Source organism: Uloborus diversus, chromosome 8 (assembly GCF_026930045.1).
Source record: "Uloborus diversus isolate 005 chromosome 8, Udiv.v.3.1, whole genome shotgun sequence".
In the NCBI taxonomy this organism is placed as follows: Eukaryota; Metazoa; Arthropoda; class Arachnida; order Araneae; family Uloboridae; genus Uloborus; species Uloborus diversus.
Window position 1 is genome coordinate 28,856,400 of NC_072738.1, and position 72,089 is coordinate 28,928,488.

Consider the following 72,089-nt stretch of genomic DNA (forward strand, 5'->3'; position numbering starts at 1 on the left):
AACTATTTTACATTTTATATAAAAAAGTTAAATTCATAACAGTTATTAAAATGTAGTAAAATAAAATTTTCTCATTAGTACTTTAGTTATTATTAGTTTTAGTGTTGTTTATTTTAGTGGAGCTATTGTGTATCATTTCATTTTATATTAACTTTCACCGCAATAGTTTTATGTCGTATGTTCACCAAATTTATGACTCACATATTTGTTACAAAGTTTCTTCAAACAACGTGGAATGTTTGTTTCGTTCAGCCATCGCGTTGGCAGTCAATTCATTTTTTTTTTTTTAATATGATTTGCATATTCTCTTCTTACCACAGGGGAATTAGCTCTTTTACTTCCACCGCCATTCTTATTTACTTTCACCATTTCTATATTTTCACCACAATAGTTTTACATCGTTTGCTAACCGACTGTAAGACTAGGAAGCATTTTGTATTACAAAGTTTCTATAAACAACATTGGCTATAATTGATGTGTTCAACCACCGCATTGGCAGTCAATTCAGTTTTTGTATATGATTTACTATTTATCTTCTTATTTACTTTCTCTGCGATTCTTTTATTTACTTTAACTGTTTCGAAATTAACTTTCACTGCAATAGTTCTACATCGTTTATGGACCCACTTTAGGATTCAGAACCTTATATTAATAAGTTTTTCTAAATAATACTGAATGTGTTGCTGTGGCTAACCACCGCATTGGCAGTGAATTTATTTCATACAGATAATTTACGATTTATCCTCTTATTCTGATGTATAATAGCTCAACTTGTGAATTCTTTTAAATAGGCTGATTATGACTAATAACGGAATCGGATCGGATATCCAATCAATAAGTTCCCAGCAGTTTTCGACGGGCGTCATCGAATTATGTTGCACTCGCATCGTAATAAATGCTTCAAGTTTCCACATAATAAGTCATTTAGAAATGTCGCATTCTATAAATAAACATCAAAATTATCATGAAAATTACATCCTAAAAGTTAAACAATAAACGTTTATAAATAAAAAATATTCAAAATCCACTTATGACCGATATGAGTATACTTTGTATCAGAATAAACTTTTGCCAGTATTCTTACGAGCAACAGACCCGAAAAGCTCAACTTGAGGATTTTTATGGAATTGGATTTGCGGGTCGATCATTGCTCAGACACCTCATACGTGATGATATCATCATTCCTATTGAGTTTTGACTCTATTGAGTTATGTGGGTCGCGCACAAGGAAAATCCTATTTAATATCAGCTCCAAGGCAGTTTTTTTCTCTTTCTTGTTCTGAGATCATGTTCTGATTCTGTTGGTTATGGCTACGTTAGTTGACTATATTGTTAGATACGTGTTTAGTTATCCTTACGGTTTTATAACGGAAGTCACATTGGGTATCTTATTGTTGCCACACAAGAGTTAAACTCCACAAAATGTGAACTAGTTTTTTGATAATTGTATGTAAGGCGATGACAAGATATCTAATTTAACATACATTTAACTTCTGCTACAACTCTTTACTAATAACCGCTGAAGTTAAAGTTATTTGACCGATCTCTTTATTGATGGTTGAATAACCATTACCTTCGACGTCTAGCAAAATTTCTTACAAAAACAGTTTCAGCACATTAGAGTTTTAAAAGTAATATAAGGGTCCTGCACACAACATTTTTAGCTTTTTAAAAGGCACATAGAATTTAATTTCAATAACTTCGAATTTGCAACACTTACTTTATGCGTTCATTTTATTTTAAAAGTTGTTTAACGGGAGGCTTTGTAAAACGTTAATGAGAAACACATGCATAAAGGGCCACCTGCGGAGATTCTTCTTCACATGTGAAGGTTCATGAGATGACAACAATCTTAATATTGTGTTCCAATTGACTTATTTAAAGTTTTTTTGAAATATTATCTTTCATTTTAACTAATCTACATAACACAATTGCGCCGTAAAAATGTATTGAGTTTTCACAAACCTTTGAGCCTCACTCCTGAACTTCTTTTCCTTCTTGATTCCTTTTTTTAAATTAATTATAAGGAGATTAATAATTTCTGCCTCATTTTACGGTACAATTGGTAGGTTTTTTTGTGTCGAGATTAATGTAACATCCACCTTAAAACTGAGTTCTATGCCCTCTGTCTAGACATTTTTTTTTCCTTTCAGTCATTGAGCCATTGTTACTAGAATACGCATAATTTAGAATATTTTAACAAGAAATGATGCGTAACTGGATTAAGCATAGTCAAATAATATAATCGAAGGAAATAAATTAATGAAATTTTTATTAGATTTGTGCGAAGCTCCTTTCCAGAGGGAATTAAGTCGAAATTCTCAAAATTTGATATTCGATGGGGAAAATTGTATCACATATTAAACAATGAGGGTGGGTTGGAATAAAAGTAAATTTAGGGTTATAAGAAACAAAATCTGAAGTAGGGTGGTTCAAAAATACATGTAAAAAAAGTTTCTCCTAGAGAACAGGACACCCCTTAACATTTTTAGAGTTGTGAATAGTAATATACTGTTAAGAATTTTAGCTTCTTATTTCAACTGAAAGAGGGTGCTCAACCCCCTCTCCCAAACTTCATAAGTATGGGGAAGGGGGTTAAAAAATACATTGAACTGAAAAAACAATGCTACACACTATCATATACAATAGTAATTTCCATATACACTGCAATAAAAAATTCAGCTGGGGAAATTAAATGTTTCTAAATTTGTGGCATTTTTATGCTACGTGTAATATTAAATTGATGGGTCATTGATCTCCCTCTTGAAATTAGAGCAAGAAGCTAAAACATTTCCTGCATAATACTATTAGTAAGTCTAAAAAAAAATAGGACTCCGTCCTGGACTTTAGCTGAAAAAAAGTTTATTTGAACCACCCTAATCTGATGCCTCACTTGGGGTATATTTTGAAACCAAACTATTGGTGAGTGAAAACTAGGTGATATATTAAAGACATTCTGAGAGTTCCGCGTTTTCCCAAATAGTTGTGCAGTTCGAAGATGACACTGTAATTTTTTTTTTCTTGAAAAGTTAAGTGATCTGACATTTTCCTTTCCAGCAGATCTTCAAATGTGCAGTAAGTAAATTTAACTAGGTACTAAAATCAATTATTTATGATTTTCACTTTACTTTGTGTTTTTGATGTGCAATTTAAGTATTTTTTATTCATTAAACTCATAAAAAAACTACTCTGAGGTCAATGGAAAGAGCTGCGTTTTTCCTTCTTCCTATTTTTGTAGAAGATTCATTTTTGATGTAAACTGCAGTTTTGTGTGTATTTTAATTATGCTCCTATTTTTTTTTTTTTTTGAATGATTTTGCTTTTTAAATCATTTTATATTCCATTTGGAGATTTTAGCGTGTGGTATTCAAAAGTCCATGGGTAGAGCGCCGTTATTATAGAACGTCTTTAGTTCTAAAACTAATTTAATATGATGCGATTGTCCACACACATAAACCTCATTGGTAAATGAATAAGGTGTTTTTATTTACCAATTAGTGTATGGGAGAAAACAAAATACGCTGGGTAAATGTAAACACGATTTTAATCGCTAACAAACATTCAAAAAATCAAATATTTCATAACCAATTACTTTCAAAGTGCAGTCCTGGACACAATACGTAAACCTTTTATCCTCAATTCATCAAAAAAAAAAAAGAAAAGAAAAGAAAAAAGGTGAGGATCTAAAGTTGAAACACTGAAATTCCGTTTCTTTTTGCAGACCCCTATTTATAGTAAGTAGAAGTTCTAAGTGAAGTTTAATTCAAAACATATCGTGAAATTCGTTTTTTGTCCGAAAAAAATTAAATTGCAATGAAGTTTTGTGGAAAAATGAGTATGGGGTTCAGTGGCAGCCAGACTTGAAGTCGCATGGTTTGTCTCACTTGGAGCAATAAATTCTTGCGTAAGTGAAGTCAACATTGGTATAAGAAAGTGGTTAAAGAATGAAAGAAAAAAGATCATTTATAATATGAGAAATTTAAAATGAATGGAGGTTTGAGAACAATATTTATTTCATAAGGTCATAAAAGATCAAAGCAATCATTTTCAAGAACAAAGAAATTGGCTTTATTTACTCAATTTGTACACAATAATTCACAAGTCGTCCTCAGTCAGTTGAGCGTGCGATTTTGACATGAGGACTATGTTACACAATAGTACATAAACACAAGTACGAACAGCTGTATACAAATATTCTTTGCATCTACGTGCAGATACAGGTTCATTACATTCTTCTCCTAAATTCAATGCAAGATTTATATTGGCATCAAAAACTATAGACTTGCTTATGTTTGGCACAATTTTGGCATTGTTTAGAGAAAAATTCTCAAGTGGGGGTTCTCAGGTTACTCATTTCGATGCGAGTTCTCATGGGTTAGAAAAGTACTTTTTCAAGCAAAATTGAACAATTTTCACAGAAAAAAATCGCTTAAAAAATTATTTGTAAATAAAAAACAGCACATAACTATTTTTTTTTGTACTATTGTTTACAAAAACCTTCACGTATTTTACATATTAAAGCCACTATCTCTGATAAGTCGAACTAAAATCTTGGCAATGCTTGCTTGGCTCTTTTTGGGGAGTTCAGTGTAAAAGGGATGTGTTTTTGTCTAGGCCTTGAGTTAAAATGCTTTTGCACAATTATACTACATAACCAACTCAACTTGAATTTGGTCTCACTTGCTGTCCACCTCTGAGAATTTGAGCTATGGGCTGTGCCAAGTATATTTCTTTCAAGGGAGAGTAATCAGTAAGAAAAGGAACTTTTAGACGCGGAGTTGGCGAGAAAATCCTGTACCGCTTGTTTCTTCTTACCTGAATTATAGTGTTTGCCAAATTTGCAATAACTCTGCAAACTAAATCCGCAAGTTCTTAAGCCGTTTTTCCTCACCCATATTTCAACAAATGGAATCGTTTAATCGGTCCGGCAGCGGCGCTCAATATGCCAGAGGTGGACAGTACCTTCCCCTACCACCCCAAAAGGAGGTCAATATCTTATGGTCACAGCTCAACTTGTCAGAGCTACACTATTATTTCCATGCAAGACACTGTTGCTTTAGTTCTTTGGCAGTTTTGTACTTACAGTCATGTTGACCAGGGCTGCGGAGTCGGAGTAGTAGAGAAGGATTCGGAATAATTTTCGGATAAATGAATCAGAGTAGGATGTTTTAAAATTCTAGGAACCGTAGTCGGAATCTCTCATTTTTTCTCCGACTCTACAACTCTGCTACGAGTAGAAGTTAAAGTATCATTGATTTTGGGGTAAAATAAGTCAGAGTCGGATATTTTAAACTTCAAGGAGTAGGAGTTGTTCCTTTTTCCTTCGAGTCTACAGCTCTGCTATGACTGCGGAATCGGACTCAGGTTCATTTTGAGGGAAAGTAGTCGGGTTCGGATGTATTAAAATACAAGGAATTGGAATCGTTCTTTTTTCCTTCGAGTCTACAGTTCTAACACGGCTGCGGCGTCGAAATCTTATTGATTTTTAGGAAAAATAATCGATGTTTTGAAATTCAAGGAATCGGAGTCGTTCTTCTTTTTTGATTCTATAGCTCTGTCATGGCTGTAGAGTTAATAGTCGGATTGATCTTGGAAAAAAAATACTCAGAGTCAGACGTTTTAAAATTCAAAAAATCGGAGTCGGAGTCGTTCATTTTTCCTTCGAGTCTGCAGATCTGTCATGGCTGAGGATTATGAATTGGCTCAATTTTGGGGAAAAGTAGACGCAATCGGAGGTTTTAAAACTGTAGGAGACGGGATCGGAATGGCTCACTTAACCTCCGGTTCCGCAACCCTAAATTTTACAGCTATGTGCATTATGCACACGATGCAAGAGCCTCTGAAAGGTCTTAAGTCACTTGTTTCGTTGATATATTTAAAGCTTTTATCACTCAGGGTACATTATTAGTGTCCCAATATAATATATAAATGTAGTTTTCAATTAATGCAATTGACTAAATAACTGCAACAGTAATTAAAGGACAAATTATTTTAAGTAAGAAGTATTTACATTTTACAAAACTAAGATTTTAATGAATAAATTGCTCGTCTATACGGTGAGTTATTGCATTTTGAGTTGGGAAATGCCGGTAAAATTATGGCCTCTATAGTTACTCACCAACGGTATTTATTAGGGCTTCAAAAAAATATTTTGCCAAGATCACTGCCGACGCAATCACAGAATTCTTTATCAGTAATGCAGGGGGTTCAAAAAGATGGACGCAATTTCAAATTGCTATATTTCCTACACTATACATTGTACATTAATTCTGTAAATTGCATCTGATTCTACACACATGGCAGTTTACAGATGTTTAATGCCCCTCCTTCGGCTGCATGGAGCCCAATTTATTCCACACTCGATGACTGATACGTCTCTGGGTTCACCGCCGTTGTGATTAGGTTTTAAAGGTCATAGAAACTTGTGGGAAGAGGTGACCTAAGTGATAAGTAAATAGCATTTTTAATCAACCCTCACAAGAAAAAAGTGCACGGTGTGAGATCAGGGGACCTCAGGGGCCATAAGTGAAGTGCCAAGTACAAGTCATATCCCCTACAGCTGATGCAGTTACGTAATAATTAAATAAGAACTGACTGTACAGCAAAGTACAGTTATGGAGCACTGTAGTGGTAGTACTTAAAAACTTTTCAGCATCCTCTTTCAAACATACGGACAGAATTTTATAGGCAAAGTATAGTGCAGGAAATATAGAAACTTAAAATTTTGCCTTTTTTTTTTTTTGAATCAGTGTAAGTTTTTTTTTTTTTTTTTTTTGCTGATGTATATAGCATATATGAAAGCCTTTTATGTTCCCGTAAAAAGTATACATTTAGAACACTGCACATAATTCTGAATATGATGGTATTTTGAAAAAGTTCAATGTCATTATTTCACCGATCACTAAGAGGAATTGCAGAAATCACTTAATAATGACAACGCTTACTAATCCAATTTTATCGCCAAATTTGAAACCATATTACGACGTTGGTGAACGCTAAGATTCCATGTTAAGCAAGATATAATAGATCAATCAGGTGCGTGAGAGTTTTGTGAGGACTAACGTCTCGGTATATTTCGGAAAATAGAGTGTTTTATTATTACGCAAAATGTGAATTTAACATACCTAGAATAAAGTGATTATTAATTCTAGACAAATCTGGAAAAGTTAAAACCTATAAATTTGTCCTAAATCTCTCCTATTATCCTAAATTGCTTGTGTTTTTCCATACACCAAAGATTTTATATTCAATCTTTGATGTAGATATGTGTGATTTATTCAATGAAACACAGATAACTGTTACTGATACTCAACATGATTCGTTTGTGCGCATTTTTGATGAGCAAAATTTTCTAATTATTAAACCTAGAGAAGGGCAATTACGCGGTAATCCAGGATCAGTTTCAGTTGTCGGATAAAAGTTGTTTCAGTGCCTGAACTTCATGAAGAACATAGACTCTGCTTTAAAAAAAAAACACTTATTTTTTGAATATTTTGAATTTAAATTTGGCCAAATTCATCATGCAAAAAGATAACATTGTAGCATTGCTGGCCCACAATGCGAATTGACTGCGATTTTTATAGTTCACTGTAAAAAAAAATTCGAAATGTTACGGAGTATTTCCGTGTAATGTTTGGGATTTCAGTGGTTTTTATCCACTTCTCGGAAAAATCAAGTATCATTGTCAAAAAGTTTCCTGAATTGCTACAAGTCGCACGAATGCACTTCTCACAGTTGTAAAAAATACTTTTAGCTCCCAGTTTAAAGATTAACTGAGCGTATTTATAAAGTGCATCGGCTTCAATTCGACCGTGACCAGTCCAGACTGATAAAGCGTCCAAAGGGCGCAAATCATTCTTTGGACTACGTTGCTTTGGCAGAATTGCAGGCGAGTAAAATTCTTGATGATTTGCCCACAATTTTGTCATAGCTGTGGCCGAGTATTCAATAATGCTTTCTTTGAAAACGCAGTTAAGTGACAAGCTATTAGATTATACCAACCTAAGTTCGCTCTAAAGTTCAGAAACACGACTGGCTTTAAACAGGAAGAATTCTGAATATTTCAGGAGGGTACTGAACTTTAGCGGAAAACGTTTCTGTTTTTTGCAAGGTATGTTACTGAAAGAAATTGGGCACATCAGCTGCCCATTATTTTCCAGGAACGTTTCTAAATCGTTGTTACAGTGTTGCGTTTGTAGCAGGAGTTCACTGTTAGAGTGGGGTAAGCAAGAGTGCAAACGTTGGGTAATTAATGGGCGGTAATTCCCCCCTCAACTTTCAGCTTCGAGGAAAATTTCCAATCTTAGTTCAATAACGTTATACCTATTAGGAATCACTACTTCTTACCCTCAAACATTTAATTTCTCTTAACTTACTCTTAAATACTTACTTAATAACTTACTCTTAAGTACTTACTTGATAATTTACTGTTAAATACTTACTTAATAACTTTCTCTTAAATACTTACTGACTTATTGTTAAATACTTGCTTAATAACTTACTTTTTAATACTTACTTAATAACATACTCCTAAATACTTACTTAATTACTTACTCTTACTCTTAAGTAAAATACTTAATTTTTGTAGATTTTCATAATTAATATTTAAATAAAAAATATTATGCAGTAGCGGACGTACGCCAGCCAAAAACTATTATTTAAGCAATTTCGCTGGAAACCTTCAAAATTTTACTGCCTTAGATATAAGTAGAGTCTGAGTTCTTCATAAAGTGAATGCAATAAAACAAGAGTTTAATACATTTAGTATCTTAGTAGGATGTTTTTTGCAACAAAAAATAAACCGATTAAAACGGAATTGCCCATGAGTAAAACTTTAAAATGTAAAAATTGCTATTAATGTTTCAACTTTCTCTTTCAGTTCTCTTTATTTTTTATGTTAATATTATTGAACTTAATTCAAACGAAAAGTTATAAAACTTTATTAAATGTGGTCAAAAGTCCATTCATCTTCAAGAGCAGCTAAGCAAAGTGCTGTTGCAGCATGAATCTTGAAAAAGAAAAGAAAAGTTTCGATATAGAAATCAACGGTACGTGATTGCGAAAATAATTTTTTCTTTCCATATTATTAAATTTCTGTAATTAAAAATCCGAAATTTGATATCTCACCACAGCAACATTACTGAGACAACTAAAAATAAAAATAATAAAAAATAGCATTGGAAAAAAATCAATATTTTACGAAGCTTTTGAATTACACTGTAAAAACGATTCAGGAACGTTCCTGGGAAATAATGGGCAGCTGATGCGCCCAATTTCTGCCAGTAACATATCTTGCAAAATCCAGGAACGTTTTTCGCTGAAGTTCAGTACCTACCTGATATTATCCTAGAAGTCTCCTGAAAAATTCAGACATATTCCCGTTAAAAGCCAGTCGTGTCTCCGAAAAATTAGAGTAAACTTAAGAAGGTATAATATAATAGCTCGGCATCTTCCTGATCTATCCAGGAAGCTCCAAGAACAATATTGCAAACGTGGCCAAAGCTTACCAATAATTGCTGGTAAGAAACGAGCATTTTTACTCGCCTACAATTATTGCAAAGCAGCGTAGTCCATACTTATTCGCTCCCTTTGGGAGCTTAGCTAGCATGGACACGCCGTAACAGAACTAACTGAAGCTGATTCACTTTATAAATATGCTCAGTTAATCTTTAAACTGGGAGCTAAAAATATTTTCAAAACAGTGAAAAGTCTGCATTCGTGCGACTTGTAGCAATTCAGGAAACTTTTTAACAATGATACTTGATTTTTCCAGGAAGTGGATAAACACCATTAAAATCCTGAAACGTAACACGGAAATATCCAGTAACGTTTCGGAATTTTTTTACAGTGTAATTTAAAAAATACGTCATGTCACATTTCTTGTTAGCCTCTCATCCTCTTTACCACAAAGTCAGAATTTAAAAACACACGCCCCCCCCCCCCCCCCCGACATCATTTGTAGACGTCTTCAAACGAAATTGGAAAAAAAAAAGCAAATATTTTTGAGTTGTTGTGCACTTTTCCCCAAAGGTACTGCGCACACAAAAAGCAGTAGTTTTTACGTTTCACCCTCAACATTATTCATATTTTTAATGCCAAATAATGGTACTGATTTTGTATTTCTTTGGATTGGACCATATGAAGTGGAAAAGGCGATTAATTAAATACTGTCGCTGGGTCACGAGGATTTCTTTTAGATTAATACGGCGGGAAGGTTTGAAGCAGAAAAAATAAATTAGAAACAAAAAACCAGAGAAAAGAAAAACGGTACTTTGGTACCTTTAAGTGATTTTAGCAGAAGAAACTTAAACACATGATTCCCTTCCTTTTCTCTTGTAGATTTATTTCATTGTTTTATTCATTTTTTTTCCTTTCTTTCTCTTTTTTGATCTGATGAAGAGGCTCACTTTTTTGGCCTCAAAACAGCTGTTGAAATTTCAGATCAATTTTCATAAGTTTTATTCGTACTTTTGAATACGTTGCACCTTTTAACTTCTCATATTTTATTACAAAATTTTTGACGCTTTTTACAAATAATTTTTTCCTTTCCTTTATTGTTATTTATCTGAGACTAATCAACGCGCATAAACCTCAAGTATCTCGCGAGTCTCTTCACTAAAATAAATCGTTTGCAAAAGTCTTCCGGTAGAGCCTATTCCTGGCTTCAGTTTCTGAGCAGCCTTCGGATACGTGGCGCCACTTTCGAGAACATGATATCTATCGGCTGTTTGTCATCATAGAGAGCAGGGGCACAGAGGATGATCCATCCTGATCCGACAATGCAGGCTATCGTGAAGATCCAGAGAAACAGACGATCCAGGACCATCGCAACATACTGCCAGTCACTCTCGATCTGAAAAGAGAAGAAAAGAAAAAGTTAAAGTTAAAGGGAACTTCTCAGCCGTAGGTATGGTATACTAAGAAATTTGAATGAATATTAGAAAAATACACTACCTTCTCACAAACAACGTTGAATTGATGCAAAATACACTGATCTACCTATTCCTTATTAAAAGACTTCATCATTTCATCAGAAAATATATACAGCAAACTCCCGATTATCCACGAAATTTGGTGGCACAAGTGCCGCGGATAATAAAAATCAAGGATAAACTGCAAAAAGGCTAAAATGAGGGACAGCAAAGGTAAGAACCTCAGAAACAGGGATGAATTGATTCATTGTACTTTGTACAGTGTATATACAGGGTGTCCTGAAAAAGACAGACTGTTTTTAAAAATTTATAGCAGGGAAGCGGTAAATGATAAAAAAAAAAAATTCTTGCAGAAAATTCATGCGTTGGATTCCCCCCCCCCCCCCCGCTTGAGTTTCAAATTTTAGTTGAAAATTTTTGCAATAAATGGCGCTGCAGATAGTAAGCCCGTAAATCAAAAACAAGATGGAAAATTACACCGTAATTTTTCGAAAAAAATGAACAAAAGAACAAAACAATATTTTCAAACAATCGTCAGCTGTGTTCCCATGTCGCAATTAGAGGAAAAATCGGTGAATTTTATTTAATCTTTTTTGACTTACCGGCTTGCTATGTGCAGCGCCATCTATTGAAACATTTTTGAACTAAAATTTGGAACTCTGAGGGTAAAAATTTTGCGCCCACCACATGAATTTTCTGCAAGAATTTCTTTTTTATCATTCACCGTTCTCCTGTTATCAATTTTTGAAAACAGTCGGTCTTTTTCTGGACACCCTGTATATGCAGTACGGTAAAAATATTTTGTATTTTTATACAACAGAACTTAATACCAATAAAGAACAACTGCATGTACGTTGAAGAAAGAACAAAAAAATAAATAAATCAGTAAATAAATAAAACAAAAACAGCTATAAGTTAAAATTTACAATTTTTAGAGAAAAAAAATCCATTGGTTTTTGCTTCTTAGTGCTAAAATACATGCTCCAGCTTACTAAATTACTCGCGGATAATCCGCTCGCGGATAATCGGGAGTTTACTATTATTTTTTTTTCGTGACTGAAAACTTCACTGTTAAACTTCATTTAATTTTGACTCATTTCGTCTCGTCATTTCATCTGAAATTATTATTTTTTTTGTGTGACTAAAAGCTTTCATTGTTGAACTTTATTTAATTTTTGCTTATTTCGATTTCTTATGTGGTGAAATCCATGCAATTTTGTTGTAAATATGCCTCTATTACATATATTCTTAGTTTCATTTCTTAAGTCATTGTAGGAAACCTTTTTTATTTCCTTCAAGAAATGTATTTGTCCCTCAGATATCGTCGAGTAGTTTATTATGAGTATTCTTTCTTCATAAGAGTGCGTTCGGGTTTTGATGTGCCAAACTTTACTGTCAGAAACAGTTGCCTAGCGAAAGTGAGGAATATAGGGAAAAAAACATTCTCACGTGGAAACAAAAAGTATCGCAGTACAGCATCCATCAAATTTTATTTAAAAAATAATAAATAAATAAATAAATAAATGTTTTCTATGTATGCCCTGCCGCTCATTCTACAAACCTATTTATCTCGCATTTATCTATCTATTCACATCTATGTATCGATCCATTTATACCTATCTATTTATCTATATCGTCTCTATCTCTCTCTCTCTTTATAACTATCAATCAATACCTATCTATCTATCGACCTCAAATCTATCTACAAATGCGCAAATTACACTTCTATATGAGCAGTTTATAAGATGATCTATAGGCATGACTTGAATGTTATACCTAATGAATGCTATATCTATACCACAAAATGGTAAAATATGGTGCATGCACTTTTTTTCGGTTCTCAGTGTTGACAGAAACCTCCTATTCGATAGCACATATCAGTAGGGATTTCCTTGAATTTCCGAAACATGCATATGCTATAAATTTTCCAGCAAAATGTTGTTTCTGGATAATGTTTTTATTAAGGATGCCACATAATTTATGTTTGTATTTCCATCACATTGCATTAAATGTTAAACGTCAAACAACTGTACAACTTATCGTCTCGAATCGAAAAAAAAAAAAAAAAAACATTCGAATCAAAAATTTAGGTACATTAATTAATATTGTCTTCTTTTTTTTTCTGAGATTAGGGAAAAAGTTTTTTTTTTTTTTACAACTCCTTTTTTATTTTATTTCTTTTTAAAGAGGTCTGAACTTAACTTTTCAATCTTATCAACTTTTTTCCTTTATGTTGATACTAGTTTTATGTTATTAGGAAGTAAGGAAAGAAATATGCAAAACAAATTTTGTGACAAAACTGAGGCGCAGAAATATTTTCACATGCTTACTATTTTGAGGTTTTCAGCAATTTAACATTTAATTTATTATTTCTTAATTTTCAAATCTAACAGAGACAAACCACATATAGTATTGACATTTAATTCATTGCACTACAACGTAACATCGATAAATTTTCATTAAAGTTTCAGTTTTGAAATTTAATTTTTTACACTTTCAACGAATTGTTTTATGTAAATTAACCTCAATGCTAAATAATGATAACATTTCAGAATCTTAACTTCAGTCACAGTGAGAAGAAAAATAAAGTAAGTTCAAGAGCTCTAATTACCTTTACTTTGAGTTTCAATTAAATCTCATAAAGAACTTGGTTATCAAATCGTATTGGGATTGTTCATCATTTAAACTGCAATTTTAAAAAGTATTTAAAGTAACAACACCCAGCTTAATTGAATTTTTTACTCTTTACTGCATCAACTAAATCTGAGTTAAAACAATTTTCATCTCCCTTTCTTCCAAGTTGCTTTCTTACAAAAGCCAAGAAGATACTCTCTTAAGCAAGCAGCTTCTTCAAAATCAATTCTAATGATAAATTATCTGAATTGGAGAAAAATAATGCCCCAAAATCACAAGACTGCAGTTTCTGCATGTTTAACGCGAAGAAAACTGTAGTAGCATTCACACCAGTAAACAGATGTACAACATTCATAACCAATTTATCACCACCAAGTATCCAATAAAGACATAAATATAACAAAAGAATTTTCACGAAGTGTAATAAATGATGCCCTGGAATAGGTTCAGATTCAGATCAAGCTGAAAAGAATAAGAGATTGGAATACTTCTCAGCATCTTTTCGTCTGCTACATCCCCTCCATCGATCCCTGGGTGGCCCAACTTTTCGTCTTTGAGGGAACATTCCCCCGGAAACAGAAATGTTGGCACCTTGCCCTGAGGGAGGACGGGTCAATATCGCGAAGGGGTTGGTTGCCAGATTTGGGAGAGGGGTCGGCAGACTATTCGTCCGCTCCATGAATCATTGACTGGATGCGATTTACAGCCGCGTTTTTGGAGCGAAAGCTTTTGTTTTTTCGCCGAGTAAATTGAGTTTTCAATGTTACGAATTTAACGTTCACCGGGTTTTGTGGAATCAGAAGACTTTTTTGTTCTTTCTCGTAGTAACATGATTTTGTTTTTTCAATTTATTTACTTGTTTTCTTTCTGTAATTGCATCACATTAATAGTTCTAATACATTTGACCTTTGTGGACGTAGAAATAAAATTACATTTTACAAATTGTTCGAAAAGAAAGTTTGCTTTTTTTTTTCTTTTTCAATTTTGAGAGTAAAAATTCCCTCATCAAATTCTATATACACCCAAACCTGATTTTATGTCGTGGATAGAGACCAAAATTTTTTTTTTATTTTTTTTTATGCGGGTTAAAAAACATTTTTTATGCGGTGGGTAGGGAACGCATAAAAAAAGTATCACGCATAAAATAATCCAAAAAATTACGATATAGCTAGGAATTCTTCCTTAAACGAAATCAAAATAGTGTGATAATTGATCAAGTGATGATAATTTTGCAGAATTGTCAGACAAAATTTCCGGAATAAGGACATTTTTGCTAGGTCATAGTGACCTCCCATCGGGGTACCCCTGTAGTCTCTTGAAGATATTACCTCGCACTCATTTTATAAATAATTTCGTCAATCGAGTCCCAATCTGATAGAAATTTTCAAGTGCCGCACAAAAAAATGTATCACAAATTTTAAAAAAATATAAAAAAAATCGCACAAAAAACAATCACACAGTAAAAAGACCGAACATAGCAGGTTTGAGTGTAATTGACTTGCACACTGAAAAATATGCATACAGTTGCACTCGATTTCTTAATACGACCATGATTAATTCGAAGTTATGGATAAAACGAACATTTTGTTAGTTTAGCTTGGTTTGGTATTTAATTGCATTAAAAATTTTACGTATGAAACGTGCATTTAAATGAACGTTTGGGCTAAGATGAACAAAATTTTCTGACCCTTCCGTTGAAAATTTTCCCGATATGCTCTATTTTTTTTTTAAAAGAACTACTACGACACTATTTTGTTTGGTTGAGAAAAGGCTACCATGTAAATGAAACAGTTGTTGAATCTCTTAGTGCAAAGTATAAGGCTCACAGACTTGTCTACCTGTGGATATAGTAGTTTGCATAGGGATAAACTATGCATCGTGTGATGTGAATTGCCATTTATCAATCCAGTGTACATTTTATGTCACTTCTTTTCCAGAAACTTGAATTTTTAAGATGCTAGCGAAATATTTTTGGACGTACTGGTGATTACGCTACTCTTTGTGTAGTAATACTAATAAAGATTAATTCTTTCTGAAGATAAGTATGCCTGTCCTTATTTATTTTTTTACAACTTCACGTATTAAAGGTATTAATGCGAATAACGGCTATTTCGTGAAATTTTGTCATTTCGTATTATTCGAATTCAACTGTAATTAGATTTTTAACGACCTTATGAACAAGCGCAGTATGCTACTAAAAATTAAAATTTCAACTGTTATTCGAAAGAGTTGAAAGTTTTAACATTTTTCTTTTATAAATATCCCGAGTCAACTAAACCTACGCTTTTGAATTATTATTATTATTATTTATTCATTTATTTTTATTTATTTATTTATTTATCTTTTGTTTTTGCATATTATGGGTTTAGCTGAATATAACTTTGAAGTTGCATTCTTAATCTTATCAGTAACGTTTGAGGCTTCAGCTGGATCATTTTTTTAATTTAAAATGTAGATCTTGTGACTCTGAAACAAAACAGTAAAAAAATGCACCAGAAAACAGAAAATTCAACGATCAGTAGAAATTTAGGTTAAAATTTGAGTAATATACTTTTCATCAAGACAATGCATCCTTTTCATCGTAATATGTATTATACGAAATAAAAGGTGCAATATCTATGCTGTCTGTTTCTATGCTGTAAAATTTTAATCGGTGGGAATTTTCTGGAGAATACGGGTTTTCAGCAATTTGAGGTGGCGTAAACCCCAATTACCTCGGATTTTCGAAACTCTACCGTACTTGTACATTATTGTTCACATTTAGTCTTAAATACACTCGAATCAAATTTTAAGTAGAACTATTTCAAATGCGTAAAGTATCGACTCCATATCCTTGTGCGATACATTTCATACTAATTTGCTATGTCTAGAAAACAGATTAAAATAACGGAAACTTTTCTATTATTATCATTTCTTGTGTTTTTAGTAAAGCCTAGCAATTAACAATTAGTTGGTGTGCTGCAATTGTTTTACCACTTTTTTATACAAAAATTCAATCTTTCAACTTCATAAAAAAATTGGCATTAATCAGCACCCTGGTAACGCCTAGCCAATTTGTTATGCCTCAAAGATCGATTAAAATAATGGACATTTTTGAACCATTATCATTTCTTGCGTTATTAGTAAAGCCAAGCAATTAAAAATTAGTTGGTGTGTTGCAATTATTTTACTACTTTCTTACATAAAATTCAGTCTTTCAACTTCATTTAAAAACTGTGGTATTAATTAATACCCGGGTAACGCACAGCTATCAGCTATTTTTTAATTAAATATCTAATTTAACTGCAATTAATTCATGAGAATTATCCTCTATAAACTGTGTCACTGATATATTATCCAACTTTACACCGTACACGCACCGCATAAGCTGTAATCCAAGTAAGTTGCCAGCAATTTGTGAACCCCAGCAAGTCAGGGCTAGAACACTTCTAATTAAATGTTATTGAATAGCTTACAATGATGTTTCCATATAATCTGCAATGGTTGCGGCGGCACGGCAGCTCAAGGGAAAGCTTTATCGATGCTGGATTAAACAAGGAAGACGCCCGGAGCCTCAATATAGCTGAAGCTATGATATAGCTGCTTTGACTGATGCCGCCTTAGAAAGTCTTTTGATAAACAAATTAGTGTACATTGTTTCAGGTGAACGTTTCGGAATAGATCGCCCTGTCTCGTCTGCAGATGACACATAAATATTCATTTGCTGGTGCTGAGGTATTGAATTGTGTGATTGGAGTGGATCATTTGCTAATTTGATGGTTTACCGAAAGGTTATACGGAACATCTTTTGTTCTGCGTGCGGCGTTAGTAAATGATAGGATGGCTTCGGCTGGTTTCAGGTACTAAAAATTGCTGAGTTTAAGTGAAAAGGTATTTTGTGCTTTATTAACCCGAGATAGTAAAAAAGAGTTTTGAAAAAAATTTGAAAAATAAAAATGGGGAAGTGTACAAATACCGAAGAGTAAATCATGCCAACTTATAATGTTGGAGTTATGGAATATAGGCACAATATTTCAACCACCTAGAAGCAGAGTGGTGTATGTGAAGAAAAAAATGAAAAATTTGAAATATCCATATGTTTTCCTTCATTAGAAATTATTGCGAACTATCAAAAAAATCTGAAGAGTGACAGATTACTTTCGGATAACGTTTCAGGGTTCCATAGGTTTACTCTAGTTTCCTGTGAAAAACAATGTTTTTGTTTCGCGAAAACGTTTCCCGATTTGAAACAAGCTTCAGGAATGCCAATTTCATAATGCGGAAAAAAAGCATTTTTAGCTACCAGTGTAAAAAGATATTAGACTTCTTTAAGATGTTTCTTCTTCAGCCAATCTGTTGCTTTTTCTCACTGACTGGGTCCCAATCGAGGACGAAATGCAGTTTACGGACATCATAGCTTTGAAGGAATTTCCTGTATTTCCGACCAACCTTCGGCCACAGTTGACTTAGGAGGCATTACTGTACGTATAATACGTTATCCCTGAAGGTTTCTAAGGTAATCTAAAAACATCACTGGCTTTGATCGGGAAAGGGTCTGGTTTTTGCGAGAAATATTACAGATTAGTGTCAGAATGGTTATTAACTCTTAGTGGGAAACTTTCCTGTTTTTTGCTAGATAAGTTATTGGAAGATACTAGGCACGTTTGCTACTCATTTTTTTCTAGGAACATTTTAAAAATATTCTATAGCATGCAGGTTAACAAAGCAACGTGACGCTACTTGGTGAGACCTTTGCCTGCTTGGAACTGTGAAGACTGAAAAGAGCGCCATTCTGAACGAACTTTTGAACATAAAAATGGTTTTAAAACAAATTGGTATTCCGATAAAGAAAGATTGAGTTTTGCCTAATACGCAACTGGAAAAAATTAGGCACCAAATGTGCTGATTTTCCAGCGACGTTACTAATTTTTTCAGCAATCACCAGCTGCTTATTATCCTCACTTGAACAAAGTTATGTTCCTCTGATTTTCCAAATTACAATGACCGCAAGAAGAAATATAGCTCGTTGTTTTAATATTTATAAAGAGAAAAAAAATTTGTCGCCATGGTTACAAATCATTTGCGTTCATTCATGGCTTAACTTAAGCATAAAACTTAAATCTGCGAACTCCACAATGCACAGGTCTCCTTCCATGGCCACAACTCCTAGGCCGTAGAGTCTATGCCTTACACAAACACACACACACACATGTGTACATACACAAACGCCTGCATACAAACACGACTGCACACACATATGCCTACATACGCAAAAGTCTGCATACACACACTACTACACACACACATGCCTACATAACACAAAAGCCTGCATACACACACGACTACACACACACATGCCTACATACACAAACACCTGCATACACACACTACTGCACACACACATGCCTACATACACAAAAGCCTGCATATACACACGACTACACACACACACATGCCTACACACACAAACACCTGCATACACACACTACTGCATACACACATGCCTAAATACACAAAAGCCTGCATACACATACGACCACACACACATACCTACGTATACAAACGCCTGAATACACACAAGACTACACATACACATGCCTACTCACACGCGCCTGCACACACAGACCCATACACACACATGTCTGCACACATATTCACACACACTTGCATGCACGCACAGACACGTACGCAAACGCCTGCACACACACGCACTCGTGATTGCGAAAAAACATCATTTGAATTCAAGGTCTCAAAAATTATAATTTCAAATTTTTTTTTCACAGGAATAACTTCACACAGGAACAAGTAAACTTACGTCATTGAAGTTATCCAAGTTCTCCATGTGCTGGGCGATGAACCGGACATTAAGCACGGCCCTCTCGATGTCCGGCGACGTGGGCTTCACGCCGTCCAGCGAGGACCCGTTGATGTCCGGACCCAGTCCCAGTCTTAGGTCGTCCACCGGATAGGCCGGTCCGTAGCTTCCGCATTCGTAGTCGATGACGGAGGGCTTTTCGACGTAGTCGACCTGATGCAGTGGATGGCCGTTGTTGAAGTTGCTGGTGTCGACCGACAGCTTGTTGTTGTCTTCCGGGTTCTCCGGCCTCTGCATGCAGAGGAGACGAGGCAAGAAGTCGATGAAGGTTCTTCGAACCCATGGCGCCATTTTGTGAGTTGAGGGGGATCTGAAACGAAACAGGAAGTCAAAATTGTGGTGCGTCATGGAACTAAACCAGTTGTTGTTGTCGTGTGCCAGCAAGGCTGACAATTTGAGGTGCGCTGCTTCACTTTTCCAACTATACCGTAATTTGGTGTGAAGTCTGACTTCCACAGTACACACATGCCATAAGCACCCGTTTATAGGGTAGGCAACCATTCACAGCATAACAAAGCATTCACAAAGAAAGGACAAGGACAGAAGAGAGAAAGTACGTCCTTGCAGGAGCCACAATTCGAACCCAGACCGTAATGTCGCAGTCAGACTTCTCTGACCACTAGACAAGGCAGGCGGCTAACTAAACTAGTATAAATCTCATTATTTATATGTGAATAAACATCCCCCTTCCCCACATTTCCATTGCGCAAGGCGAAACCCATGAAATATCGTGTCTTCTCTCGAATGCCCTAAATCAAGATTGAATGCGCTCATACACTGCGTAGTTCCAATACACATAGGAAGCAAGTCTCAAATCCTTTATATAAATTGGAAAGAAACCGTTTCAATGTCCTAAATGTGTACTGAAACTCGTTCTGATAATGCTCCGTTAAAATGAAAATTCATTGAAATGTTCTCCGAATGTGTCTCGCTCGTATGATTTGTTTAAATTCAGCCTGAGGACACATTTAAGAACAGTTTCAAGGCTACCTTGAAAATACGTTGGAAGCACATTAGGGCACATCGTCGCCTCAGATCAACACTAAGACATCTTATCCCAGGAATAACACTAAAATATCCTACTGTTGCTCTGGGGCGACCACATGTGAACGTATCGGTTTCTTCCGTGCCAATGTAATTTTAAGTTCCTTTGGCTACCAAAAATTCTACTACAAAAAACCTTTACTGCAAAAATCTTCTTGTAATGAATCGCTGACGGTTTGTGTCGCAAATGCCTTCCGTGGTCGTACACAGTCCCTTGCCTCGTTAGATTGCTGTAAAATAACCAAAAGGTAGAATTTATGGTAATGCGACCAAGGCGTTACCTTGATAGTCTTCGGATTTTTTGAATTTTAATACTAATGAAAAAGTAAGATCAGGTTATATTTTGGCTTTAAAAAAAATAAAATATATTACAGGCGGCTCGGGCATCATTTCCCACTTGCGATTTTCGACAAAATCTTTAAAGCGCGGAATTTCAGAAACAATATAACATATTTTGTTTCAGTTTTTTATTTTAACCGAGTGTTTTTTGTTTAAAAAGACATGCAGCGTTTTAAAATAAAATGTGTGTTTGAGTTTTCTTTCCTCAGTGTTTTGAAAAAGAAAAAAGTTTAAATCATGTTTTTTTTTTTTTTTTTTGTGATTCAAATATTTTCATCTTTTTACTGTTGATCAGTGCTACTGAGCACTATACTCCCTGAAAAGGAGAGCTTCAATTTTTTCGTTGACCAGGTTTTGGAGGCACTTGTAGAAATGAGGGTTTTTCAGGAACTCTATATTTTAATGTAGACTTAAAAATTCAAAGTTTTGTTTTGCAGAAAGTGGCCAGAAAACATTTTTTATTAAGGTATACTGCAAAATTAACATTTTGAGTCTCCACTTTATCCAGGACATTGATTTCAGCGATATCAAGATGGCACTGAACTAAATGAATATTTTGGCACTATGCTGAAAAGTTGTGCGAGAGGAAAAGAGACGAAACCTAGCAAATCTGCTTTAGACCGCGTTCTTGTTTTCATCAAAAAAAAAAAAGGATGAAGCGCCAATTAAAAATGAAAATACTGCTACATAACTAAATTAAAACTGTGTTCTATCCAATTACTGCTAAATGAAATTTTGAATTTTAAAATCTACCTCAATATATACCGAGTTCCCGAAAATCCTCTCTTTTTCAAATGCCTTTAAAACCTGTTAAACGAGTGTTTTACAAGTGTCCGTGTTCAAAAAATGTCTTAACATTTACAGTGTAATAGTATGACTTAGTATGTTTATAAATAGTAGTCTTCTTAAGTTTCAGCGTTCGTATTATAAGTGCCATACCTCTTAGTTCGAAAATTTATTAGCTTCACTGAGATGACACCAGATTCCAGCTATTAGGTTGACGATCCTTTGAAAAATAATAAATCATTATTATCAATTAAACCTGTTTTTGTGCGGTAGATAGGGAAGGCATAAAAAATCGCATAAAAATATCGCTCAAAATCACCCTATTAAGCACTCGTTTTAAAGATAAGTTAGTCAATTGAGGCCCAATTTGATTAAAATTATTATATACCGCACAAAAAAAAATTTAAAAAAAGCCGCACCAAAAAAAAGAAAAAAAAAAAAAAACCACACAAAGGCAGGTTTCAGTGTACAAATTGCAGCAATACTTAAGTCACTTTACCCATAGCGAAACAACTGGTTTGTTAGTGAGTATAAATGTTCCTGTGCTATCTGGAAAAAAGTAAGAGTTTGCTCTAAAATGATGTTTCGCTTTCAGGGGCGGGGGTTCGTCTTATTGTGACAGTTTGTGGCGTAAGAGGAAAACAGAAACTGTGACAAAAATATTTTTTCTGGCAGTTTGCTTGTGTAATATAGTTTAGTCTGTCACGAGGAAAAGTGAAGTGTGATACTTTGTGCTCAAAGGGGGAAGGGAATCAAATATGATAAAAAAGAAGGGGCATCGTTTATGGAAAGCCTCTAACTAGATACCTGACGAGGAAAGGTGAAGTGTGACACTTTGTGCTCAAATGGAGAAGGGAATCAAAAATGATGAAGAAGAAGGGGCATCATTTATGGAAAGCTCCTAACTAGATATTTGATGAGGAAAGGTGAAGTATGACACTTAGTGCTCAAAGGGGGAAAGGAATCAAATAGGATGAAAAAGAAGGGGCATCATTTATGGAAAGCCCCTAACTAGATATTTGACGAGGAAAGGTGAAGTGTGATACTTTGTGCTCAAAGGGGGAAGGGAATCAAATGTGATGAAAAAGAAGGGGCATCGTTTATGGAAAGCCTCTAACTAGATATTTGACGAGGAAAGGCGAAGTGTGACACTTTGTGCTCAAAGGGGGAAGGGAAACAAATATGATAAAAAAGAAGGCATCATTTATAGAAAGCCCTCAACTAGATATTTCACCGTTAGACAAGAAAACTGCCATACAATTAATAAAAAAAATATTAATTTTAAAAGAAAATGAAAAAAAAGTCTTGCTGAAGAAGTCATACATACTGTCTGACCACGGATTGTATCGAAAGACAAACATCCGTTTTACAGCCGGAAATGGATGAATCCATTATTTTTTACCGATGCCAGCTTTTGCAGAAGCAGAGTCTCATTCAAATGAGCGGAATACGCGCATCAAATTTTTACTTTTTCCCCTTATTCACATAGATTCGTCTTATCTGGACGTTTGAAAATTCCATGCAATCCGTGGTTGGACAGTACGTCTGTGATTTCTGAAGCTACCACTATACCTTCAAACTAGAATTTATAATTTAATATTATGACATGTGCTTTCAAGTGCAGGGTAAAATGTTCCTTTTTCCATGGAACGACCCATTCGCTGCAATACTAACTCTGAAAGTAATGTGTCTTGCAGTAAAAAATTTCTATTAGCGTTTCTAAAGGAAAAGTTCGTCCTATTAAGAAGAAAACATGAAGAAAAAAAATGTGCAGAAAAAATTAAATAGCCCATGAGTTATACTGCATACCCCCATAACTTTTAGCTCTTTTGCATTCCTTTTTTTTTTTTTTCTTAGCTACCAGTCATTTTTACGATGAAGTGAGAATATAGTTAGGACTTTACTTTACGGCTGCTCCGCACTAAAAATTCAGTCTCCTACTCTGGAACGTCCCTATACAGGGACAATTTATGCAAATTTTGGGTGTGTACCGGTTTGTGAAATTTGAACTTATTGAAAAGGACAGGCTGACTTGTCCGACATTATGACTCCAAGACAAAATTGGGTTCAACCTCGTTTCTAGTATTTATAAATACGTTATAATATTCGTTGGTTGCTATGTCTTAAAACAAGTGATGATAAGTTGAGTAAAATGTTATTAAGGTGAATCTAGAAAGATAACTGTTCACAAATTCAACAAAAATATATCGGGAAATGTTTACTGTAATGAATCTCATTTTCATACCTTATTTGTTTTGATTAAATCGTCTTCATCTACAGAATAACGTAATCAAACATCAATCTAAATCTTGAGCACCAGTTTTTTTGCAATGAAGCTTTTGTACAAATACTATTTTTTTCGCCCGACAAGTTTGGGACCAAGATCTCAGATAAATCAGCTGTCCATATATAGCAGCCTTAGTTAAATCTAAATGCACTCCTGTTTGTAAAAATTGCAACACCACGAAGGACTTACGCGAGTGAGCTGAAAATTGCAGGAAATGTAAAGTAGGGCATGATATGCAAATGATTAGAATTGCAGACTGGTAGCGCATGCGTATGTTGAGCAGCGCCCTCTGAACGGCGGATCGAAGCTAATATAAATAGACGGCTATTGCGAGGCGTGTATGGTTATCGGTGGTTACATGCTAGAGTAAACGTTAACTGAATTTTTACTACGAAAGAAAGTGAAATTTGAGCGAATTTCGGAGTTTGAACGGGGCAGAATCATCGGTCTTCGTGAAGCTGGATTGACTTATCGGGCAGTAGCCGCTCGTGTGCTGCGTAACAGCAGCACAATCATGCGCGTTTGGAAGCAGTGGACGGACGAGCTTCGGACAGCTCGGAAATCCGGGAGTGGACCCCGAAATGTGACGTCAGCTCGCGATAACAGACACCAGGTGCGTATGGCGCTGACGGACGGCACAGCGTCTTCTAGACAATTGGCAGTACATTATTCAACAGCTACAGGTGTTTCATAGTGTGCTTCATCAATTCGGAGACGTCTGCTGCAGCGTGGGCTGCGCGCAAGGATTCCTTTATACAGGATTCCTCTCACGCAAAACCATCACCACCTGGGGCTACAACGGGCCAATGTGCAAAGGAGCTGGCGTGCTGATTGGCAGCAGGACGTCTTTTCTAACGAATCCCACTTCAATTTGTGCCACCATGATGGCCGAATTCGTGTCAGGCGCTATGCCGGTGAACGGCACATTCCGGAGTGCATTATCGAACGCCACAGTGGACGAACACCCGGAGTTATAGTCTGGGGTGCCATAGCATATCATGGACGACCACAATTGCTACGAATTGTGGGAAATTCGAACAGTTCCCGATACATAAACGAAGATCTACAGCCCCAAGCTATTCTTTTACTGCAAGGATAACCAGGGGCTGTATTCCAGCAGGATAATGCCCGTCCACATGTCGCCAGGTCTGTCATATCCTACCTTGATTCACAGCAGGTACAGCTTCTTCCTTGGCCGGCAAATTCATCGATTGAACAAATGTGGGATTTCTTTGGGCGGCGTCTCGCTCGTGATCCTCGTCCTGTTGCTTCGACAGACGAAATTTGGTTGCGCATACAAACAATATGGAATACGCTTCCGCAGGCAGATATTCAAACTTTGTTTCACTCCATGCCGAGTCGTGTAGCAGATCTTATATCGGCGCGTGGTGGCCACACAAAATACTAATTTCTATCTCTTTTTATTGTTTGTTTGGTTTGAAAATGTAATCATTTTTTGTACCATTACCACTCAACTGTGTATTAAATTTCATTCAACTATGATGCTTCTTTCATGGCGTTGAAATTTTCACAAACAGGAGTGTATATTCTACTTTAAGTTGCAGGTACGGAACATTTAACCTATATATATATATACATATGTCCAATATTTTCAATTCAACATACTTCAACTGAACTAAGGACGAGAGATAGCACAAGGTTAAAATAATAACAATATTTATAAAAACTGGCTAAACACTTTGTTAAGGTTACATGCGCGTGTCAAGAAAAACAAGCAAGCCCTGACCGCCACAACTCCGGCAGTTTTATACATTGAAAACACACTGTTGCCACAAAAAATAAAGGTACTAGAAAATATTTAATTTGCATAAACAACATTAGTCAAGAAACAACAAATAATTCAACAAGAACACAGAACGTTGAGAATAATATTCTTTAAATGGAGTTCTCTAATTCCAGTTCTAATAAGGTTCCTAAATAAAGGAAATTATTTTTCTAACGAATCTTCTTAATGGTAGTTCATAACTAGGCTTGCCAGACGTCCTGACCGGGACAGTTCCGACCAGGTTACCTCACATCTCGGTAAAAGATAAATTTGATCATAGAAGACCGAGAATTGTCGAAAGGCAACTAACTGTAAAGGATTGTTTAAGATAATTGCATCGTCATTTGTAAGATTGGCATGTAAAATTAATATCGAATAAGTTTCTGAAGATTCTTACAACAAGATTCAAACCGAAAAAATGCTTCTAAAAAAAGTCCCCTCCCCCCAGGGGAAAGTCTAAATGTAAGTGCTGTAGAATATTTATTCCATATTCAAATCATTTCTTTTTAGTAAAGTAACATATAACGAGTAAGAAATAAAATATTTTCTTTTATGTGCTTTATCTAAAATTTTAAAAAACAACCAAGGATGTGTAGTACTTTGTTCTGGAAGTCCACAACTCGAGAAGAGGGGGTGGGGGAGCGGGGACAATCTGGCGTCCCGGTTGAATATTGCAAAAATCTGGTAATCCTATTCATAATACATATGACAACACAATAAAATTAGGGTGAACATTCTTTCCCCATAATATAAAATTAAAAATTAAAGAAACTCCCGCCTGATTCGCAAATGTAGAACAAAGAGGAAAAGTTGAAAATCCTTTTAAAAGCCTTACTATTAAAAATCACTTACAAGAATTTATATTTGTTTACAAATAGAAACTGGCAACAGATAAAAATTTTAAATCATTGCTTTTAATTTCATTGTTGACCAGCAATGAATTCGGTTACAATCGCTTGAAAAAAAGCTTAGCCGTGTTAAAATCTGCTTAAAAAAGCATTATAATTCGAATTCTATATAACGTGGAAGTTATAAACACATTCCATCAGACGCAGAAAAAAAATTTCTTTATTTTGGTATTAATTTTTAATTTTGAAAAATATGTTTTCACTGCAAAAATCGCGGAAAACCTTTTAAAGGTTTTTAATTAATATCTTTGTTAATTAATGCTATCCGAAGACTCAACCTAGCTATTAACACTCTCGATCAACTCTCCTTTCGAAATATATATATATATATATATATATATATATATATATATATATATATATATATATATATATATATATATATATATATATATATATATATATATATATATATATATATATATATTTTATTTTATTTTATTTTATTTTTTTTCAAAATCATCGGTCCATCCGTTTAGGCGCTAGAGTGCCACAGACAGATACACAGATACACAGTCAAACTTGCAACCCCCTTCCTTTGTGTGTTGGGGGTTAAAAAGAAGCCATCTAACTCTTGACTAATTAAATATTTTCTGTAAAAAAAAATCTCAACGAAGCATTTGTTGACGACACAAAATTGTGGCTTAATAGCTTATAAGTGAATTTTCCATTCATTCTATTGTTGTGTACCCGCCGGTTAAGTACATGTTAAAAATTCCTCTTCAAAAAAAATTCGTGAAAATGTCATCACTATCATCAAATCAGTTCATATTTACAACTATATGTAGTACAACGTTACATACGGGAAGATTGTATTGTTCAGTGGGAATATTATATGGTCTCTCTTTGGTCAGGAAATGAGGTAAAGAATGTTTCAAAACATCCAAAAAACGAAACAAGAATTGTTGTTCAACATTAAATTTTAAATTAAAAAGTACCTGCATAACATTTAATCAGGATAGATATTTTTTATGTAGATAACTTGAACAGAGGTCGGGACGAGTCGCTAATCTAACATGTAGAAGAACGTATGGAACAAATCTGATATACCCCCCTCTTGGCGACTTTTACCTGTTGGCGCCAAAAAAGCGTCGCCAAGAAAACTATGTATGACGTCATATGTCATACATCGTTCTTAGCGATGCTTTTTTAGCGCCAACAGGAAAAATTCAAATTATGTCATTAATTATTTAATGAAATTAATGCATTAATTTTTTTCCGTTGTTTCTCCGGGATACGAGCCCTCGGTCTCTGAGCCGAGGTCTCATTACGAAAGTACTATGAGACCTCGGGCTCGCCAGGACCTCGCTGCCGCTCGGTCCGTTATCCCTCCGCCTTTTAATATACATCACAGTCGGATATAAGTCACAGATCTCCTCCGTTCAGTATACAATAAAGTCACAGATTTTATGTGAAATTAACACCATTTTTGTGCTACAAAAATGCCAACCAGACCAAAATACAAACTACCAGAAACACACTAAAAACACAATAATTCAAAATATGTTCACTTACCTTTTTTACTTTTCTTTTACTTCCTCACGTGAGGCAGTGCACATATGTTCCGCTCTTAGGGAAATTATCCCATTTTTTATTATCATTACTTTACAAAAATATTTAAATTATGTTTGTTTTGACAAAAAAAATTCCAAAAAAAAAACAACCTTATTTTACTTGTATTTTGTACTCCACCCAATTAATTTCGCGAATTATTTCCAAAAACTTTACAAACATATCCTCATTTTTGTATTCACAATTTTTTTTGTATAAATAATAAGCTAAATAAAATTTAAAATCCCCTAATCTATTATATGTTGGTAGAGTACTTTTAACGTGTCTCCATGTGGATTCAATTGTGTTAGTGTGACATTTAGTTTCTGGATCTACAAAATTAAGTTTATGGTTGACTGTTAAATGCTCATACCCCTCCTCCCCCAATGTATCATATGCCCTCCAACAATCGGAGTGCACCGTCGTGCCTGGTAGTATCCACTGCTTAATTGCCAAAAATAGAGTTTCCCTACCCCTATCCCCAACAGCAACCAAAAAAGTTTTCCCCGAACCCCGTTCAACCCCCCCAAAAACCCATTGTCCCTCAACTGCATGTCCCCGATTATATTTTCTTTTCCCAAATTTAGATTCATCAACTTCAATAACTTTCCCAACCCCCCCCCCCTATTTGTTCGGATTTTAATTCAATGTAATTTAATATTTCTTCATTAATATAATTTCGCCAATCGGCTAAAGTTTGTGATAAAAAAAAATATTGACTTTCAATATCAGCAGTTTTAGTCCCAATTAAAATATCATATGTTATCAAAAAAATCTCCTCTATTTTCAACTTGCTAGAACTAAACCATGACCCACTCCTGATCGTTGCTTCTTTTCCACAAACAACACCCCCAATAACCTTTCTACAAAAAAAAATTAACCCATCTGAACATTTTTTAGTTTTTTTAATTTTCATAACAGAATTACATCTAGAACATAACATTTCATTCTTAAGTAAACCAATTTCCCTTAAAAATTCTAAAAAAACCTCTTTATTTTCAATTAGTTTAAATATAAAAAATCTATTTAGGACTCCGGTACGTCCAAACGTTGGACGACCTGACGAAAAAGAAAAAGAAGATTCATTCAAAAATTTCAATTGATACTTTTGGACAACATCACAAACCGAACTCATAATTAAAATAGAAAATTCAACTAAATTAACATTAAAAAACAACAAGAAAAAGAATACTCTAAAAGCGGAACATATGAGCACCTACCTCCTACCACACAGACACGTGCAAAAAGACAGACTTCGAGAAACTACTTTCCAGCGTTCAAGTTGCAAAACCAGGGTTGCCAAGTTATCGCCTTATTGGCGATTTTCGTATCGAGCGAAAAATTAAAATCTCGCCAAGAGGGGGGCATATCAGAGGAGAGCCGAACGTATTAAATTCGTGAAAATTTCCGATTTTTCATGGATTTACGCATTTCGTGGTGTGCTGAGTCCATTTTGACCATTTTTGAAACTGTCTTTCTGCCTGTGTGTGTATGTGTGTGACGTGATTTTTTATTTTTATTTATTAATTTTTTTGTGGCCGCTCTAAAGCAAAACCTGCTACATGAAATCAAACAAATTTTGGTACACATATGCACTACCATCTAAAATTGGTGCCTAATTCCGCGAAGGGAGGAGGAACAATCAAACGTTTTCTAGGTTATACGTGCCTGTTATATCTCAGGAAGTATCCGGCAGAAACAAACAAAATTTGTTATATATATTGACTCCAAAGAATACAGGTATTGATTCAATTTTCATGCCAATCAATCGGGGGTTGAGCAATTGAATGTGTTTTTCTTACTACTTTTGACTACTATATCTCATAGAGTAATGAGCGGTACTATGGGACCGGCTGGCCGCAAGTATAGTGCCTAGAAAGAGTAGTGTGCCGATCGACGGGGAAAAAGTGAGGTCAAATCTGAGGAAAATCCAGGTGGCGCTGCACTCGAGGAGTACGTTATGCTTCTCAATCAGACTCGTTTTAAATCAGCGATTGCATGCTGATTTCGCAGTTTAAAAGCCCCGTTTTTCGGATTGAACTTATTTCTGCGCAAAAGACAAATTCTGTAATAAGTGCTAATTGTTACATGGGTGTTCGTTTATTTTTTGAAGCATATAAAATTTCCTTATGCTAATTTATCTTCACTGAAAATAGTAGACTAAAAGGGCCCATTCATTAAATACGTAAGGGTCCAGAGGGGGAGGGGGTTGGAAAAGCCTCTACGTACCCTTACTTGGGGGGAGGGTCAAAATCATTCTTACATAATATTTTCCAAGTCGGTATTTCACATTAGAAAATGCGCGGTCAAGTGATTTGGCAGAGATTATGTTCCATTTGCGTCTGGAAGGTAAGAAACGTGTTGGGATAAGATGTTTTTTTATTTGTTTTACAAAGAATTTATAGTGTAAAATATAATAAAGGAGTCGTATTGCGTACGGCACGCTTTATTTGTAATTAATATTACATCAAAAAAAAAAAAAAAAAAAGTCGAAAAAACATTCAGTTTAGATTCTTTTCAGTAACTATTTCTTTACGCAAAAGGTTTAATTTAATAATGTGAATTTAATAACGATTCCAGTGATGTAACGATTCCAAGATTTGTTATTTTATCATTTTGAAAAACGAAATGGAATCTTACATAAGAATAGGGGGGGGGGGGTGAAAAATCTTACGTAACCTTACATGGGGGAGGGGGGTCAAAAATTGCCAAAATCATCCTTACGTAATTAATGAATGACCCCTAAGTATTTAATAACAGCGCATCTTTTATTTCTCTACTAATAATAAAGCTGAAAGTCTCATCTTTCAAAAAAGGTTTTCCTCGAGGAATCAAAACTTCCTCACCATTTATAATATGCTTATAATGCGTTTCAATAAAATGTTTTTCGAAATGCAGAGCACAAATTGAGCAATATTTATCAAAAACTTTATCTAACCTGGGAATTAACGAGTTCCACTTCTTTAGTTTTTCTTCATCTGCTGGAGCTTTAAAAAGCGAAACTTTTTCTTTGCATCTTTTGTACCCACTTTTGCACCCTGGCACGAAACAAGATGATTCTTCTAATGTTCAACTTTGATGCCTCCATTAAAAGCCTTAAACGCTGTTTCATGAAATATTCACGAAATAAAGGTAAAAAAGAGAAACGCGGAACTAAATTGTAACAAAATCCCGCGTCTACTTAATATAACAACGCGAAATTGAACGTGCACCTCGACCGCACTGCCCTCTAGCGGTTTTCATACATTTTGTCTTCAAGAATCGAAGGGGAAAAAGCGCCGATCGGCACACTATTCTTTCTAGGCACTATACCGCAAGCCTGCCACAGACAGAATTTCACAATTTCTTTGACGTCCCTTTTTTTTCATACACTAAAAAAATCCGAAACGTTACTGATTATATCTGTGGAACGTTTCGGGATTTCACACGTGTTTATCCACATTCTAAAAAAAATCAAGTATCTTTGTCGAAAAGTGTCCTCAATTTCTACAAGTTGCACGAATGCAGATTTCTCACAGTTGTGAAAAATATTTTTAGCTCCCAGATTAAAGATTAACTGAGACTATTTCATAATGTGCATCGCCTTTGCTTGATTACGGCTTGCCCAGATTGACTACGCTCCCAATGAGAGCGAATGAGTCTCTGGAGTGCACAGCTTTGGAAGATTTGCCGAAAAGTTGGATTGATGTTGCTTGTTACTTTTTCGTAATTCTGTCTTGACTGTTGCCACGATTTCAATGCGTTTGGAGTTTTCGTTGCAAAGCATGTAGGTGCCAAGCTTATTGATTAAACTGACCTAAATTTCTCTGAAGGTTCGAGAGACGTGACTGGCTTTAACAAAGGAAATTACTGATTTCTTCAGAAAGATTTCAGTATAATTTCAGGAAGGTGACTGAATTTTATCAGGTTATATTTCTGGTTTTTTTTTTTTTTTTTTTTGCAAGATTAGCTACTTACAGAAATTGGGCACATCAACTGTCATTATTTTAAAGGAACGTTTCTGAATTGTTTGTACAGTGGATAGATAGTTCTGGAGTCGTTAAGATCTGAAAAGTGTTTTTTTTTTTTTTTTTTCTGTTTCCGAAGAAAAGTTTAGTAACCTTGCATATTTGAATATGTCAGCCGAAGTTGTTATTAAGCATCAAATCCGAAAGCTCAGCGATTATCCTATTGCTTGCGAATATCTTAATCCTAAGTTTAGTTATAAATATTTTTCGGAAAGAGAGAGGGAAAAACAGTCGCTTTATTAGCCACGAAATATGTTTTAGTGAGTTTTATTTCCATATCTATCGTTTTATTTGTATTTGTATCTTTTTTTTTTTTTTTTTTTTTTTTTGTCATTTGGCTTGTCATTTTTCTAGTTTATCGTGAAAACTGTAAGAAGAAAACGTGAAACTTATTAAGTAAACCTAACACATCAAACGTAAAAATTTTGTTGCTAAAAAATTAATAATAATAATAATAAAACATTGCTTAAATGGTTTAATATTGTGAAATGATAGAAGAATTTTTGAATTTTTCAGCAAATGTTTGAACATGTTTTCACCATTTATTGAAAATACACAGGCTTGAAACAAATAAAAGACTTTGTCCCAGATGTAGAAACAAACTAAGTTGAACGCTGCACAGCAAGGGAAGCACGTTGAACCAATCTCCTAAACCGAACCATTGTTCTTTTCAAAACAAAAAAAAGCAGTTGATGTTACTACAAAAAGCAAATTTGTTTGTTGCTGATCTTTTGGAGTTTTCGGGAAAAATATATTTCCCCCAGATGATTTCAAATGTGAGGTTTTAAGATAAAAATGTGAGCTAATGATCGTAGGAGAAAACTGCTTATGAATTGAAAGCAGGGGAGAAAGATTTGGTTAGAGTTGGCTTGACGTTCAATGCTTTATGCAGTGGTGGTAAAAAAAATGCATCACCCGCGCCGCAAAGGAGAGAAATATCATGCCAACTCCTTTCTAATACTTAAAGAGAAAAAGAATTATTGTTTTAATGTCACAAAAGTTTTAATTTTGAAAATGATGAACATTATCTGGGTCCGGTGAGCTAGCGAATAGTGTCTTTGTTTACTAAGTCTACACTTTTAAATGATTGAAAGACACTATTACATTTCATTTGGGCAACGTATCTGAAATTAAATTTAAGTCTATACTTTTATCCAGCATTTGCAATCTTTGCTGTGGCAAGAGCTGGTAAGTGGGGATCATTTTTACTCATAGGTACAGTGGTGGTAAAAAAATTGCATCACCCGCGCCGCAAAGGAGAGGAATATCAACCCGACTGCATTCAACACACAGTCAAGCATCCCGCATCCCAGATGAATTTGGAATGTATTTCTGATCAGGGAGTTGGTGGACTTCACTTTATACAATTAACACTAAACGCTCAGGTGTATATTGGCATTTAGGAGGAGAAATTGCTTCCTACTATCCGGGATCACTTCACTTCAGTTCCAAACGTCATTTTACAGGATGATTCTGCTCCGTGCCTTAGGACAAAACTGGTAAGTAACAATTTAAAAAACCTTTATCCTGCCATTAGACTTAAATTGACATGGGGTTAAGTCATTGTTTTTTTTTATAAACTCACGCGCAGGTTCAGAAATGGAAAAATGAGCATGGGGTCAGCAGTTTGCCTAGCCCCGGAAACACACTCCCGATCTACATAAACAATTATCAGATTCCTGCTATTAAATGTTTATTTCATAAGCTTTGCAGAGTTTCACACACATTCATCGTTAATCGGTCGACCGAAATTTCGCACATAATCCCATAGTTGTGAAAATTCGAGTGTGATGCAATTTTTTTACCAGCACTGTAGTCAAATAGTTGGATTTCGAGCTCAAACGAAAACGTCGATGATTTTCTATATAAACAATTTTTCCCGTACTCCGGGAAAATTCTTAATTAACTCTTCTCTTACCTGTCAATTATTTAATATTATAATTAAAAATTATTTAAACATAAAATTTTGCAAAACAACTAAGAGTTCCTGGCAAAACTGGTTACGGAATTACTGGCAGATTTTGGGTAAGACATTACAACGACCAGCGCACGCAGAACTTTCTTGTAATTGGTCATAACAGTTACAGTTAACTTGTGTACATGTATCAAATTTGCAGGGTTTGAAATCATTCAATCGTCGAAATGCGTGGGCGTGGTGACCTAATCGATATGGCATAGGGCTTATGGCCTGAGAGTCCCGGATTCGACCCTGCCCGGATCAAAGATCGACCGTCTTTATTAATGGCGAATGGGGGACGTTCTATTTGCTCGTAGTCACAAAGTCCCCGAAATGAATCGGTATCTTTGTGGTTGGTAAACAAGGAATTAACGGCTTCTAGTTTGGTTTTAAATTATCGGTGGTGCTATCTGAGTTAAATCGACTTCCACTTAAATTGGTCGATTAACGGAAGCGGTATCTTTCTGCCTCAAATTTAGTAGCATCGCTAATTGGGCTCGGGTATCCGAGTGGTGTCCCTCCCTGGGTCCGAGTGGTCCAAGAACAATAACAACAATATATTGCATCGCAATAAATCATTGAAAAAACTAATATAGAACTGTATAAATGTGCACTCTGCATAAAAAACTTAGAATACCGGAAAAAATATATAATCGTTTACCATTTAATTAAATGTAGGTTCGTTCCAGATTAATAAAAATAACGCTTCAATTTCATTTCACATGTAAAACCATTGCTGGCTGAAATCTTGCTGAAAAGCATGAATATTTGCAATGTGATATGTACGATTCTTTTCTACATTAACAATAACCATGCTTAAATAAAGGATCTGTTAAATGCAGAATTTTTTAAGTTTATGCATTAGTTTACGAAGAAACCAGTCTCAGTTTTCATAATTCATATTTAGACAATTTTATCTTTATTCCTTGCATGAAAGGCACAAGTAAAGTTTCGCAGGTACGTATTCATTATTTTACACTGTGATTTAAATAATTGTGTTTTCGAAAAATGCTTTTATCTATTGCATTGCAAGCAAAAGATACAAACTGCAGAAGCAAAAGATTAAATTTTTGATTGTATATTAAGTAATGTAAAAACGGGCAATTCCTTTGTAACAGACGTACCACTGTTCGCACCAAAACACCTCCAAAAGACTCCAAATATGTGAGATTCTTGTTTCATTGCGTAAACTAACAGACGTATCAGTGATCGCAAGAAACAATTTCCAAAGACTCCAAATCATTGAGAAAGAATAGATGGAGAGAGTGCAACCCTACTATCCTGATTCGGCAACAGTACCATGTGACTTGGGGAGCAATTTCGAGTTGACCGTAACCGCTGAAGAAGTTTTCATTAGCTGAAGCCATGCATGAAAACAACCTTTAACTGTAGAAGGGAAATATTCGATTTATAGTAATAGTGCAGTATTCTAGCATTGTAAACTGTGAGGAAAAAGCCACACCAGGAGGTCCAGTAACTTTTCTCTAGCATGTACGAATGTTTTTTACTTCTAAATAAAGAAAAAATAACATTTATATGCGTTCAACGAGTAGATATTCCACAGTTGCCTATAATTTTTAAATTTTTGTACTTATTTTACATATAAAAGTTATAAAACATCGTATATCTTGAGTGCAAACAACATTTTAGTTCCATAAAAACACTTTTTACTTAACTAGTAATTATTTTAACCGCTCTTAAGCATTTTGTGTACATTTGCTTTGTTGGCGAGAATCTTCTCGCCAAGCTCCTGTGAACAGCAAATGAGCAAGAATAAAGATTTGCTTTATGCTTCAATTTAAATACTAGTATGCCTGCGTATGAAATCATTTCAAAACACTGATTACAATACATATGAATCCATAAATTTTCAGTCAATAACAGAACACTTTAAACTATTTGTAAATGCCCGTCATTTCAAAGAATAAACATCAAAATACATGAAAATGCAATTACATTATATTTTAAAATCCGGAAAGAAGTGGGGAGAGGGAGTTTGAATGATTGGCCTGTATTTGTATCCGTTATTTATTCATTTATTTATTTATTATGCGGAAAGGAGTTGGAGCCAGAGTTGCTCTGATTTGTAGCCCCGATTTCATAATAAGTGCCGTCGCGTCGTCTGAATAATATTTAATGCCAAAAGAGCGATTGCGTGCCAAAACGCAACAACTTCCCAGCCAAACAAGTCTTCTGACCTGGGAAACATTTTGTCCCAAGCTTATTTCACTGAGACATTTGCTATTGCTCCCTCCATTAGTATTCCTTCTCAATGCTCCAAATATGTCTGATCCTTGTTTAAATGCATAAACAGTTGTCGCACAAAACACCTTGCAAAAACTGCGAATAAGTCAGATCATTGTTTCATTGCATAAACTTTATGAAAAAGGAACTCTACTTCCCTGTAATGCAATTAAATTATAAAGATTTCCTGAAAAAAAGTTAAAAATACATTGGTGTGCTCAGTAATACACTGTAAAAAAATTCCGAAACGTTACTGATTATTTCCGTGGAACGTTTCGGGATTTCAGAGGTTTTCACCTATTGCCCGCAAAATGAAGTATCTTAGCAAAAAAGTTTCCCGAATTGCTAAAAGATGCATGAAAGCAGACTTTGCACTGGTGTGAAAAATATTTTTGCTATCAGTTTTAAGATTGACTGAGCGTGTTTATTGAGTGTATCGTCTTTAGTTTGATTACGGCCCAGCCGGATTGACTAAGCTCCCAATGGAAGCAAATAAGTCGATTGGATAGCTGCAGTTTTGCGAGGCAGGAATTGCAGGCAATGGATATGCTTGGTTCTTGCTTGCAGTTTTCGCGTAGCTTTGGCCATGGTTGCGCAAATACTTCTGGAGCTTTCTTGGTAAATCAGGAAGGTTCTAATCAATTACATTACACCTATTTAATTGTTCAAAAATATTCACGACTGGCTTTAACAGCAGAGATTTCCAATATTTCAGAAAGGTTACTGACTTTTATTGGAAAACGTTCCTGGTTTTTGAAAGATATGTTACTAGTTGAAATTGGACACATCAGCTGCCTATTATTTTCCAGGAACGTTTCTGAATCGTTTTTACAGCGTAGACGTATCTGAAGAGATACTCCCGTATACGAGCCTGAAGTTTTTTTATTTTTTTTTTTTAATTGCTTTTGGAAATATTCTAAAGTTAATTGCACTATATTGAAGTAGAGTCCATATTCTTCAAAGTTCATACATTGAAACATGGAACTAATGTGTTTGGCGTCTTAGTAGGCTGAATTTTTTGGTAGGTTGAATTTATTGATGAGTTTATTAAAATGAAATTGACCGAATGCAAAATATTCGTTGTACACTCTAGGCACTTAGAGCCATAATTATTCAAGTGCACGTTACACTGCTCAAAACAATTAGGGGAGCACGGAGCAATCACACAAAAGTGAAGAAAACGTTGTGAGGCAGCCTTGCAAAGGCATAAAAGGGAATATACCTGATTATTAAGATGCGATGCAGCAAAAAAGAAGCAGAAAACATTTGACTAGGAACTTTACTCCTCTAGAACAGTGAAACGAACATGAAGTTATGTATCTCCAACATCGTCTGGTACAGTTCTTTGAGTTTGCCCCGATTCCAGTCCGCCGATAAACGTCAAGCCATGGAACCCGGTAAGTTAGTGTCGTGGCATTTTTCAATCGAAAAAAAAAAAAAAAGGAACGGTTGAATTTTACCGCTCAGTGAAAAAATGAGCTTCTATCAAATCGCGATTTCTGCATTTGTATCCTTTTTCTACTTTTCGACGACAGAAACGTTGATTTGCTTCCAAAGTTTACTTTTTATTCTCATGTTTTCTGAAAACATTGAGGCCTTATTGGAAGTTAGTTTCCGGAAAAACATTTTTCTCAATTTATTGAAACCATGTGTTTCTAATTTTTTTGAACAGTGTATATAAAATGAAAAATTTTCACATTACCTGAAATTCACGTTGAGTACTGCAATCGTGACAAACACGGAAAAGGACACCAGTATCATCGTGAAGAGCAGGTACTTTCCCAGCAGGGGCACTGTCAGGGATGTAGGTGGAATGATTTCGGACAGCAGTAGAAAGAACACTCCCAGGGACAGCACGATGGATATGGACAGGCTGACCTTTTCGCCCGAATGGGAGGGCAGGTAGAAGACTAACACTGACAAGAACGATATGAAGACGCAGGGGATGATGAGGTTGACGGTGTAGAAGAGGGTCTTCCTCCTCAAGGTGATGTTGAAGGTGATGTCGGGGTAAGGCTCCTCGCAACAGCTGTAGAATTTTTCAGTTCGAACTGCTGGAACCGCCATGATGTCCCACTCCACGCTAAGGTAGAATTCGCTTAGGTCAATTCCCATAGGGATCTTGTTAGAGTCAGCTGTCTGGTATTTGTGCTTGAGATCAACCTGAAATGTTTGAGCATAGAAGTATAGAATGGTTGTGCCACTAGTATTTCGGATCAGAACAACTATTATAATGAGGATGTAAGCTATCTACCTCATTAGTTACCTAGTTACTCAATAGTTAGCGCTGCTTTAACTGTATATAAGGTAAAAATGAGTTCATTGTTGCCATCTATTGAAAAACTAGATAACTAAAACGCCTATACCTAACTTTTCATACAGATTACGTCTATTACAAGAACGCAATGCCTGCACAGTGAGCTGGGTTTTACTGGTTGTATGTTTAGTAATTTTTCAATTAATTTTATTGAGTTACTGTAATTGATTGACTTCATGCGTCTCAAACATGTTATATAATCATGTAATAAAAATATTTTTTCCAGATATTTAAAGTAAGTTAAGATCAATGATGCTTCGAAAAGTTAGTAAAAATTGCACTTCAAAATTTTAGAAAAATTTTATTTTGAGAAAAACAAAAGTTCTGTGAAAAAAATTTGAATACGGTAAAAAAATTTATGGATTTTTTTGTTCGTAAAATGTTTGAAAATGAAAAATTGTAAACAAACATAATGTATTACCACTAACTTTTCTTAATACGCACTCTCTGTAACAAGTGCTTTAATAACTAAAACTGCGGCTAAATTGACCTATTCAACTGTTAACCTCATCTTGATAGACGGGGCACTATCCAAATGATAGGTATAGGTACGCGGGGAACTTAGGTGTAGAGTAGTGTAATGCAAACAACAGGAGATTACAAAGAACCAACAATAAGTTTTCCACACTATTTCAAATGATTTTCGGAGACGGCATACAGGGTGTTTATTAAGCCTTACATTGATACACAAAATTTCACTTAAAAATATAATAAATAAAAACTACTTCAGATTTTAACGTTATTACTTTTCCATTTTTATCCTAGACTCAAAAAGTTTTGTACACAACGTCAACACGTGCGCACTTTTAGAAGATGCAGTTTTTTTTTTCTTTTCTTTTTCAAAAAGGGAGGGGGGTTCTATAAAAGAACCAAGTTTAACATTTTACATAGGAAGTTTTGAATCCTGTTCGGGGTCCCTATGATCGTGATCCCCCCCCCCCCACACACACACAATTGCGATGTTTGTGATGTGGTAAATCCGCTGTTTCTGACTGAACGAAATTGATGGACTCGTGAAATTTATCGAAGGAGAAACCATATGCCATATTACCGGCAACTCCATAATGTACGCACTCCCTCTAGATATAAATTGTGCTTCTTGTTTAAAATTAAATACATACTGTGTATCCATCGTATGTCCAGGAACCAAATTTCATGAAACAGGTTTGCTCGTCAAATGGGAAGTATTCCACGTCAATGCCGCAGGAGCTTTTGTAAATCGCTGGAGGCTTCCAAATGACTTGACCGTCAAAATGTAGAATTGCTTTAGTCATTATGGTTACTTCATAGTTTCCATCAGCGCTGAAAAGAAAAAAAAATTCGATATTAGCAGACGTCGATATGCAATATTCTAAAGTGTCAATCACTGTAAAAGCGATTCAGAAACGTTTCTGGAAAATAATAGGCAGCTGTTGTGCCCATTTTCAGCTAGTAATATATCTCGCAAAAACCAGGAAAGTTTTCCCCTTAAACTGAATAACCTACTTGAAATTATCCTGAAACCTTCACGTTTAGAGCCAGTCGTGCCTCTAGAATTCAAAGGAATCTGAGGTAGGAATAACATAACAGCTCCAGAAGCAGTATTAAGCCAGAATTGCACTTCTTGCAAGGCTCGGTAGTCCAAAGACTTATTCACTCTCCCTTGGGAGCTTAATCAGTCAGGACGAGCCGTAACTAAATGAAATTAAAGTCGATACACCTTATAAATACTCTCAGTTAATCTTTAAACTGGGATCTACAAATATTTTTTACAACAGAGAGGAGTCTGCGTTCCTGCAACTTGCAGCCATTCAGGAAACTTTTTGACAATGATACTTGATATTTCCAGGAAGTGGATGAAAACCATTAAAATCAGGAAACGTAACACGGAAGTATTCAGTAACGTGTCTGAAATTTTTTAGTGATTTTTAACATCCATTAGCAATATTAGTGAACATCGATATGCGTTATGTTACGCGTCGATTTTTAAAATTCTCAAATACTGACTTATAATGACTTACGATTTGCAACATGTTTGCGCGGGGATTGAGGTCTCAATAAACTACTTACTATTATTAGAGTGACTTTTGAAAAAAAGAAGTAACTTTTGGAGGAAAGAAGGGAGAGTTGGTCACATAGCAGCCGTCACTCTTGTTTACTGTACAATAACGGGATTGGCAATATGATTTAAAAGGCAAGTGCTTTCTAGGAAAGGGTTTAAACCAGATAATTCCTTTTGCTTTATCTTTTTTTCAATGAGTTTAATTTCACGGAACATTGCACACAACTAATCAAGGTCTCTATGGCAGTTGTTTCAGAAAATGGAATAAATGAATGACAAGCAGAGAGCAGTTGGCGACACGAAAGCGTGTTAAGTAAATTAGGAAGAACAGAGGATCATCGAAGAAGCTCCACCACAAAGATTTTCCACTAGCAATTGCTGCTAACGCATCATTAATAAATTACACCCTCGATAAACAAGGTAAGAACATTTGAAATTCAAATTTAATAAAAGTAATTAGACAGCATTAAAGAAAAATCAGACAGTTTTTGAATAATTTTTAAAACTACTGATAGATGAAACGAGTTGGATTTTTTTGTGGATTAGAAACTGTTTCTTACTTATTGTAGAGCACTATATCTGGAAGCCAGATTTGCTCAGCAGGCACGTGAAGCTTCGAAACTCCTCCGTATTCCTCCGGCTCCCAGCGAAGTTTATAGTCGTTCCATTCCTGAAAAATACCAAATCATAACTAAGATTACTTCATAAACCAATTTTTAATTTTTTTAAATTATTTTATTTTTTAAAAACCTTTTTTAAATTAGTAGCATTTGAACATAGGATTCATTGACTATAGTGCTCATAGATAGTGCACTCAGCACTAACATATGAAGAAGGAGTAAAATGAAAAAATGCAACAAGGCAAAATACAAAAGGTAAACGATAAAAATGTAAAATATAACAGGTAAAAAATGAAGAGAAATTTAAAATGTAAAATTGAAAAATTGAAAAATTGTAAAAATATAAAATGCAAAAAGATAAAATGTTAAATTAAAAAATTGTAAAAACATAAAACGCTAAAGGATGAAATGTAAAATGTCAAATTGAAAAATTGTAAAAATATAAAATGCAAAGAAATAACATATAAAATATAAAATTTAAAATTGTAAAAATACAAAATGCAAAGGGATAAAATGTAGAAAAAAAAATTTGAATTTTGACACCTTGAATTCAAATAATGTTTTTCGCAATCACGAGTGTGTGTATGTAGGCGTGTGTGTTTGTGTTTGGGGGGTATGTGTGTTTGTGTGTAGGGGGTATGTGTATGTATGTGTAGGCATGTGTGTTTGTGTCTGTGTGCAGGCATGAATGTGTGGGTAGTTGTGTGTATGTGTGTAGGTGTCTGTATGTATGCGTGTGTGTATGTGTTTGTGTATGTGTGTGTAGGTGTATGTGTGTGTAGTGTGCGTGTGTGTGTGTATGTGTGCGTGTGTGTGTAGTTGTGTGTGTATGTGTTTGTGTATGTGTGTATGTGTATGTGTGCGTAGTGTGCGTGTGTGTGTATGTGTGCGTGTGTGTGTGTAGTTGTGTATGTATGCGTGTGTGTGTAGGACATGGATGCAACCTGGAGACGGCTTTCGCTATAGGAGCAGCATCGTGAGGAGCCGGTCGACGGTGATGGTGCGGAGGGTGGCGGTGGGAAAATAAAATGATAGGACGCCAAAAACTGTCAAATGAAAGCAATAAGCAATTGTGATTGCTCAAAAAGTAAGAAACTAAGATGGTCAATCAGTCTTTGAGTCCTTGTAGACTTCCAGTACCTGCCTTATATGTGTTTTAACAAAGTATCTTAACTGAATATTATGTAGTTGGATCGGTACAATTTTTAGTTAAGTATTACAATTTAGAAACAAATTGCTAACTTGATTACATCAAGTCCTTTACAATAAAGTTCTTCTTTTCCATTATAAAATGATAGATACCAGGATTTCAAAGAAATGGAAAAGTTTTATAACATTCACGTGAACACAAAAAGTAATCGGAATGAGAAAGAGTAAGTAGCATCGCAATATAACAGAATTTTATTTTTCTTTTAAACAAGAGAAAAAATGTTTTAAAACTGGGCGTTAGAACGAGCAGCTATCGTTTAGATACTCAAATGGAAAGAATAAGCACTTGTAAAATATTATACGAGAAGCCATTTAAATTTCCCACATTTAAGAGCAGGTGATCTCTCTTTTGCAAGACTTTCAATCAACACTGCGATGTCGGATTAAATTTTGGAGTCATGGAGTTGGAGTCGGGAATCTCAGGTTTTAAAATGCCAAGATTTGAAGTTCAAGTCAGTCACTTTTCCGCCGTGTCTAGGGGCCATTAATTAATTACGTAAGGGCCCCGAGGGAGAGGGTGGTTGTAAAAATTTCAACATACCCTTACTTGGGGGGAGGGGGGTCCAAACCCATTCTTACGTAATATTTTTAAGTCGATATTTTACATTAGAAACCACGCAGTGAAGTGGTTTGGAGGATAAAAGACTTATTAGGATGAGCTATTTTTTATTTGTTTTACAAAGAATGAATGGTGTAAAATAAAATGAAAAAATCGCACTATGTATGGCATGTTTTATTTTTAATTAGTATCGCATCATATACAAAAAAAAAAAATTTCGAAAAAAACAGTTAGTCTAGATTTAAACTTTTTAGTAAATATTTCTTGATACAATGAGGTTTAAGTTAATTATAGTGTAATTAATAACGATTCCAGTGATACAAGATTCGTGGATTTTACTTATTTTATTATTTTCGAAAACGAAATGTAATCTTACGTAAGAATAGCACGGGGGGGGGGGGTGAAAAATCTTATGCACCCTTACATGGGGGGAAAGGGGTCAAAAATTGCGAAAATCATCTTAACGTAATTAATGAATGGCCCCTACAACTCTGCTCGGGGTAAACAGTCAGAGTTACACGGATTTTTGGGAAAAGGAGCAGGAGTCAAAGGCTCTAAAATTTCAGAAGTTGAAGACGACGCAAGAGTCGGTTATTTTTTTCTTCCGACACCACTGCTATGCTTTTAAAGAAACTGCCACCGAGTTCAGTGATAAATAAATTTACATCATACAGTGTTGGTAAAAAAAAATTGCATCACCCTCGCATTTTCACAACAATGGGATTGTGTGAGAAGTTTTGGTCGACCGATTAACGATGAATGTAGGTGACATTCTGCAAAACTTCTAAAATAAACATTTAACAGCAGGAATCCGACAATTGTTTACGCAGATCGGGGCTGTTTCCGTGCCCAGGCAAACTGCTGATCCCATACTCATTTTTCTGTTTCTGTACCTGCGCGTGAGTTTAGAGAAAAAATATTACTCAACCCCATGTCAATTTAAGTCTAACGGCAAGATAAAAGTTTTTAAATTGTTGCTCACCAGTTTTGCCCTATGGCACGGAGCAGAATCATCCTGGAAAATGACGTTTGGAACTGAAGTAAAGTGATTCTGGATCGTAGGAAGCGATTTCTCCTCCAAAATGTCAATATACACCTGAGCGTTTACTGTTCCTTGCACGAAGTGAAGCCCACCAACTCCTTGATCAGAAATACAGCCCCAAATCATCTGGGATACGGGATGCTTGACTGTGTGTTGAATGCAGTCGGGATGATATTCCTCTCCTTTGCGGCGCGGGTGATGCAATATTTTTAACCACCACTGTACCTATGATTGAAAATAATCCCCACTTACCAGCTCTTGCCATTGAAAAGATTGCTAAGTAAATGCTGGATAAAAGTATAGACTTAAATTTAAATTTCAGAAACGCTACCCAAACGAAATGTAATAGTGTATTTCAATCATTTAAAACTGTAGACTTACTAAACAAAGCAAGTATTCGCTAGCTTACCGGACCCAGATAATGTAAATATTTTTCAAAATTAAAACTTTCGTGACACTAAAACAATAATTCTTTTTCTCTTTAAGTATTAGAAAGGGACAAATAGAAGTAAAAATGCTTACCTGTTCAACCCATACATTTGTAGTCATTATTTGATTCTTGATGTTCTGGGGGAAAAAAATTAGTATGAATATCATTTTTCTTATGTAATATATCATAAAAAACTATAGCAACAGCAGAAAGTAACATAAAGTTTGTTTAAATTAATTTTAACGTGACGCGCTAAAATGGTAAGTTTCATTAACAAAAAGAAAAAAAAAATTTTTTTTCTTTAGCATTTCGTATTGTTGTTTGGGATCTTTTAAAAACACATTACAGATCATGTATGTTTTTTGCAATGTATCAAAAAAATCATCACCCTGAGCCAATAGCGCAGACAAAACTTATCTTCTAATTGGTAATATTCGCTTAACAGTCCTTACACGCGTATAGAATACCATACCAGGATTGGCAACGTGGCTTAATACTATTACTTTTAAAGGATTATCCTTTCTTTGCTGTTCTCTTACACCAACTCGCAATAGTTTTTATTCTTTTAAATATTTCAAACTATATTATTTGAGTTTAATTTCCTTCCTAAAATAACTTCCTTCTTTTACTTAAGAAAAAATAAAAACAAATAAATAAATAAAATTCAGAAAAATAATTTACAACGTGGGTGCTAAAGTGTTCCTAGGACGTACTTGGCTAAAAATAGGAAAGTTTCTCGCTAAAAGTTTGTAACTTTCCTGAAATTTACCGGGAATGTTTCTGATAATTTAGAAAAGTTTCCCTGCTTAGAAAACTTAGATAAGTTCACAGTAATAACTTAGTGTTACGTTCTGGTTCGAAATGAATATACTTGCAAAACACAATGTGGACTGTATAAAAGTTAAATCAACACACTTTATTAGTCGGAGCCACTACTCCTAATTAACTTCTAATAATATATATGAAGCCACTACTTCAAAATAAACAACGCATGAAGCCACTACTTCATTAGATGCAAAAACACTTTTGCAAGAAGAAAAAAGAAAGAACACAACAATTATCAAAACTGTTGCCATAGAAAACAATTAAAAAATTAAACTTTTTACGAGGTAACATTTTTTGGAGGAAGTACCAAACATACCGCTCCCCTTGAAATCTCATTAGATTTCAACATATTTTTTTTTAATGCAATAATTTTTTTTAGAAATAATAAATGGCAACAACTGAATTACAAACTACAACAAGAAAATTTAAATAAATAAATAGTTAAGTTGAAATTGGAAGTAAATAAACCTTATTTATGCCTCTTTTAAAATGTACGTATTTAGTATACACAGTCACTACTCGGACGCTTCCATCAGTTCCGGGAAAAAGTTCAACAATCCGACCAAGAGTCCACTCTAGTGGCGCGGCATTTTCTCTGTGAACTAGAACAATGTCCCCAACCTTCAAATTTGGCTGCTCCTTCCACCACTTGGAGCGAGGTTGAAGAGTATGAAGATAATCTCTTGACCAGTGGTTCCAGAAATCCAGGCGAAGTCTCTGAATGAGCTTCCATCTCTCAGAGAGAGAAGAAGCTCTAGATGAAGTACTTGGCTCAGGAAATTGGTGAATGGGACCCCCAACAAGAAAATGAGCTGGAGTCAGGGCACTGAGGTCAGATGGGTCGGATGATAATGCTGTAAGAGGTCTGGAGTTGAGGCAGGCCTCTATTTGAAGAAGGAGCGTGTAAAACTCCTCAAAGTTGAGAAGCGCAGAACCGGACACTTTCACTAGCAATTGTTTAGTACTTTTAATAGCAGCTTCCCACAGTCCTCCGAAATGAGGTGCATATGGAGGAATGAAAGACCATTCTATTCCTTTCATTGAACTGAAATCTTGCACTTCTGCTTCACGGCACAATTGGTATAACCTTTTAAGAACTCTTGAAGTTCCCTTGAAATTTGATCCATTATCTGATAGTATTTTACTTGGACATCCTCTTCTGGATATAAATCTGCGCAATGTTGCTAGAAATGCAGCAGTCGATAATTCTGAGACAAGTTCTAGGTGTACTGCCTTGGTTGCTGAACAAATGAAAAGACAAATGTAAGACTTAAACTTGGTAACTGATCTTTTATGAGCACATTTTGTGTAAAAGGGTCCAGCAAAATCAATTCCAACAATTTCAAAGGGACGAGTTTGCTCTATTCTTGACGCCGGAAGATCTCCCATAACTTGAGGAGCCGATTTCAAACTCAACTTGAAGCACTTGAAGCATTTCTTAAGTTGTTTTCTAACAACTGATCTACCATCAACAAACCAGAATTTTTGTCTTATTAAAGACAACGTTTGCTGCGGTCCAGCATGGATATAAGTTGCGTGATAGTAATCTATGACCTTCTCTGTAAAGCTATGATTTTTCGGTAACAGTATGGGATGCTTTTGATCGTACGATAAGGATTGATGTTTGGAAAGTCTGCCTCCTACACGAAGAATGCCGTCAGAGTCAAGAAACACATTTAGAGGAAGCAATTTACTATTACGCGGTAATGGCATTCCTTTAGTTAGCAATTTTCTCTCGGACGTGAACTCATTTTCTTGAATTGTTCGCACCACACAAAGCACTGAGTTATGAAGTTCTTTGGATGTCAAACAACCAGAGATTTTGGTACGACTGGAACAGCTATTGTTCAAATATCTCAAAACCCATGCACAAACACGTATCAATTTTGTAAACGAAGATATTTTTGCCACGAATTCAGGAACAAATTTTAATTTAGATGCGCACGTGATGATTTTTTGCTTCTCTCTACAGCACATTCAGGAAGAGAATATGTCTCTGTAACGTCTAATGGTATGAAACTACTCATAGGTTGACTTAACCAGTTTGGACCTCGTAACCACATGTCATTGCTGATTAATTGAGACGGAAGTAAACCTCTGGTTCCTAGATCCGATGGATTTTCAGTTCCACGGACGTGAAACCACTTGACTGATGGGATGGTTGTCTGAATTTTAGACACTCTGTTTGCAACAAATGCTTGCCATTTATATGGTTCAGTTGCAAGCCATGCGAGAGTTATTTTGGAATCAGTCCATGCTACAGTATTCTGAACTGGAACTTGAATATTTTTCAAAACAGCAGCTAACAAATCAGCTAGCAACAATGCTGAGCACAGTTCCAAACGAGGCAGAGACTGAGTTTTCAACGGTGCTACCCTTGTTTTCGCAGTAAGCAAAGACACACGAAAATCCGAATTCGGTAATAAACGTCTCTCATAAATTGCTGCACAGTACGCTTTTTCTGAAGCATCACAAAATGCGTGCAACTCTATATCTGCATGCGAAGAAGTTAGAACTAATCTTGGAATTTTCATTTGTTCAAGGAGATGCAGTTCTTCACAAAATGATATCCAATTCCTATTTAATTCTTCGGGAATGATTTGATCCCAAGAAAGCTTATACTTCCACAATTCTTGAAGTAACACTTTCATAAACACTACACAAGGGGAAAGCAATCCCAAAGGATCAAATACACGGGAAATCTCAGACAGTATTTCCGTCTTGGAGTATTCTAGCTTTTGTTTCACAGACTCAATGCTAAAACTAAAATAATCAGCTTTTGGACACCACTGGATACCAAGAGCCTTAACTTCAGTTTCTAAGTTTGCAGCCTCTTCTTCATCTAGGAATTCTTTAATCACGTTGGTGTTATTAGATTTAAACTTACGAAGATTAAATCCTCCCTTTGCCATCATAGTCTTTAACTGCTTCACAAGCTCAGATGCTTCTTCTTCCGATGACGCACCACTTAAAAGGTCATCAACGTAAAAATGATTCAATGTAGCGTTTGAAGTAAGGGGATAGCTATCCTTCTCGTCAAAGGCAAGCTGATGTATTTTTCTCGTGGAGAGAAATGGCGCACTTGCAGTTCCATACGTTACCGTGAGCAATCTGTATTCTTTTACCGGTTCTTCTAAATTACTTCTCCACAAAATTCTCTGCCAATCTACGTCTTCAGGATGTACCCTTATTTATCGAAACATTTTCTCCACATCGGCACAGACTGCAACTGGAAATGTTCTGAATCGAAGTAGAATGGGATACAATTCCAACTGCAAGCGTGGGCCCACCATCAATAGATCATTTAGGGAGCATCCTGATGATGATTTGGACGATGCATCAAACACCACCCTCAATTTCGTTGTTGTACTAGACTCTCTCAAAACTGGAAAATGAGGAATGTAATATGCTTCACTCTTTGCATAATCAGTTTCGGGAACTGGTTCCATGTGTTTCAGTTCAAGATATTCCTTCATAAAATCCTGGTACTGTTTATATTTTGCCGGGTTTGAGCTTAAGGAACGTTCAACTGCATTCAACCTGCGTAAAGCATGCTGTCTAGATTCACCTAATTCTGTTGGAGAGGTGTGGAAAGGCAATTTTACTATGTATTTTCCATCTTCAGCCCTAGAATGAGTATTTTTGAAATGTTCCTCACAAGCCTTCTCAGCACTTGATAGAAAACTAACAAATGGCACCGAGTCCAACTCCCAAAACTTAGAAATAAGTTCATTAGTATCAATATCTATATTATTTAACACAAGTGGAACATTATCCCTAAATAAATTGACAGATCCTGAAATGATCCAGCCAAAAGAAGAACGAACTGCTGAGGGATAACCATGACCTCTGTTGCTAATTTCACCTTTTAACACTTGAAGGAAAATATCTATACCAAGCAAAATGTCAATTCGAGTTGACTTATGAAAAGAGGGGTCTGTGAGTACTAGATCCTTGAAGGCTTCTTGAATTCTAACATCAATTGATGTGTGCGGTAGATTTCCCACAATTTTATTCATTACAAATGCTGAACTTTTAAGCTTTGGCTTAGAATCGAAATGCGGAGAAAACTCCAAGTCTACAAGACCATTAGTACGAGCGGCAGTAGCGCCAAGGCATGACACCGCTATGTTTGCCTTTTTTCTACCTAATCCAAGTCGATTAACACAATCTTCAGTAATAAAATTAGCTTGACTACCAGGGTCTAATAAGGCACGACATAACTGAAACCTCCCAGAAGAATCTAAAGCCTTGATAAGAACTGTACATAGTAATACTTCTTTATTTTCACCTCTAGATACTCTTTCTTCCACTTGAAGAGAAGTAGTACCTGTGTAGATGCTAGGAAGTTCACCGGAAAGCCTAGCGTTATTTTTACTTTCATCAGAATTGCACATTTTTCCTGGAGTAAAAGATTCAGCTTCAATAGAGAGGGTACTAGAGATTTGTTTATTGTCCGAATTCACTGCACTCATACCTTTATCACCCCTATCAATATGCATTATAGAATTATGCGATTTTCCGCACTCTTTGCATTTTTGAGGACATTTACAGAATTTTAACAGGTGAGAGGAAGAAAGACAACAAAAACACAGATTATTAAACTTGACAAAATTAATTCTTTACTGAACAGGCACATTTTTAAATTTAAAACATTTCACCAATGCATGATTACCTTTACAAAATGTACAATCTACTTTTGCTTCAGTCAACAAAGATGTGACTTTGCAATTAGAATTTTTCTTTTCGTTAAAAGAATTTTTACTGTTCTGTAAAGTACGAGCTTGTACACGAAGAAATGAGAATAATTGCTCCAAGGTACCTAATTCATCTTTTTTTTAATTCCCGTTCCCACCAACTTCTCGTATTTTTGTCAAGTTTTTCAACTAATGCGTAAACAACCATAACTTCAGCAAATTCTTCAACTTTATGACCTATAACAGCCAAAGAGCTCACAAATTCATTAGCTGAATCAATTAAATTAAGAATTGCCTGAGGCGATTCATTAATTCTTTGTAAATTAAACAATTTTCTAATAAGTGCATTTACTAGTTCTCGCTTATCAGAAAACCTATCTTCAAGTAGTTGCCAAGCAACCGAATAGTTTGCATTTAAAATCGGCATAGAATTTATAATTCTTAATGCTTCATCTTTACAACTAGCCTTCAAATATTGCAATTTCATTGCATCTGAAATGCTTTTATTTTCATGAACACTAGTCGTAAATAAATCCTTAAAAGTTAGCCACTCTTCAATTTTCCCAGAAAAAATGGGAAGAGAAAGAACAGGTAATTTAACTTGTGCGAAATTGTCGCCATTTTCTTGTAGAACAAGTTTTTCGGTTTTCACATTCACACTATCTTTTGCGCGATTAATTTTTAAAGCAAGGTCGTCAATTATATCTTGCAGTAAATAATTTTAATTCATAAATTCCTCGATTTCAGTTTCCTTACACATTCCATAAATTGCATCAAAAATTGAATTTATCTCTACCGATAATTGATTTGTCTTGGTTTCAAATAACTTGCGTTCCCCCAAATCGGCTTTTTCAACAGAATTCTCTACTTTTTCATTATGGCGATTTAATGCCGCCTTGGCGATAAATAATTTTATTTTCAATTCATTCATAGTTTGACGAAATAAAGTGAACAATAATTCTAAATGACTCACCGGCTAATTACTCAAAGCTCCGGTCTCTGGAGGACCATTTCTATGTTACGTTCTGGTTCGAAATGAATATACTTGCAAAACACAATGTGGACTGTATAAAAGTTAAATCAACACACTTTATTAGTCGGAGCCACTACTCCTAATTAACTTCTAATAATATATATGAAGCCACTACTTCAAAATAAACAACGCATGAAGCCACTACTTCATTAGATGCAAAAACACTTTTGCAAGAAGAAAAAAGAAAGAACACAACAATTATCAAAACTGTTGCCAAAGAAAACAATTAAAAAATTAAACTTTTTACGAGGTAACATTTTTTGGAGGAAGTACCAAACACTTAGCACCATTCTGATGGAAGAGGAAACCCCCAAACGGCAAATACGGTCGATCCTAAGGCAGAACTGCGCACAAATACCGAACAACTTACTTGCCTGCACTGTAAAAAAATTCCGAGACGTTACTGATTATTTCCGTGGAAACATTTCGGAATATCACAGGTTTTCATTTTTTCCCCATAAAATCAAGTATCTTTGCAAAAAGTTTAATGAAGCGCTACAATTTGTATGAACGCAGACTTTTCGCTGTTGTGAAAAACATTTTTAGCTGTCAGTTTAAAGATCAACTGAGCGTGTTTATTTAGTGTTTCGGTATTTAGTGGTTCACGGCGTGTCCATCTCGGCTAAGCTCCAAATGACATCGAATAAGTCTTTGAACAGCTGCGGCAAGACAATAGACTTAGCCGATGTAGAGATGCTTGGTTCTTACTTGGCATTCTGGCTAAGCTTAGGCATTGCTTACGGTAGCGCTTCTGGTGCTTTCTTGGTAATTCGGGAGTGTTCCTGAGGCGTGGTTAGTTGTAACCGGGGAGATATCAAAAATCTTCAGAAAAGTTACTGATTTAGAAAACAACGTTCTTGGTACGCACCCGACTGCGCATGCACGACGTAAAGGAGGGTAAGTGTTTAGGGGTCTATGCACGTATGTTTGTTCCCATGTGGCGTCGTAGAGGCTATTCCGCCTTAGAGAATTTTGGTCATTCTTACGTCAATTGATTTGTATTAACCTTGGGAGTGTCACTAAACACATGACAGTAATCAAAATTCACCATATCAAAAACCAGTCGCCATATTGTGAGGTCGGGATAGTGTCGCACACTACCTGCGTGCGACATGTGCAGATAGCGTTTTCACTGCCTTAATTTTTTGTTTACTAAGTCTACTTGTATCGTAACTACATGTGCTATTTTCAGAAAATTCGCAATTCAGTCCACAACTCTCAAAAAAGTTCATAAAAACGTCCTTTATTTTACTTAAAACATTAAAAGCAACTAAAACTTTTATAAATAATACTAATGAAACTAAAGTTAATTACATCAATTCAAGATTTCAAGAGTCAAGAGATAAAGTTCAAACAAGGCTAAACAAACTAAGTACAAGAACTCAAAAGAAACAAAATAACAAGTCAGACAAACTAAACAGACATGCAATATATATCGGTGTCCCAACTGCGCCACCTACAGTTAAACTTAAAGTTACAAAGCTTGAACACTACTAATTCGAATTTCATCTTTGACATTGCTGTTGCATTTGTTTTTGCGTTAATCAGAGGTATCAGTTTCGCGACATGTTATACTTTCTTGAGCAGTTTTTTTAGTTTTGCGAATAAAATTTGACCTGCAGAAAATGTAACAGTTTAGCAAGAGCGTTATGTAGGGGTATTTCAGAAAATAATGATATCTTACACGTGTCTCTATTGTTTAAAATCTTCGAATACGAGAAAGTGTTTTGTGTTTTTTTCCCCATGACTGTACACATAAATATGCTTGTCATAAGTAGTTTTCTCTTAACGTTTATGACACGGATCACACATATGTGATAAAGAGTTGGATTCTTATAAAATCTTATTATTGATGCACATTTTTCTAGGAAGATGACCTCTTAACAACAATTTAGTACAATAATTATGCAGATTATAATATTGCAGAAACAAATGATATTTGACACGTGTTTGTAGTATTGATAGATTTCGAATACGAGATAGTGCTTCCTTGTTCTTTTTTTTTTCCGCAACTTTACCGAACAAATATGCTTGTCATAATTAGTTTTTTCTTTAACCACCAGTATTTTTTATGCTTTAAGACTTATATAGTTTTAGGTAACTCTGGTTTTACAGCAGTTGGAATTTTTTTTAAAAATTTCTATCTCGTGTGCTGACTCTCTTGAATACTTCGAGAGGGACTTGCAATTTTAGTTGTGGATTTCGAGAGTCAAGCTCAAATATTTGAGCAATGTTTGTTTTACAAATTTTTTGTTTTCGTATTGTATACTAACTGGTTGCTTGGACTTACAGGCTGATTTATCCGACATTTTGGTTCCATGATAAAATTGGATCCAACCTCGTTTCTAGTATTTATAAATACGTAATAATATTCGTTGGTTTCTATGTCGTAAAACAACTGATGATAAATTGAGTAAAATGTCACTTAAGGTGAATCTAGAAAAATAACTTTGTTCACAAATTCAACAAAAATGTATCGGGAAATGTTTACTGTGATAAATCTCATTTTCAGTCCTTATTTGTTTTTAATTCGTAATAATGAAATCTTCTTCTTCTACAGAATAAAATAATCAAACATCAATCAGGCAACACATCTAAAGCTTGTACACCAGTTTTCTGCTATGAGACTTTTGTGCAAATGCCATTTTTTTTCTCTTCAACAGTTTTGAAATTAAAATGGCGGATAATTCGGCTTCCTTTATATAGGAGCCTTACTTGGACTCGATGATAAATAAAAGAAGTGCAGCTCCTTTCAAGCAGTTTTCTGCTCTACTGACCACACACAGGATATTAAATTCTGACTACACTAGTGCATCTGCCTAACAAGTTGATGCACATTTTAATGTGAACACGACACCTGTAGAGTATAATATTTAAAAAAATTTACATCTAACACGCGTCTCTATTGTTGATAGTTTTCGAATACGAAGAAGTGTTTCTTGTTACAAAATAAATATGATTGTCATTGGTAGTCGTTTCTTAACCTTTGTGAAGCTAATCACACGCATGTGATAAAAGGTTTGGAATCTTAGAAAATATCAAAATTTATGCACATTTTATTATGCAGAAGACCCCTTAATAAAAATTGAATAGGACAATAATAAGGAATAAGTAGATTAATAATGTAGATTATTAATCTACATTATTAATCTACAAATTTAAACGATAACAATCATCTACGAATAAATAATGTAGACTATAACGTTTCAGGAAAAATGACACTTCACACGTGTCTCTAGTATTGTTCGTCTTCGAATACGAGAAAGTGTTTCGTTGCTGCTGTTGTTTCGTGACTGCACAAATCAATATGCTTATCATAATAGTTTTTTCTTTAACCACCAGTATTTTTATGATTTAAGACTTGTATAATTTTCAGTTACTCTAACTACGAACTTGAGCTGTAGGTAGTTCAAATTTTGTTTCTGCGTCCCGTGATGACTCTCTTGAATGCTAGGAGAGGGACTGAGATTGAGACTTTGGGGAAATGGGTTTAGAAGGGAATTCTGTGGGGATTTTTTTTTTCTAGGGACAAACCTGAGAAAAAAAAATACTCGGGGAAAAAAGATCTTTTTTTTCAATTTAAATTCGCGTATTTACATCTAGTAGTTAGTTTGTATCAAACAGCGTTGTTTTAGCTCTGCTCAACTTTATAGAATTCGCATTATGTGGAATATTATGTTACGGAATTTGCATTAATGTTGTGCGTGAGTGATTGGGTGATGCGTGAAATAGGTAAAAATAACCGAGTGTTATGAAGAATGTTCTTGGATAAATAATATACAAAGTTCATAGTTTAAATGTACAGAAACAGATTAATAAATACGATTTAAAAAAAAATTCCGTTGTTTCTTATTTCTCGGTCGGCCAGGGCCATCCTAATCAAATCCATTATGAGCATAACTCCTTTCTGATGCAGGCGCTTGTATTTATGAAGATAAAAAAAAGAAGGGGGGGGGGGCGAGAATGAAAAAAAAAACCAAGTTGAGGAATTTGAGTAGAAAATTTGGTTATTTGGGGGGGGGGGGGAGAGATTTTTAAAAGAAAAAAAATATCATGAGATTTTTTGAAAATATTAGTGGAAAAATACATTTTTTGAATTTGGGAAATTTTGATAGAAAACATCGTTTTGGGGGGAAAAGTTTAAAGGGAAATGGAGAAATCTGGATTTGACCATCTGGCAACACTGTCGAGCTCTAGAAGTTTAAATATGTTGAATTATATTTGATCGGGGCCGTGGTGGCCTGATCGGTAAGGCATTGAACTTGGGGCCGGAGGGTCTCGGGTTCGATCCTCGCTGGATCGAAGATCCACCGTCGTCATTAATGGTGACTGGGCGACGTTAAATATGCTCGTGGTCACAATGTCCTCCAAGTGAAACGATACCTCTGGGGGTGCCAGACCAGAAAGTTATTTCGCTCCTGGCCTGGTGCTAAATCCTCGAACTGTCTATAGATGGCACTACCATCTATTGTGTTGTCTTCTGAAGGCAAGGTGCCTGGCACGCAGTCCTTCACAGTTTGAGGGCCAGAGGTCCCTTTGATCAGTATGCTAACAAAAGTAACTCGTCGCTTGGGCTCTATGATAAATAAAATCAAGTGCAGCTACTTTCGTAAGCAGTGTCCATACTCTACAGAGTAGAAAGTCTGGAGTTATAGTGAACAGAATTGCGTGCAGCACAAACCACATTTTTGTTAATAAATCGCAAAGTATGTGTCTAGAAGCGCAACAAAAAGGGGTCTGGGTCAAACAGGACGTAAAGTCCGGTTTTAATAGTGTTGCCAGTCCTAAAACGGTGGTCTATATACATACATATGCTTATGACCTTATGATTAACTCCCATCCACGCAGGAAATTAAATCCTGACTGCACTATTGCATCTGCCTGTAGCAAGTAATAGGACGACGACCCCCTTGCAGCAATTAAGTAAGATAATTATGTAGAATATGATATTTCAAAAGAAACAAAACAACATTTGACACATGTCTCTAGTACTGATAGTCTTCGAATACGAGAATGTGTTTCGTTGGGTTTTTTCCCGTAATGCGTTTGTCTTAAGTAGCTTTTTCTTTAACCACCAGTATAGTTTTACATCTTAAGACTTTTATAATTTAGTAACTCAGCTTTAAAATTAGTCTTTAGTACTTAACCTATACCATTTCAGGGTTGTCGCTCCCGAATGCGTTGAAAGCGACATAGAATTAAAATAGCTACAGTTGTTAGGATGTTCGTATGGTGGAGCGAAAAAAAAATGTTTTTGAAACCGATTTGCTATATACTGTGTAAAAGCTGCGATTGCTGAAAACGAAACAGAAAAATTTATTTTGCAGTCGGATAACATCTCCCCCCCCCTCGCCATGAATATACATAATGATCTTGTGGGAACCTGAAAACTGATAATGTAATCGATGTAAAAGTCAAAGAATGCCGACACTTCTGATTTTAAAATATCTTATTGAAGAAGTTAAATAAATACCTTTGTGTGTTTAAAAAGTAAAAAATAAGTATGAACGTGTAATGGAACAAACTGCAGATTACTGCAGACACGTGTTTCGGGGTTACATTGAACCCGTTTTTCAATGCAAAATAAGTAAGCTTATAGATGAAGAGACATCGGACACTCAAAAGTTTTTGACCCTGCCGATCTTTCTGCAATAAAACGATAATTACTCCAAGTTTGTAATTGTACCAAAGTATAAAAATATCTCCCATGACGAAGACTCAAATTTAACTTAAAACGGTTTTGTTAAACAAGTTCAAAATTATTGTGCAACAAATTGGTGTAACAGTGCTACTACCCCTGTACTACTTGAATCTATGGCAAGTTATAGTACCTATTTGCCTTTATTCAAGCTTTTGCTTGAAATTTGAAATTTTGAATTTGCAGTAGAATTTCTTATCGACATTTCCACCTCATAAGCTTTCAACGATTTGACTGGAATATTTCAGTTTAATCTTCACCCACTTCCTGTACTCAGATTGTTTTAAAAGTATGTATGCAACCTTAACCTTGTGACAATTCAATATTCTATGATCTGGTTAATTATCTAAACCCTAAAATTATTTTATTCCAATACTAAGCAAAATTTTCTCTAAAATCCTCTAATATGTGGGTAAAAAATGTTCGTATACAGTGCTGGTCACATTATTAGACTAAGACAGTTTTAAAAGCAAATTCTTTATTGATTACATAACTATAGATACATTAACAAACAGTGAAATAATTATCTAATATTTAGTATGCATTCCCTTGTTCTTGATGAACATTTTAAGTCTTTTTGGCATACATTTCACAAGGTTTACACCATTTCTTAACCTTTTAAAATAGGAGGTAAAAAAATTGCTTATACTCCCTATTATATATACTCACATACACATACTCACTAATAACCTAAAACTAACTTTAAATATAACGGAACACGCTAATAAAAAGAACTAGTGAACTGTTTAAGCTGATCGAGGGTATGTTCCTGGTAGGTAGATAAACAAAGAACATAAACAAAACAGACAGTGCTGCCACCTGCAAACATTAAATTATGCTAAAATAACGTAATAATCAGTATACAGTACGTACTGTACTGTAACAGTAAAATAAATACAATTTTAGTACAAATAGTGTACAAAAAAAAACTCTTTAGTCTAATAATTTGGCCAGCACTGTATATTAAAATCATATCTCAATGGAACGCATTGTTTTTTCTGCATGCTATGTAGTTCGTTCAATGTTTGCAAGACAATTGGATGATGAGTTATAATTGTTTTAAACGAATTTCAAGCTAAAATGGAGATGACCTTTCATTTAGAAAAAAAGAACCCCGTTAAGGGCGACCAATGTTGTTCAGTACATTTATTTACTGTCATTGAGTGTTATTGATTTGATTGGTTGTGGCAACTCCATCATTAAACTCGGGAGGTCAATTTTTTAACAAAATTTTCGTTTTCGGCAAAGGCCGTTGCCGTTCTTCTATGTCCCCTTGTGGCTTTTTTGACTCTACTTGGGGGATCATTTTGGTGTCGAATAAAAATAGTTTAGCCAAATTTTCGGCTCTTTATCTCAAACGATCTTCGAGTTTTTCAAAAAAAAAACCTGTTTTGTCGATTTTAATTTTTTTTTTCATAGTAAAACTCAAAATTAATGAATGATAATTTTTTCTCTTATTCTTGGGAATAAAATACATGGAAAATTGTTGTAGTGATAATTTTTAAACGAAAAGCCGATTTTTGGCGACGGAAATAAAATTTAAATATTTTTTCCCAATGCTTTTCTATAAAGTGTCGATCACCAAATTTTGTCAGAAAATGTCTTTTATTTTCCTCTACACTCAGAAATGTTTTCGAGTTTTTTGAAGTGGTGAAACAATACAAAACAAATTGAAAAGTGTTTTTTTTTTTTTTTCAAAATTTTTCGTTTAAACAAATTTAAATATTTTTTATTGAAAAAAATTCATTTGAATATGTTAGTAAAAAATTATCTGTTAAGTAAAAGAAAAAAAAATTAAAAAAAAAAAGAAAAGAAATATTTTGAAAATACTATTTTACCAGAGAAACAACATAAAGAAAACCATAAAGAAGACATATCCTTCACGAAGTTATAAGGAATATAAAAAAAAAAAACATATTAAAGAGTTTTTAAATGAATATTATTCAATACTAAATTGTACATAAAGACGATTATATAATCCGTCTACGCTATTTTGAATAATTTTTCTGTCTGGATCCAATAAAGACAAAATATTCGAATATTAAAGTAACTTTTTTATATTTCAGACACCGTTTAATATATTTTTTTTTAAAATAACTGACATTAGATAAAATAATTTTCAACAATTTATGATGATTTTTTAAGTTAGGTTAGCCTTCGTCACTGCCTTCATTCTCAACGACATTGACTTTTTCATCACTGAACAGAGACTCAATATTTTGGGTTTTACTATTTTTGCCAAAAATATTGAGTCTTTACTATTTTTGCCAAATATCAAGCATGAGACAGAAAATACATGTCAAAATCAGATGTCTCAAAATGTATCATATTTAGCTGAGATGATGAATGAAGATGAAACGATTAAACTCCATTATGTCAAAATCACACCTAATATAATAAAACATGAAGTGCGATCGTGACATAATAAGTCGAAACCATACCGTTGCTTTCATGATTATCAGTCGGAAGAATGACATCACAAGGATTACTCGATATTGTTGTGGCTGTGCTAATGGTAGGCGCACTGTCGGATGTTGCCCACACATTCCTGCTATCGTATATTTTTTGTTTCTCATCCTGGATATTTGACAAAAACAGTAATGCCTGCTGAAATATTGAGTGGCCTGTTCATTGGTGAAAATGTCAATGTGGTTATGAATGAAGACAGTGACGAAGACTAACCTAACTTAAAAAATCATCATAAATTGTTGAAAATTATTATATCTATTGTCAGTTACTAAAAAAAAATGTACGACGAAGACTAACCTAACTTAAAAAATCATCATAAATTGTTGAAAATTATTATATCTATTGTCAGTTACTAAAAAAAAATGTATGTTAAACGTGTCAGAGTTATAAATAAGTTACAAAGTTCAAATTTTTTGTCTTTATTGGATCCCGACTGAAAAATTATTCTAAAAAGCGTGGATAAATTATATATTCGTCTTTATGTACAATCTAGCATTGAATAAGATTTATTTAAAAACTCATTTATCATTTTTTTACATTCCTAATAACTTCATGAAGGATACGTCTTAGTTTTTTATGGGGTTTTTTATGTTTTTTCTCTGGTAAAATGGTATTTTTGAATTTATTTTTTTGAATTTTATTTTTTTACTTAGCGGACGATTTTTACCGACTTTGTTCAAATAAATTTTTTGGTAATAAAAAGTATTTAAATTTGTTCAAACGCAAAATATTTTTAAAAAAATCACTTTTTAATTTTTTTCGTATTGTTCCACCACTTCAAAAAACTCGAATTAATTCCTAAGTGTAGAAAGATATAAAAGATATTTTCTGACAAAATTTGGTGAGTGACACTTTATAGAAAAGCATTGGAAAAAAAAATTCAAATTTTATTTCCATCGCCAAAAATCGGCTTTTAGTTTAAAAATGATAACTATAATAATTTCCCATGTATTTTATTCCTAAGAACAATTAAAAAATTACCATTCATTAATTTTGAATTTTATTATGAAAACAAAATTAAAATCGAAAAAGTGTTTTTTTTTTTTTTTGAAGAAATCGAAGGTTGTTTGAGATAAAGAGCTGAAAATTTTGCTAAATTATTTTTATTCGACATCAAAATGATCCCCCAAGTGCGAGTCGAAAAAGCCGCAAGGGCATATTTAACATGGAAACCCGACTACGGCCTTTTATCTGACGATTCGACAAAATTATCATCATTCGGAAAAATTTGGAGTTATATTCGGAAAAACTATCATCATTCGTCGAAATTTCGAACTCCATTCGGCAGGATAAACCATCGTTCGTCAAAATGATCGTCATTTGGCGAAATTTAGAATTTCATTCGGCCAATTTATCATTATTCGGCGACATTTGGAGTTTTATTCGGCAAAATGACCATCATTAAGCAGAATTTGGAGTTCCATTCGACAAAATGATAATCATTCGGCGAAATTTAGAGTTTCATTCTTCAAAGTTATCATAATTCGGCAGAATTTCGAGTTTCATTTGGAAAAATAATAATCATTTGGTGAAATTTGAAGTTTCGTTCGGCAATATTATCATCATTTGGCAGAATTATACACGTTAGGCAAAGTTATCATCATTCGGCGAAATTGGAGTTTCATTCCACAAATTAGCATCATTCAGCGAAATTTGGAGTTTATTCGTTAAAGTTATCATCATTCGGCGAAATTTGGAGTTTCATTTGGCAAAACTATCATCATTTGGCCGAATTTGGAGTTCCATTCGGCATATTCAGAATTTCTACCTTCCCAAAAATTAAAGTTCGGGGCACCCCTGATTAGACTTTCAAAACTTAGTAGGATATTTACTGTCTATATCCTACTAAGTTTTGAAACTCTAATCAGGGTCTATTAGTAGGATATAGGTAAGTCAACTTATTTTAAATTTCATAGTGTAATAAAAGCAGCAGTTTACCTTTTTCTTTCAAAAATGAACGTGAACCAGTGTTCTTTTTCGCGATATAGAAATATAATAAAAAATATGTGTTTAGTTTAAATAAAAGTAATCCTCGCTGAAGCGGAAACTAATTAAGAAGATTTCAAATTTAGTAATTACACTCATAATAGTGTTTAATACAATTACATGTATCTGAAGCGGGAAGATCATTTAATATTTGAATGTCCTGAACTGTTGAAGTTCTATGTGAATTAAAAAAAAGAACCTAATGCTTTTCAGTATCGTTCCTTTATCATTAAAAAAAAATGTTCTATTAAATGCCTACATTGTACTCGTTGAAATTGTTACCCCATTAAAGCTGAAACTATTAAGTTTTATGTTTTGGTTATATGCCTTAAAATAGATTTTTCGCTCTAAATTAATTCTACGCTTTAGAAAAGCGAAGCTAAACAATTCTTCGAATTTGGCACGACGCCAGGATCAGGAAAGATTGCATTTGAAAGCTGAGAACGACTGAAAAATCTATTTTAATCTCAATTTAAAATTTTGTAGTTCTTGGGCATGAAACTTTTTTATTTTAGTTCAAGAAAGTGTATTTCCCGATAAATTTACTGGAATATTTGTATTTCCCTTTTATCTTAATTGCTAAGAGCAAATTCGAAGTTTTATGACTCTTTACTTTTGAAATATCTGACGATCTAGAAAGTATATTTAAAATAACTCTCCGTAGTAATGGAATTTTACTTACTAAATGTGGCAATAGAGTAAAAAGCATAGAAAAAAAAACAAAGTTCTTTGATGTAAATGCGGCTAAGACGATAGTAGAAAGCAAGAAACAAGTAACATAAAGAATAACTATCTATTCTTAAATTTACAAAGTAAATTGAAGACTTTAGAACTGTTTCTGGTGTTTCATTTTACTATCGTCAATAATTTCGTCAACGAAAATGTTTCGGAATTCCCTGGAATCAGAGAAATTTGACGGTATTGCTTTTTTAAAAATTTCAATTGATAAAAGCTTTTTCAAAATTATTTAATTACATTGTGATCATCCAATTTTTCTGTTCTGTTTAACTTACATTTCCAGTTCTGTAGCAATTATCAATATCTAAGTAGTATGTTTTGGACATGGACGAAACTTACTTCTTTATGTTTGGTATGAGTTCGTGGCTCTTACATAAAATCTCGAACTGTGTAGTTTTGCTATTTGCAACTGCAGAATCAAGAGCGAAAACTAAGAATAATATTAAAAGCCTTGATGATATTAGTTACAAGCATTTTATTTGTTAACAACTAGAAGATGGCAACAAATAACTATTTTGAATCAATGCGAATTTTCTAAAGGGTAGGGTGAGGTCGAGGTAGAGCCGCTATAAAAATAGGCTGTTGCATCCATAGACTAATAATAAGAATAGACCGAGCTATGGCAACCCTTTTGCTGCTCATAAACCAAACCATGTGACTGGTGGATATCCTAGCAACAGCGGGCGTTGATCGTAGCAGACGATCAAAGCCAGAGAGAAATAAAATAAATAGAATTGATGAAACACGAAAGAATGATATTTTATGGAGTCCGATTTGTAAATTTGTTATTCTAAGTTGTAAATAGTTTGTTAATATAGTGAGTTTTTCGTTTAGATAGTATTGTGCATTTCCTTTATTCAATTTCAATAACTTTCTAAGCAATTAAAGATGCAAGAGCCCAAAAAGAATCGGCAAACGGTAAGATTTTTACCTACAATTTCAATTTAAGATACTGGTAACAACATTTTTCTGTTAACGCAAAACGTTTACGCCATTACGTTCACGCCAACGCTGACGTTGCAGTTCCAAATGAAATAAAAGTTACTGAAAACTGTGATCAAAAACTAATTACTAATATCAAAGTAATGCATAACTAAAAGAAAAACAGTTCAATCTCTGCACATGGAAAAAAAATTTAAATGAAAACACATTACGTCTTAAAATACATGTCGAGTGCCAAACTATAGATAATGTTGCCATCTAGCAACCATGCTGCCAAAGTTTTCGCCAAGCCTTCCACCAGTCACATGATGCATCCATGAACCAATTTTTTCATCAGCAAGTCTGGGAAAGCTCGGTCTACTCTTATTATTAGTCTATGGTTGCATCAGCTTAATTTAGCCATTTTGAATCGGATTTTAATTGTTGCGGATCTAGATTTACCAGAGCAAAGTTTCCTGTTCTGCCAAATTGGTTAAAAATGATTTTTCGTTTAATAAACAATTTACCTTCCGCTAAAAATTGCTCGCAGTGAAAAATAACCAAAGACGATAACTTGCCAGAAAAGACAACCACTCAAACACGCTTTCCGATCCTAAATGGCTGATCTTAAGCTGATGCGTCGACTCGTATACATAGCGGCCTTAGATGGGGGGAAAGGGGGTCTAAAATCAAGATTTTTTTAGGAAAGGCCACAAAATCTGACTATTAAATTTATTTTTTTGAAACTTTTTATGCATTTTAAAATTATTGGATTAATAAATTAAGCATTAAACAGAAACATTAATAATGTTTTATTTTTTTCTCTTAGTGTCTCTGTATACATTTGAACAATTATGTTTTGATAGCCCCATTTTTTCCCATGGTAGGGTTCAGTGAGTCTAGTTCAGAAAATGCGGTACATTCTAACAAAAATTTGTAAATATTGTTTTTCAAATAAGGATACAGTGAAATAAATGTACCTTGGTTACTATTAGCGGTACAAATGCCCAAAAATATACGAACATTTTTACCTATTATTTAAACAAATAATGCCAACATTGATTTTTTTTTTTTTTTTTTTTTTTTTTTTTTTGTCATTGTTTCTATTCTGAGCTACATATAGAGAGGGAAATTTTAAAACAACTTGGTATTTTAAGAAATACCTCCAAAGGTTATCAAAAATGATAAAAGCATTGTTTTGTCATTTTATTACAAAATATGGAGCATTGATATTTGACAAACGTTAACTCAGAGACAAAGAGAATCATCGAAATGCAACAATTAGCAGTATAGCTCAATGAATGCAACAGTTAGATAAGTCTAATCGTATAGACCCCATCCCAGAAAGCGCCTCATAATAAATAGAATCTTCAAGTTCATTCTTACCTTTATACAGAGATCTGCTTTCTTAAGACTTCACTTTCAGTCTGTATGGAAATTTAGAGTTTGCGGCTCTTATTAATAATTTAAGAAAAAATTTTATCAACAACATGCAAAATACGTTCCATATGGAACGAACATAAACAAATATTTTTCTATGATTTTGCTTGTCGACAGGCCCTAAAACTAAAACAAAAATACTTGTTATTATCTCAGTATATCTCTTCAAAAAAGAACTAACTAAATATCTTAATTAATAAAAGAGAAACTATGTGTTTTTCAATAAAATTCGACTTTTTCCCTGTAGACCCTAAGACTCTGTTTAGAATTATTTACCAATACAGTACACTGCTCTAGAGGGCGCTTCAGTTCATACAGGGACGTTGAGTTTTTTCCATTACTTTTGCAGTTTAAGTGTGGGCTCGTGACGAGATAATTCGTTTTAATCAATGGTCCCTGGGTGAACTAAACGATGCTCGTGTACATATTCTTATAAATATTACTCGTGTAAAACTTACAGTAAACGAGAATTAAATGTTGTTCTGTGACTTTTCTTTCACATGGGACAGAAATGCACCGCAAATTATCCAACAGACCCATTTTCCTTCACCTTACCATCTAAAAATATAAAAGAGAGGACGAGTCTATGATAAAAAAAGAGATGAAGTTGAAGCCAGAAGTATAAAATTCATCGGTGCAAATTTGGGCGGGGTTACGATAATGTAGTTGATTCACGAGATTGGTTGTCACCAATCTCTGAAACCGAAGGGATGAGAGCTGCGAACTGGTTTACGTTTTAATGTAATTTTATTAACGAGCTTCATAAACTTGCAACCATAATGTAGTTTAAATGAACTACGATTGAGATTTATTGATACAATGTTTTGTATCAAAAGTATCCCACACTGCAAAAAAATTCCGAAATGTTAGTGAGTATTTCGTGTAACGTTTCGGGATTTCAATGGTTTTTATCAACTTCCTGGAAAAATCAGGTATTATTGTCAAAAAGTTTCCTGAATTGCTACAAGTTAAACGAAGGCAGACTTCTCACTGTTGTGAAAAATATTTTTAGCTCCCATTTTAAAAATTAACTGAGCGTATTTATTTAGTGTATCGGCTTCAATTCGACTTTGGCCTGTCGAGAGTGATTAAACTCCCAAAGGGAGGGAATAAGTCGATGGATTACGTAGCTTTGAAAGAACTGCAGGAAAGTAAAATTTTTGTTACTATCAATTCTGTCTTAGCTTTGGCGATGATTGCAATACTGCTTTTGAAATCTTCTTGATTAATCAGGAAGGTGTCAAGCTATCTATACTAATATTATAAAGAGAGATGCGGATTTTTGTGCGTTTATATGTTCGAAGTAATCTCCGGAACCATTGCACCTATTTGAAAAATTCTTTCACTACATGAAAGGTGCGTTCTTACTGAGTGACATAGCTATAAATTATGCTTATACGTATTTATAATATTTTTTAAACAACAGTTTGTATGCTACCAGTTTTTATTTAGAGTCGTTTGATAACTTAAAAACAAGCATAGGTTGTACTGCATTGTTAAAGGCTGAAGCAAAAACCATTTGTTCTGTCTTTGCAAAAGCAGATTGTCTAAAGGATAACTTTGAGCTGAATGCTGACGGATGGAAACTTGTGAAAGGGAAAAAATCTCGTTGGCAGCCTAAAAAACGCCAAGCGTTGTACAAGCATTTGAGGCTACAGAGGACAAGGTGTATAGCTCTATTTACATTGAACATTGTAAATAATTTAGGGTCACTGAATGTTTTTGCTTCAAAACTTATTTAAACGAATTATAACTGAAATTCGCTTCGGGCACATTAATTTTTGAATTCAAGTAGTGCAGATAGACGATATTAATCAGTGTTTCTAAAAGTTGTAATTTTGCATGCATTTCAGGCTATCCTATAAGTTTTTTACTCATACTTAATCGAAAAAAAGCATCTGTCAATGGATTCATTTAAGTACATTTAGTTGAGAAAATTCTCAACTCAAAGAGTAATTGCACATTAGTACCGTATATTCAAAGTAAAGAGTTAAAACAATGACGAATAGAAAAAAAAATGACAATTGGGGAAAAAAGGAAAAAAAATATATATTTGGAGAAATATTCCTAACGATGACTGTATTTAAGCATTTAAAGCAATATAATTAAATAACATAGCTCACAAATCTATTATCAGAAAATATCAGAAAAAAATTGCCAAAAAAAAAAAAAAAAAGAAAAGAAAAGAAAGGCACGTGAAAAAAGATTTCCGAAAAAAAAACGAGAAAAGAGGTTGATATTCATCCTGGGGGGTTGAAAAAGAGTCATCTCTTAGTAGAATATGCAACATTAATCCTACTAGCCAATCGTAATTTAGTCACTTAAGAATTCATTGGAACATTTTCGTTGTCCAACATATTTCCAAAGTTTTTTGAGAGTTTAAGGTCCTGCCAACCTATCAATTAGCAGTGGAGTACTTAGCATGGGTGATACCTGGGGCGGTAATTTCTGGTGACACCCCTTCCCTATAAAAGCAAAAAAAAAATAATAATAATAATGTTCTGTGAAAACATGAATTCAGACAGCCCCCTCGTCACCCCCCCCCCCCCTTCTTAGCGACACGATAGAACTCGCTAGCATATTTAGAACTCAATCTTGCAGAGGAAGACAAACCTCGGCAACTAACTTTATTTGATACATGAAATTCTGACTCCGCTCCTGAACTCAAAGAATTGTTTATAACTATTTTAACTTTTATGACAATTTTTAGATTCTATTGCTTTATGGCAAACATTTAAAAACGATCCCTGTGACGACATATTGCAAAAAGAGCGTCCGAAGATGTATTAAGATTGTCGTTCAATGTTAAACGATATTAACCAAAATATTTTTTTTTAAGGCAAAATTTGTCAATGAAGCGGGAACTCAATAGATGACTTTAGTTTGCCACCGCTGCAGAGAATCAACGAAAAGATTTATATGAAAACAAGATCAATCCATGAAAACCAGGCGGGCAAATATAATGTTTTTTAGCATACCCGGAGGAACTGGAAAACTTAATAAATTCAACCCAAGCCAAAAATAGATTCAAAGGCAGACTTGCTTTTGCGAAGGCTTTTACGGATGTGCGGGGACTTGACTGGAGTGCGAAAATAAAATTGAACAGACGGAAGTTAATAGGTAACAAAACCATAAAAATTCAAAATTGAACATCGAATTAATTGGAAGATTGACACGTTGCTTTAGCAGGCATAACTTTATTCTATTATGATATATTTTTCTTTAGCCGGTGTCGAGCGTTAAAGTTTAGCCTGTATACCTTTTTACTATTTCGTTTTGGTGACTGCATAGATTTAAAATACAGATACAAAACGGTTTTCAAATGCAAAATCATGTTTTTATTGCATTACCATTTTAAATTTCTCTTTTTAAAGTTTGCCGCGGACCCCCTACTAAGGGTTGGCGGACCCCAGCTTGGGAAGCTCTGCTCTGTCATTATAATCAGTTTCTATTTAAAAAAATCACTTCTTGCCAGTTTTCCTGAAAAAAAAAAGTCTATCTATCCCGCAAATTCCCTATTTTAAACTATTCCCTTTAATTTTATTTGTGTATTTATTTATTTATTTTTGGTATTTTGTTTATTTACAGTCGTGTATGGTAAATTTGAGCCATCATTTCCCCATTTTAAACCACCCTCTCAAGTTTTATTAGTTTTTTTTCATTTATTCATACAAAATGGTAGACAAACCCATGAACTACTGTCTAGTTACCCACAATTATGGATTAATAATTCATAAAGCCATTTTAAATGAAATATTAACGTGATTCATAGCTATCCTATCACTTAGGGAAACTCTGAGCCACTTCAGAAACTGATCAAAATAAATTATTTTACGAAAAGTAGTGTGACTTAACTTTAATAAAAAAAAATAAAAGTTCTATATATTTAAAACGTTAAAAAAATTTTTTCTTGTATTTCACAACATCACAAGATTTTTATGATATTAATTATGCATACACTATTACTAAGCAAGAAGAGCACTTCGAACAAGTTCAGCAATGTTTTCCAAACAGTAATTTCTGAATTAAATGATGTAACTGGTTGTGAATCTATTGCCAACTTTTTTTTTCTTTTCGTGAAATAAAGGGTTTTGAACCTTTTTTCATAACCTTATTGCAAGAGTGCAGCACTAAGACTTCTAATCTTTATTTTCTCTTATTATTCTTTTAAGTCAAATTTACTGAAAAATTTGAAGTGATACAAAATCATCCGGTATGACTCATGTAGTTTTATTCTTTACCAGCAATATCCGCACGGCATTGCCAGTAGTAGAAAATTAAAAGGTCATTTGGTTCGCCTATATATTTATAAATAATGGATGATGAATTTCTCGCCAATATGGCTATGTTCATTTGCTCGCCTACGTTACGGTTCCACGTTATGATAACTTGGTAATTTACTATTCCACGTTATAATAATTTGCAGGGTAAAATGTTTTAAAAATTGGAATAGAAAAAAACTAAAACAAAATCGAACTTTAAAAAAATTGATTCGAGGTGCACACCTTCATGCTACAAACTAATTCTGTGCCAAATTTCGTGAAAATCGGCCGAACGGTTTAGGCGCTATGCGCATCACAGAGATCCGGACAGAAATCCAGACAGAGAGACTTTCAGCTTTATTATTAGTAGAGAATACACTAAAACTATCCCACATGTAACTTTCAACAATCGAGATCTACGAAATGTATCAATTTTTTTCTTTAAAATGGCCTGGAAGCAATGGCCATAAAAGAAATAAAAGGAAACAAAAAAGCCTTTCTTTCAGCACCATCATTGTAACTGCAACTTTAAAGTTCTTTTCGAAAAAGAACTAACAACAAGCAGAATGCTGCCATTCACAGTTTTCTAATTCTTTTCCGAAATGCTTGCGCGAAGTTCTTGGCAATTACATTTTAGCCGAATCGATGAATCGATTGCTTTGGAGCGGAGCCGAGGAGAAGGAATAATTGATTTAATTACATTGATTAAGTAGAAAGTGGAGATTAAGTTTCGTACCGGATTTCTAACAATCAGCGATTAGTGGACATTGTGGGTGTACGTAGTTTTCCTTCACTGCCCCAAGCACATTGAACACAGTCAAGTTATTTTGGTACGTATTAAGCTATTCTGTACAAAGCCAATCATTGGCACTCCTTTTAAAAACGTCATATCTCAAAAATTAGCGATTTTGAGTTTAGGGGCCATTCATTAATTACGTAAGGATGTTTTTGGCAATTTTTGACCCCGGCCCTCCCCCTATGTAAAGGTAAGTAAGAATTGGCAACCCCCCCTCCCCAAACTTACGTAAGATTCCATTCCGTTCTTCAAAATAATAAAATAACGAATCTTACATAACTGGAATCGTTATTAAATTCACTATTATTATTTTTTTAAAACCTTTTTGTGTAAAGAAATATTTACTAAAAGAAATCTAGTCTCGACAAATATTTTTTGTATATGATGCGATACTAATTAAAAATACGACATGCGAAACACAGTGCGATTCTTTTATTATATTTTACAGTGATTCATTCTTTGAAGAACAAGACAAAAACAGCTCATCTTAATATTTTTTTACCTTTCAGAAGCAGATTGTATATGATCCTGCCAAACCACTTGACCGCGCGATTTCTAATATAAAATCGACTTGGAAAATATTACATAAGAATGGGGATGACACCCCGCCCCCTCAAGTAAGGGTATGTGGAGATTTTTCCAACACCCCTTCCCCCTCGGGACCCTTACGTAATTAATGAATGGCCCCTTATGCCTTTTTTTTGAACTGCCATGAATGTGTAGCATATCTTTGCAGCACTGTAAAAAAAATCCGAAACGTTACTGAGTATTTCCGTGTAACGTTAAGGAATTTCAGTGGTTTTTATCCACTTCCTGGAAAAATCGAGTTTCATTGTCAAAAAGTTTCCTGAATTGCTACTATTCAGACTTTTTACTGCGGTAAAAAAAATATTTTTAGCTCCCAGTTCAATGATTAACTAAGAGTATTTATAAAGTGTATCGCTTTGAGTTCGATTGCCGCCGATCCAGACTGATAAGGCGTCCAAAGGGAGGAAATCAGTCTATGGACTACGTGGCAAGAAGTGCTAGGCGAAAATAGGTCGGAAATAAGTCTATGGACTACGTGGCAAGAAGTGCTAGGCGAAAAGAGGTCTAGACCGATAAGGCGTCCAAAGAGCAGAAATCAGTCTATGGACTACGTGGCTTAGCAGGAACTGCAGGCGAGAAAAATTCTTAATACTTGCTTGCAAATCTGTCCTAGCTCTGGCCATGTTTGCAATAATGCTGTTGGAGCTTACGTGGAAACACATGAGGGTGCCACGCTTTATGTTATAACAACCTAATGTAACTCTAAACTTCCAGAGACACGACTAGTTATAAACGGGAATATTTCTCAATATTTCAGGAGGCTTTTAGGATAATTTTAGGAAGGTTACTGAATTTTAGCGGAAAATTTTCCAGGTTTTTGCAAGACATGCTACTGGAAAAAATTGGGCACATCAGCTGCCCATTATTTTCCAGGAAAGTTTCTGGTTCATTTTTACAGTGAAGCCCTGCATTTCTATAACGTAATATTTCGCCGTTAGAGAGCAAAAGTGTCGTATTTTCATTTTAAAGTATATCTGGAATGCTCTTTTCAAAAATGTCACATTTTGGATTGTATTTGATCCATTAGGCATGAAGCATCAGTGTCATTTGTGGAAGATGATATTATTTACTCAAAAAACAGTATAGCTCACAAAAACAGAGCATTTTTCATTCTTATTACTTCCTTTTACAAAAAAGGAAGTATTTCTATTCGCGAAAAAATTGTGACTCAAAAATCGACCTTAATTTCCATTTTACTCACCTTCGAATGAATATTGAGTTTTTTTTTTCGACTCAACCGCACGTGGATAAGTGCCTAAGAACGGTATACGCCCAAAATGTCGCAGCCAAAATGTCGCGGAACAAAATGTCGCGGCCAAAATGTCGCCGGTCCAAAATGTCGCCGTCCCAAAATGTCGCCAGTCCAAAATGTCGCCGGCCCAAAATGTCGCCGGCCCAAAATGTCGCCGGTCCAAAATATCGCCGGTCCAAAATGTCGCCGGCCCAAAATGTCGCCGGCCCAAAATTCGCTAGTTCAATTGGTACGAAAAATTTAAATGTACGTCGATGCTTTTTAGCATAAAAGTTGCGAAAGGATATTAATTGCCTTTCAAAGTAAGTTCCTTCAAAAATTCCAAACGTTTTCTCCTGTCTTAATTCGTAAACATCAGATTAATTCCAGAAAATTAATAGTTTTCAGAAAAACATACGTTTTTCTGTATACTATTACAAACATAAACATGCGAAAGGCTGCTGCAACGGAATTCTCTTTCTCGTTTAATCTGATTAATAATAATATTCAAGATGTAACGCAAAGGATCAAGATGAAACGCAAGGATTCAGACAAAAAATTGGTATGGAAGTAAAACTAGACTGTTCTAAACGCGAATGAAAGAATAGTGAGGCGCAATGTGAATAGGGCAAGAGAATAGACAGTTTGTATTTTTTGGTGTAATGAAGTGAAAACAAATAACTCCTTCACTCTAGCATATTATTACGGTAGCGACAGGTCAGTCATTTAGGGGATCAGGCGGAATGGCCCCCGACTTTGAATTCTTTTTTTATATACAAGTGGAAGTGGTTTTTATAGCAATCCTATGAAATTTGCATTGGTTATACGCCCGTTATCCTCCCTCTCCCCCTTTCACTGG

At 34.6% G+C, this 72,089-nt stretch overlaps 3 protein-coding genes across 3 annotated transcripts; all 3 read right to left on the reverse strand.

The window, feature by feature from the left end:
- Nucleotides 1-10,420: 10,420 nt before the first annotated feature.
- On the reverse strand, nt 10,421-41,359 carry LOC129227674 (acetylcholine receptor subunit alpha-like 1). Its single transcript, XM_054862266.1, has 5 exons — nt 41,247-41,359; nt 39,767-39,947; nt 38,031-38,491; nt 19,360-19,729; nt 10,421-10,852 (listed from the first exon to the last, which is right to left on the reverse strand). The coding sequence occupies exons 2-5, from the start codon at nt 39,917-39,919 to the stop codon at nt 10,664-10,666; spliced, it is 1,173 nt and encodes a 390-aa protein (XP_054718241.1). The 5' UTR covers nt 39,920-39,947; nt 41,247-41,359; the 3' UTR covers nt 10,421-10,663.
- Nucleotides 41,243-48,283, reverse strand: LOC129227990 (uncharacterized). Its single transcript, XM_054862616.1, has 4 exons — nt 48,169-48,283; nt 45,993-46,432; nt 44,639-44,683; nt 41,243-41,356 (listed from the first exon to the last, which is right to left on the reverse strand). The coding sequence occupies exons 1-4, from the start codon at nt 48,281-48,283 to the stop codon at nt 41,243-41,245; spliced, it is 714 nt and encodes a 237-aa protein (XP_054718591.1).
- Nucleotides 48,284-48,562: 279 nt separating this feature from the next.
- Nucleotides 48,563-49,873, reverse strand: LOC129227991 (uncharacterized). Its single transcript, XM_054862617.1, has one exon. The coding sequence runs from the start codon at nt 49,871-49,873 to the stop codon at nt 48,563-48,565; it is 1,311 nt and encodes a 436-aa protein (XP_054718592.1).
- Between the last annotated feature and the right edge of the window lie 22,216 nt (nt 49,874-72,089).

Coding starts and splice junctions, on each gene's coding strand:
- LOC129227674 (XM_054862266.1), bottom strand. CDS start 39,919: ATGACTAAAGCAATTCTACATTTTGACGGTCAAGTCATTTGGAAGCCT. Junction 38,492..39,766: donor GGACATACGATGGATACACA/GTATGTATTTAA, acceptor CAAACATTTCAG/GTTGATCTCAAGCACAAATA. Junction 19,730..38,030: donor GTACTCAACGTGAATTTCAG/GTAATGTGAAAA, acceptor GTTTCGTTTCAG/ATCCCCCTCAACTCACAAAA.
- LOC129227991 (XM_054862617.1), bottom strand. CDS start 49,873: ATGCATATTGATAGGGGTGATAAAGGTATGAGTGCAGTGAATTCGGAC.
- LOC129227990 (XM_054862616.1), bottom strand. CDS start 48,283: ATGGCAAAGGGAGGATTTAATCTTCGTAAGTTTAAATCTAATAACACC. Junction 44,684..45,992: donor AGGAGCAGCCAAATTTGAAG/GTTGGGGACATT, acceptor TTTTTCCCCCAG/AACATCAAGAATCAAATAAT. Junction 41,357..44,638: donor CAAATGTATGGGTTGAACAG/GTAAGCATTTTT, acceptor GGTATTTTTCAG/GAATGGAACGACTATAAACT.